This window comes from Lathyrus oleraceus, chromosome 5, assembly GCF_024323335.1.
Source record: "Lathyrus oleraceus cultivar Zhongwan6 chromosome 5, CAAS_Psat_ZW6_1.0, whole genome shotgun sequence".
Taxonomy (NCBI): Eukaryota; Viridiplantae; Streptophyta; class Magnoliopsida; order Fabales; family Fabaceae; genus Lathyrus; species Lathyrus oleraceus.
The window spans coordinates 104810192-104874912 of record NC_066583.1 but is presented as its reverse complement, the minus strand read 5'-3'; the positions used below and the strand labels follow the sequence as shown (position 1 = coordinate 104874912).

The following is a 64721-nucleotide window of genomic DNA, read 5'->3' as shown; positions in this document are numbered from 1 at the left end:
TCGCCCCCGTGCGATCGAAAACCTTTTCACAAACAAACATTATTTAATCCATTCTACCACTATATAAAAAAATGCTTAAGCCTCCCTCGCGAGCATACAAACAACGTTTAAACGCTAGAATGCGACCTAAATATTCGTTCACTAAAATCAACCAACCAATACATAGTTTTCTACTAAGAACTACATAGCTTTGAGTTTCCCATCAGACCTGGGGATACATAGGAGCGAGACTCAAACGTCTCGTCAAGCATTATAGCAAAAAACCCAAAAATATATTTTGTCTTGCCAAAATTACATAGCTTTGAATTCCTCATCGCACCCGAATACAAAGGAGCAAAACTCGCAATCTAGTCAAACACCATAATAAAAATCTTTTTGTGACCCTTTTCTTTCCTTTTAAACTTTTCAATAACTAGAAGAAAACAAATAGCGAAAGTTAACATTCTATTCGCAAATCTAACTAAATGGTTCCCGTTGAGTACAACGGATGTGAAGGGTGCTAATACATTCCCCTCGCATAACCGACACCCAAACCCGAATTTGTTTGCAAATACCATTTTCTTTTTATTTTAAGGGTTTTATCAATATTTTCTCTTTTCTCTTGGAATAAATAAAGTTCGACAGCTACTCTGTTATCATCTCGAGTGTGTGAGCGCTCCAGGTTATTTTTCACACTACGACAGCTGACTACTATACTGGGGAGATATCATCAGTTAGAGAGTCAAACTTAATTTAGTTCGATTTGCGATAACTATTGGCTTTATTTATATTCTTTTCTTCTGATTTCTTTTTATCTCACATGTTTATTATCCTATTTATCTGTGGGATTTATAATGACATCTTAAGCAAAGCTCTACAATTGAGATTTGAAAAAAGAGAGAGAAAAACATAGGTTAGAATGGTAGTTGCGTAATGTTAGTCCCTAAGGTGCACACCTTGAATGGCTAACATGAATACTCCCCCTAGACCTCTTTGTGGATCTCGTTGTAAGATGGCTCGCCCGTCGTATAACGCTGGCTCATCAAAAGGTCCATGACTCTTGGAACCCCTTTAGAACCAATTTTTTTGGCAGCTTCATAGTGTTATCCCCCGAGGTGCACACCTTGAATGGATAACACGAAGACTCTGAATAGAGTAGACGTTATTCGCCCTTCTCGTCATAAAGTTGCTCGTCCATTGCAGGACTTATATCTGATTAAGGTCTGTGACTCTAGGAATCCTATCAAAACACCTTAAAGCCAACCCTGTGAGTGGTTTATTGGTAGAAAGCTTAGAACTGTCCCATTATAAGGAAACCTCATATGTATGGTGTTTTGTGCTACTCATGTTATTCTAGATCCTTACACCCATATATGAGATTTCATTGCAGCCATATGTGGTATGATATTGTATTTTTTGCATATTAAAGAAAAACAAAAATCATGCATCTGCATTCATCAGCATACATGCATATCATTTAAAAAAACTAATTCTAGTCTTTGTCTATAACCCATAGGCTGATTTCATCGACACCCATATCAGACTCGAAGCAGCTCTCGAAGAATCATGGACCATTTGGAATGAAACTAGGTTGTGATAAGAGAAGATGTTGACTTGATGAAAAATAATCTAGACCAACTCGTGGAGGCCATGTCAGCTTTGGAACGGAGAGATGACAACATTTGACGAACTGTAGTTGTTGAGAATTTCATTCCACCTTAAGTAAACAATCATGCTCAGCCTCAACCTATATAGATTCGAGTTGAGAATCATGCTATACAAGAACACCCAATGTTCGAGATGGGCATACCTTACCTCATGAGGCTATTGAGTATTATACTTTGTGTCACTCATAACAATCATAGCCTGCTCCGTAACACGGGTTACAACAAAACATTTTACTACATACATTTGCACTTAGGATGCTTACACGACACCCAACTCATCTGAATATCTTCACAGCAGAATCATAACAAAAAACCATACCAATTTAAAATCTATAATAGTTTTCATAACAAAAATTAAAAGCACTGTGATCCGCTGTCGCACACGGGTCAAAAACGAGTAACAAAATATAGTAAAGGGGAAGTGACACCTCGAGTATCGTATCACAAGGACTCTTGAATGTTATAACCAAACGAATGGAAAAAAAAGGGTTTTAAAGGTTCAAAACTTAAATTGAAGATAATTAAAGGTAAAAGCAAAATTGATAAATAAGCTAATCTATTGTATCGATTTTCGACTTATCATCGATTCTTATAATTTCAATTCCCTAGCGGATTCAATCCCATTTGATTACAATACCCACTGACAAGCACAAATTGGCATTATATAATGTATGTTCCTAATTTCCGAATTAAGCAAACAGATTTAAGCAAGCGCGAATTAAGCAAACGCGACTTAATCAAACACGATAACGAAAAAGTTACGCTAACGTGATTATAGTTAAGGATCATACAAACAATCAAATTTAATCAACTCTATCCTATAAGAAACAATCGAATTAAGCAAACAAAAGTAATCGAATTAAGAAAACGAGTTTATAGAAAGAATTGAAAAGAAATTGAAATTAATAAAAACCTCAAAGTGGAATTTGAATACAACAGATCAACTCTTTGGGAATTAGCTCTCCATGAAATCTTCTAAGCAATATTGTCTCATCAAAATTCAGATCTAGGATCACTATAGTAGTGAAAGTCCTAATATAATAAAAGGCAAATTCGGTCCCTCATAGGATCCGACCCGAAAATTACAAAAACTGGCTCAAACTAACTATTTTAATTAAGTCTGAAACTTCAACGAATTATTCGACCCTTCTTCATTCTTAATCTGCTTTTTACTTCAACATTAAACTTGTAGTTCTTTCTCTTAGCTTTCCAACGCATATTAGAACGTGTCAATCCGACTCCTATAGCCCAAGTTATGATATGCATAGTGCTAAAGTATCAAATAACTATTTATGATGAAAATAAAGTACGAAAATAAAATAAAGGCAAAAATAAACTTAAATATTAAAACACACTAAAATATTAAAAATAATATAATAAACTATAGATTTGCCTAAGTATAATAGTAGAAGAAAGTGAATCAAAATGCACTGATCAAATTCCCCCACACTTGAACTTTTGCACTCCGAGCAAAATTATAAATTCAAAACTTAAAACAAAAAGAAAAAAAAAACAGAATAAACAAAACATGCAATTCCAAAGTTTATCAAGATACACGGTACAAGCATAATTCTAAGTCTAAGCTTCAAGAATATGGTGTTAGTGAGCAACTTCTTGTGACATTCAAAGAAGATAGAAAAATAGATTACCCAATAGCACAGGATAAATTTCACTCAACTCTCAAGTGTTTAGGTTAACTGTTTACACTCAAAGCACATCATGAAAGTTAATATTACCATAAGCTTGAAAAGACTCTAACATGCACAATTGAAATACATGCACACAAAGATCAAAAGGACTTTTATTTGGTTGTAACGTGGCCAAGGTAAGGGTGAGATAAATCCTAAAGGGTACTAGGCTAAAATTCAAAGAGGAAAAATAGACTTGAAAGAAACTACGGGAGTTTAATTTACAAAATATTTCATTCACTTCAACAACTCTATATTAACTGTTTTCGTTCATATTTTTTTTCTCCTTTTTTTTTCCATAAGGAGTACGTATTGATATGTATACATCCTTCTATTTTTTTTCATTCATTTTTTTTCTTTTCTATTTTTCTTTTCTTTTTCTACCAACTTCTGAAATATTGCAAACATAATTATTCAACCCCACACAACTCCAAACAAGACTCTTTCAACCATTTGAATATGGTGATATAACATTGTTTTTCACTTCTCGGTTTGTAATGAGTTTTAAACAAAAAAAAGGATAATAGACTCAAGGGAGTTTCAAACAAGGGATGATATTATTTCAGGGTTGACTTTTTGGCTAACTGGCTAAAAAACAAAAAACAAAACTGCATTTATCATATTAGTGTGCACAAGTAAACAACAGCATCAATAAGAGTCAATTCAAGTTCTAGAAACTAACAGACATGAGTGAACCACACAAGAAAGAAAGAGATGAATTTTTGTATGTTATCCATATAAGGCTCAAAATCTCACGAGGTTAATTGATCTACCACAAATGATGTACAATTTAGAGTTCAGTCATTCCTATCATACTAAAAATGCACAACAAATTTTTCACATCACACCACAAGACTTTAGTCAAGAGAACTAAGAAAAATACTCAAAATTGTAACTCAAAAACCAAAGGAAAAAACATCAATTTTTTTTAATTTAGCAACTAAAAACCAAAAACAGAGAAAAACTAAAAAATAAAATAAACAAAACAAAATAAATAAATGGTTCACTGCCCCATACTTAAAACATACATTGTCCTCAATGAAATACCATAAATATAAAATAAGAGTGGGAGAAAAGAAATAACACACCCGAGGAGTCAAGGCGGATAAGTGATTGCATAAGCAGCCTTTCCCAAAGAGAGTTCTTCTACAGTCTCTCCTTCCAAAGTCGGGTTCTCATGTAGTAGCTTTGGATAGTGTCCATTGACCTTGAAATTTTTATTAGTGCATTCGCCTTGTATTCCAGGATCAAAGAAGAATCTACGATAAGTAAAAGTGTTGAATGTGCGCGTGAAAGTGTTCTTCTTTTTCACAATATCAAGAATAAAAGGATTACGAGGCTGCCTCACTATTTTTATTTTATCTTTAAGTGAGATCCTATGAATACATATAGAATGGCTAATATCACGAGTGTCAGCCAAAGTCCATCTAATTCCCTTCTTATGTTTCTGCTTAAGTTGAAGCTTTGATGAATAATATGAATCATTGGGAAGTGGTTTAAGCTCTACATAATATGGTTGTTCAATGGATGATATGTTTGGGGCAACCAAAATGTCAAGAGCTTCAGCTACATAAACAACTTCATTTACATTGTCACCCTGTAAGGCAACATCAATCTCAGCACAAAACACAAAGGTTAGTGTTAGTACAATCATCACATGAGTAAATATCATCAAAATCAGATAAAGTTAGAAAATCAGCTGAAAACAAATCAGAATAAGCTTCATCAACAACTTCAGAAACCAACTCTATTTGAAAAACAAAATGCTCTTCCTCGTCAATCTTCTTATTTTCCAGTACTCCTTGTGGGAAAGGGATTGGTGATACATACTTTTTTTCAACCTCAACAACAATATAAGGTTCATGTTTATTTTCAAGTGTTACACTAACAATGTTTTTATTTTTTTATGGGGCTGGTTCTGCAACTTTTTTGGATCTCAAGGAAATTTCACTCACATTAGAGCCTTTTGGATTAACTACCGTTTGAGCATGTAGTTGGTTTGACCATTGAGCTTGTTGCATGGTACTCATTGAAGTGGCAAGCTGTCCAATTTGTGTTTGTAAAGTCTGAATACTAGAATCTGTTCGTTGTTGAAACTGAAGATTATTTACAATCATTTGCTTGACAAGATCCTCAAGTGAAGGTTCGGAAGGTGAAGAAGTGGTTACTTGTGGAGGGTTATATGGTGGTGGTGGTGGAATGGGTAGCATCAATTGTTTCACTAAAGAGGTAAGTTCATCAATTATGGTTTCTAGAGCTTTGTTGGAAGAAGAAACCTGAATCTCATTCACACCTTTTGCTTGGACCAAAAAATTATCCCTTGTTGTGAACTGTTGGGAGTTAAGTGACATCTTTTCAATCAAGGATTTGGCAGCAGCTGGAGTCTTATCAATACACAAATCATTATAATCAACATCAGGGGCAACAAGTTCTCTCAGAGTTCTTTGGTCAGCCATGTTAAACTCAATAGAAAAGAAAAAAAATCAACAAACAATGAGAAAACACAATTAATTCAGCAATACAGCAACAAATAGAAAAATACCGACAAAGTCCCTATTAAAAAAAACAATTGAAATACGAAAAAAAACTATTAAAATAAAAGGAAAAAAAATACAAAAATACGAAAATTAATCTAATAATGTCAATTAAGAATTTTGAAAAGTTTTGCGGAATTTTCTGAAACTATCAAAACAGAAAATAAATCATAAAAAATAAAAAAAAAATAAGGAATTTCAGATTTTTAGAACGGTTCCCACTATTTAGTCCATAAATAGAGGCTTTTAATCCTTGATTGTTTCCTAATGAATCGACAAAAAATCGAAATAATCTGAGACGATTTTTTTTATCCTAAAACACAAAAAGACTAAAACGCAAAGAAAGTTAGGGCAAAAAAAATACTAAAATATAACACCTAAAACTATAATAATGATTAGACTATACTAATGGTTAAGATCTACAAGAGTCCCCGGCAACGGCGCCAATTTGATCCGCTGTCGCACACAAGTCAAAAACGAGTAATAAAATATAATAAACGGGAAGCGACACCTCGAGTATCGTATCACAAGGACTCTTGAATTTTATAACCAAACGAATGGAAAAAAAAGGTTTTAAAGGTTCATAACTTAAATTGAAGATAATTAAAGGTAAAAGCAAAATTGATAAATAAGTTAATCAATTGTATCGATTTCCGACTTATCATTGATTCTTATAATTTCAATTCCCTAGCGGATTCAATCCCATTCGATTATAATACCCACTGACAAGCGCAAATTGGTATTATATAATGTATGTTCCTAATTTCTGAATTAAGCAAACAGATTTAAGCAGACGCGAATTCAGCAAACGCGACTTAATCAAACACGATAACGAAAAAGCTATGCTAACGTGATTATAGTTAAGGATCATACAAACAATCAAATTTAATCAACTCTATCCTATAAGAAACAATCGAATTAAGCAAACGAAATTAATCGAATTAAGCAAACGAGTTTATAGGAAGAATTGAAAAGAAATTGAAATTGAATTGAAATTAATAAAAACCTCAAAGTGGAATTCGAATACAACAAATAAACTCTTTGGAAATTAGCTCTCCATGAAATCTTCTAAGCAATATTGTCTCATCAAAGTTCAGATCTAGGATCACTATAGTAGTGAAAGTCCTAATATAATAAAAGGCAAATTCGGGCCCTTATAGGATCCAGCCCGAAAATTACAAAAACTGGTCCAAACTAACTATTTTAATTAAGTCTGAAATTTCAACGAATTATTTGACCCTTCTTAATTCTGAATATGCTTTTTACTTCAACATGAAACTTGTAGTTCTTTCTCTTAGCTTTCCAACGCATATTAGAACGTGTCAATCCGACTCTTATAGCCCAAGTTATGATCTACATAGTGATAAGATATCAAATAACTATTTATGCTGAAAATAAAGTACGAAAATAAAATAAATGCAAAAATAAACTTAAATATTAAAACACACTAAAATATTAAAAATAATATAATAAGCTATAGATTTGCCTAGGTATAATAGTAGAAGAAAGTGCATCAAAATGCACTGATCACACCGACTCGTGAGTCTTCTCCAAGTGCTATCACATCAAACCATAAAACAAATACGAGAGCATGCATTGTCTCACATGAAATTTCAAAACAAAACAAATAATTCGTTCCCCAGTGTTACATATCAGAGCATAACTAAAGCTAACATGAATAAACTACAAGAAATAGCTCCAGGAGCTAACTTTCAGTCACAACAACGTCTATACTCTTGAGTATCTGCACGACGCCCATGTAAAAGCAACATTCAAACAGAAGAGGTGCGAGTTCATTTCAATAATAACAACATAGAATGTAATATAGAGTAAAACATGTACACAATCATTCATAATAACATATTACATTCTCACGCCCAAATTATCATCAGCCTCTCATACAATAATACCATCATCATACATAGTCATATTTCACGCATATGATTCATTCATGCTACGCGACTCACGACAACGACAACGACTCATATGAGTGTGATATCAATTCAACATTTGGTTCTTCTTACGAACCCGATTCCCCCTTCGGAATCCCAAACTCCCGCTTCTGAGTTCTGGATAAGTCTTTCGTCCCCCTTCAGACCTATGACTTATCTCTTTTAACATATCAACAATGGATGTATGACATGGTAATAATGCAATTAACACAACAATTATAATAATATTTAGTGATCCACAATTGATCAAACAATTAAAATCATGCATAACATAATTCACCCTTATGGATTACCATCAATATAATCAAACATATCATCCCAATCATTCACAACACATCAAATAATTTGTCAATACAGACCTCGTCCATATTCGTCACATCATACACTTTTTTCCCACCTACTACCAACCTCTTATAAAATTGTTAAAACAATTTTATCCCAGAAACAAAGTTATAAATCTCTATTTCATCTACCCAATTCTTTGAACCACATCCCAAAATGATTTATGAGTTGAAAGTTATTATCGAAATTATGCACGAAGGTGTTACCAAAAAGTTACTGTTTTTCTGAAATTTCCAACTTGATTTTCATCTTCTCCAACCCCAAAAACATCCATGAAATCATCACCAAAATTATTTTACCCATGAAACAAAGTTATAGCCCTATGTTTCAGCTACCCAACTCTTCAAACTCCATCCCAAAATTATTTACGAGTTGAAAGTTATGATCCAAACCGTGCACGAAGACGTTACCAAAAAGTTGTTGTTTTTCTGAAATTTCCTGCATGATTTCCATCTTCTCCAACTCCAAAAACGTCTATGAAATCATCACCAAAATATTTTATGGTTTTAAGTTCAGTCATAAGCATACCTATATTAATCATTACTTATATTCATATAGTCACGAATCTATATACTATATTAATCCCTAAGACCTTCAAACATCATCAATAACGGACATACATGGACACTTTAAAACATAATTTTCATTAAACAAATATCTACATTCATCATCAATCCAAAGAGAATTAAACCTTCCTCTATCCTTCCATTCATATCCTTATTATTGAACCAAATTCCCACCCTTACCTTATAATTTCAGAAAAATCCAAGCTTTTGGCTATTCTCTTCCCTAGAGCTTCCGGAGGTTTTCATTCTTTTTCTCTTCTCTTGCCTCTTTTCTTCAATTTCAAAAGTTTCACCTACTATAAACTTTTTCCTTCACTTCTTTCCTCCTAAATTAAAAACCTAATTTATATCTTTCTAATATTCCACTAAGACCCAACTTATTACTAACTTACATTATTTATTTTAATTTTTCACAATTCACAATTTCTACCCCAAACTCATTATTTCCTTTTATTTTATTATTTTATTTAAATAATAATACTAAAATATTATTTTAATCAATAAATAATTATAAATAAATATACCAACCTCTAATCACTATCCACACTTTCTACCCAAGGGTCACCCATCCTTTTTGCCCTAACACATCTCAATTATCACACAAATAATAATTAGATACACATATAAAATTATAATTAATTAATATAAATAATATCTAGAAAAATAGGGTGTTACAAATCTCCTCCACTTAAAGAATTTCCGCCCTAAAAAATTATCTAAAGTGAACAGATTCAAATACGAATCCCACATCTGGCTCTTAAGCTCTCAAGTTACGTTTCCACCAGCTGGTCCTTCCCAAGATACCTTCATCAAGGTAATCTCTTTATCACACAACTTCTTCACTTCTCGACTCTCTATCCGTATGGGTGATGCCTCAATAGTCAAGTTATCTCTCACTTGTACATCGTCCACTTGGATCATATGAGACACATGAAACACATCATAAAGATTAACAAGTGACAGTTCTCCTATTCTTTTCAAAATCTTGTAAGGACCAAAACTTAAGACTCATGGATAGTTGTAGAACCAAACTTGTTCCAACAGTAACACATTGTTACATGATGACTGTAATTTCCCATGCTTCTTGCCGCTGAAGTATGCATGAAAGCAGGGTGAGTCAGGTACAGTTTTTTACCTCTCCTAAACCCAAACTCGAATCTCCAAACAATCCTCATTCCCCCACCCTAAACCCCAACAAGGATGGATAATTAAAACCCATACTCGTCCCAAACGACTTCGGGTTTCTCCGCCCTGCCACCGTCCATTTAGTGAAATCAATTTTTTAATAGATTTTTTTTCCAACATCAAATTACATTACAAATAATAAAATAAAATAATCTAAAAAAATTTCATACATACATTTCAAATGTTTTAAATAATAAATACAAATCAAAATATCAAAATATTGGCCACATACTTAATATTCTAAATTATCAAAACTAAATAATAATCTACATAATAAATAGAATGAGGTGGGTTCAGGGTAGGTACTAGTGTCCCAATTACCCGACCCATCCCCATAGTTTATAATCGGGAAAACCCAAATTCGAATCCAAACCCAATCAAAGCGGATTTTACACCGTCAACTTTAGGGCGGGTTCGGGTGGGTACCCGTGGGTACGTGTTTCGTTTCCATGCCTACACTGAAGTGCTTTATTTTTTGACCATTACTAATTTGTTCCATATCTATAGTGTGCCTGAATCACAGACAAAACATAGATTTTTTGTAGCAAACCAAACTAAAGGAGAAGAAAAACTCAAGAGAACAATAAAAATACCTAGTTAGAAACGATGAAAATACTATTGATCACGAAGCCCCTCTAGGTCGACCTATAACTAAGTTTTCATTTGGGGACATGGAAGAGGAACAAAAATTTGGTAGGGTGTGCTCCTTAGAGATGTCCAGTCAAATATCTAGGTACGACCTTGCAATGACTACTAGAGACCAAGAACAATAGTCTCAAATCAAGAACGGTAGAATGGACAGGATAATTGTCGCATTAGAAACAATAAAGAGTCATCAGTATTTTCAAAATAATAGTCGGATCACAAAAAAAATAATGCTCATATAAACAAGAAAAGGAAAACAACAAAAATTTTCATTCATTAACAATATTCTTACAAGCAAACAAAACGAGAGCATTCTGGAAGGACCAATGGGTACACAGAAAAAATATTATAGCATACAAGGAAAATTTCACACCAAAGATAACCACTTTTCCATCCATTATTTCCTTTTTGGGATGAATCTTATTCCTCGAGATTTTTACCCTGGGGTGATAAGATACTACATGTTTCAAGACAATCTCATAGGCCACATGCATGATGGAATAAATGAACCCAACGACTTTAGCATATTCTTTTGTTATATGAACCTAACTCCGTTCGCATATTCTTTAGTTATATGAACCTTTTCGAACTCCACCTCCTACAACTTCTCTTGAGATGCTTTCAAAAAATTCGGGCTTCACTGAGAGCCTTCTCCAAATCCTCTCATGTCTTATAAGAAGATTCCATAGCCCCGTCCACATTGGCCATATCAGCTTCCATATCAAACACCATCTTCAAGGAAGTATTTAAGTCCGTCTTTTTCTCTTTTTTTCGCATAGTCAACTACTTCACCTTCTTATCTAACAAAGAGAGATACCTGTCCATTTTCACCTTATTGCTAACTTCTCTCAGAAGTTTCACTGACTCAGTAAGTTCTTGAAGGAGTCTATCCCTTTCAACAACAAACACATAAAGGCGTTAGTTGAAAATTTCCTTATCCTTTCGAAGACTCCCAGGCTCCAAAACCTCATTGTTTCATATGGCTCCAAAAGCCAATAATGAAATAACCTTACAGATACGGTATGACATTTCTACCATCTCCTCTTAACGAACAATCTTCGCTTACCTGCAAAATATGCATAATCCTCTTTAGATATGTAATACTGAAGCCCCATATTCGGCGTAGGACCAAGATGGACAGGGAACAGTGAAGACATAATTGTCAGTGAGGAATATAAGCTCCCTCCATGATCCAATTTATCGAGCATGACACCTCATCTTGAGGTCTCTTAAAGTCAGGATCTCTAAAAGAAAGGACATCGTTTGTTCCCCTCCTTTGTGAACCTTCTCCAACCGCCCTAGACGAAGGCCTATGAATAGTCTCACCATCAAGCATGCGAGAAGATTCTTGTGCTTTTGCTTGATTACCTATAATACGGTGAAGACCTGTAGACAACTAGTGACCCCATGATCTACAACAAAAATCAAAGAAGTACAAAAGCACGATCAATAGTCAATATCTGACCGTAATCATGTTATGACACTCAAGCTCTCTAAGAGCACTATCCCTTATCCTAGAAGCATACAATATCATAGAAGATTTACATTGCAAAATATTTTAGTTACAAGACAACCTTTTTATGCACGTGTTTCCGAGGTCACCTACCCCTACTCAATACACCATTGATCTCTTCCCTAACTCGGATGACCTCCCAGGGACCTCGAAACGCTCTAATAAGACCGTACTCAACACTTCTACAACAATCCTAACCCCTTTCCAATAGCCCGGGGACCTCGAAACGGTCTAATAAGACCGTACTCAACACTTCTACAACAATCCTAACTCATTTCCAATAGCAAGGTCTTGGGGAAAATCATTCTAAGCTAGACAAACAATCCAATAAGATCGGTCCAATTCGAAGGCTCAATCCAGAATTTTGCCAACTTAAAGATGACGAGTAGGTAAACCTTCGCTAAGAGGTCGTACACAGAATCCGACACTACACTCATCACAATTGTTGGATTTACTGAGGTGGTTTTAATTGTCACTCAAATATAAATATGATCACACACCAAACCATGGTTTTAATTGTCACTCAAATATAAATATGATCACACACCAAACCAAAGTACAATTCATCTGACGCTTACAAATTGTATATTTCCAATCTCATTGACTTAAATTTTTTAATATTGATCTTATATGTACACCCCTTTTCACACTCTTGAAGACTCATACTACATATCGTCAACAATTAATCAAATTTTATATTCCACGCCAGAATAATAATGATCTTCATTATTTCCTTGTATAATTTTACAACTAACCTCCTTTCTACAATATAAATCGTCGTCCCATTAAAAAAAAGGTTGTCTCATTATTGAAGTGTATTTGTCATTTACAATATTTCATAACAGATGAATAGTATTAATTATAACAATGTTTAGAAGGAAAATAAATACATCTAGTAAATTGAAATGGACTTAGTTAAAGACACTTTTTAACACCGATGGTTATAATTAAGAATTAAAAGCTGTTATTAACATACTGTGAAAAAAAGAAAATCTTAGCAGCAGGAAGAATGGAATTGCATTGATTGAGTGGTGCTAGTATATGATATATCATGAGGTATGAACCAATAGCATCCAAGAAAAAAAATCCAATGAAAAATAGAAATCAAAATTACCAGAACATAAAATTCCAATGATCAAATTCACAAAACACCATTTCTCTTTCCAACAGCATAGCTTCTACTTCTTGGATAAGAATTTCCCAGCACAAGAACATCACCAACACCTTCACCCAAATCACTAGCCTTTTCTTCATCAATCCGACCCATTCCAACACTAACGGATTTGGGTAACCCGTTTGTAGAAACGGGTCGCGACGTGGCAGGTTCTTGCTTGAGAACCAAATCCATATCAATCCGGTTAACCAAAGTTCTAGCTGAAGCTGCTCTGATTAAGTCAACAAAATCCTCGCTATCACCAGCACCAGCAGATCTGGTAGTTACCGCGCTGTAACTTCTTGGTAAATTCTGGAATCTTCCAGTAGAATCTATTGGGTTGCTGTAATTCATGTTGTTACCGCACTTTGTTATGCTTCTTACGTACATGTCTTTGGCTTTACCTAGTACTCTTATCGGTGTTGTTATTATTCTCACAATCTTGTTCTGTTTTTGTTCTTTCCCACTTTTCCTCATCTTTAAGGTGGTTTCTTCGAGTTGAACTGAAAAACATACAAGAAATAAAAACTAGATAGGAGGAGTTGGTGAAATAAAGAGAAGATTTATTTATGTATTTGTTTATTTATTTATTTAATGAATGAATAAATTGTAGTTAATTTGGAAGTGTTAGGAGGGAAGGTGGGTATGAAGATGTGAATTATATTGAGAGGAGAGAGCACCTGATAAGATCAAAGTTGTTGCGTTGAACGTGTTAGCATTATACTACTAATAATAATGATGGGAGTTTATTATATTAAGTTAGGTACAAATAGGGATGAAAAAATATTCGTTTATAAAATCAGTTAAAGATAAAGATCATTTAATGATACTCATGAATAAAATTAATAAATATTTAAATATTTATTTTTTAATAGATACTGATGCAGATTTGATAATATATGTTTATGATATTCATATTTATTAATAAATTATAAATATTATTTAAATATTATTAATTTATTATATTTAGTATTTTTATCTTTTAAAAAATTAATCTTCTAAGTTTTCTTTGAAAGAAAATATTTTACATTTCATACGAATTATATTTGATCATTTTATATTTAAATTTATTTTATCATATATCGATTATTTCAATAATTTCATCATCTATTACTTCAATACTTTTAATAAATATATAAAATTAATTTTATAATTAGTTTTTTCAATACAAATTTTCTATAAAAAGTTAACATTATTCTATATTAAAACACGTGGATTATCCGCTCAACCTATATTTACATGCATACGAACAGATATATATTCTAATAGATGATACATATATCACAGTCTGTGTAGCCATTCCTCCAGGGCGGCTAAGTTGAAAAACATTACCACAAATTGAATAAAAATCTAATCATATGGAGGCTGAGCTTGACTCTTCTTTGTACAAGGCATAAAACCCTTCCAATCTTGCAATTATATTAATAATAATAATCAAAATATATTAATATTAATAAGAATAAATAAATCATTATTGGTTTATCACGTTTGTTGATTTTGTAGTAAGTGTGAATTTCTCAAGGGTATAAATATAGTTCGGGTATCTTAGTCAACACAGATGTTGAATCTCTCTACCAAATACCAAGTCCTTAGCATGTTCCGCTTTACCGTGTCTCGTTCATTTGTTTTTTTCGTCATTTACACTCAACTCAAGTAAAAAATAGGAATAAGAAAAAAAAGGACAGTATGCCGTACAAAACATTAGTGTTAGGCAGTAACCCCAACACTCAACAGTAATTTAACTGTACAAATTAAAAGTAAAGTAAGACATTAAACACTAAAGATTTAATTTAATAGCTAAAATAATAATAGGAGAATTTCTTATTACATTTATAAGCTTCTAAAACACCATGTGAACTTTCATATATGTCTCTTGATTCTGAAGATATATTTTTGGACACTCTTTATTTTTGAATAAATATTGACATATTTCAGATATATATTTTTGGAATTATTTTACACATTCAGAACACAGAATTATTTTTGATGATATTTTGAAGATATATCTCTGAAATATATAAGAATATGTTTTCTTTTATAATGAATTGTGTATTTGTTTTTAGATGAAATAACAAAAGTACAAATTAATAAAAGACAAATATTGCGTGTGTCGAAAATAATATAAAAATATAATAGTAAAATATTGTAGTAACAATGTCAGACATAAAGTAGAAACTATAACACTACATCAAAATAATAACAAGCTACTATTGGGTGTGCCTGACGACCTCTCCTCTACCTCGTCTGCCTCCTTTGCCATCAAGTATCCTCGTCCTCCGACGATGTCTACGGTACAACAGTGCCCCCCGTGCCTCCGCCACCATGACATTCAGAACTCGCCTGACAACAGATCCCTCAGGGAAGATGCCCTCGTTGATGTCTGACTACGCAATCTCCACTATACGACGACACCGAGGCAAGACATCCTCAGTATGATCTAGATGAGCCTGTTGCTCCTCTAGAATCTCCTGTTAAGTTGGTCTCGGCGGATCTTCTGGAGCAGTCAGCACCATGTACGAATGTGAGACCCTGAAGAACCACCTAATGTATCTGTCGACGAAGCTTCATTCGCTCGACGCTATGGTAGCTCGAGTCTCCTACGGTACCAAGTGACTCTCATAATCATCAAACATCTCCTCTATCTGTCTACGAGATAAGGCAGGAGGAGCTGAGACATCAGGGTGTCTAGGAATGGTCTGGGTGTACCCGAACTGCCACATGACGCGCTCGAGAAGATGATGAGTAATGATAGCCGATTTGCAAGCCAGCCATCCGGAGTATATCGATATGTCGTCAAATGGTCGCGTCTCACGGTGATCCACGTAGTTGTTGAAGTGCATGTCCTCAGCAACCAAACGATTAAGGTAGACTCTAAAAGGCTCGATCTCTGGTTCCCTCTCAGTGGGATAAAAGCACAGACACATGGCATTACCTCAATGTACTCATCCACACTCGCCCAGCCAACGATGTGCGGGATGTGCTGGAGGATCCAAACCTGAAATGAAAATAAAAATAAAAAGCATTCAAGGATCAAGATTTATCGGCAATGGTTTCATAAATATGAAATGAAAAGATAAGATAAAAAACATTTAAGGATCAAAATTTATTACCATGAGTAGTGTCGTGCTGCCTGTGACCTGCTTCATCCTCCACCGACATTCATCTCTCAACTTCGAATATAGATAGTGTTGGTGTAAGCCCTAGAGGCCAATACTTTTGGTACTTGTATCGAATTATTTATTAATAATAAAAGGCTTTTTCTTTATTACGTTTGTTTAATAAAGTCCCTAGAATAGCTAGTCTGTTTAATGTATCAAGTATGACTTAATCATGAGATCACATTAAACATAAGGACACTATTCTTAAAGTATCCGTAGTCGAGCTTTATTGTGAAGTGGGATGACATTAAAGCATTAAGACTATTATGTATATAGACTGATGATCACATCTCATGGATCATGGATAAGGAGTTATCAAGTCTTAAACATAGGTATGAATATTAAGAATAATATTTATACCGGATTGACCCGCTATGAGAATACTATATAGAAAGTTATGCAAAGTGTCATAAGTTATTCTCATGGTGATAATGGTGTATACCACTCTTCGACCTGAAACCACTATGGACCCTAGATGTAGAGTCGAGTGCTTTATTGCTGATCAAACGTTGTCCGTAACTGGATAACCATAAAGACAGTTGATGGGTACTCAGCGAAGCATGCTGAGGGACATGAGTGACCTAGATGGAATTTGCCCATCCTGCATAACAGGATAAATGTCTATGGGCCCAATATTGAACTGGATAAGGATGACACAGTTTATGCCTTGTATTCAATATAGACATAAAGGCAAAAGGGTAATTATACACATAAGTATTATCACAGAAGGAATTGTCAGATCACATGACATTTTCGTGTCTTGGGTAGCAGTGATGTGTTGCTAAATACTGCTCACTGTTTATTATGTTAAATACATGATTTAATATAATTGCCAATGCCGCGAAAACCTACAGGGTCACACACAAAGGACGGATTGATGAGAGATAGAGTAACTAAGGAACACCGTAAGGTACGGTGCCCTTAAGTGAATTGTAGAACATCGTAAAGGTACGGTGTACTTAAGTAGAATACGAAATATGGTAAGGTACCATGAGCTTAAGTGATTTTGAGCATATTATAAGATATGGGCCAAAATACACTTAAGTGGGCCTTTTAGCTTGAAGCCCACACAAGTGGTTCTATAAATAGAACCCTTGTGCAGAAGCATCGTTTACGGTTGCATTATTTTCGTTTTCTCTCTCTCTCTCTCTCACTCTCACTCAAAGCCTTCATTCGTACCAGTTAGCACTGAGATTGAAGGAATCCGTTCGTGTGGACTGAGCAGAGACGTTGTCATCGTTCAACATTCGTGATCGCTCTGTGGATCCGCATCAAAGGTTTTGATCGTCACAAGAGATCTGCACCAAAGGTTTCAATCGTCACAAGAGGTAAATATTCTATCACTGATCATGACCATTCGTAAGGATCTCTAAAGGAGAAAATTTTAATTTCCGCTGCGTTTTGGATCGCAATTCTCCTTCAGATAGTCCAGACAAGTCGCCTCCCAGTTGTACTCATGGATCCGAGTGAGATCCAAGAAGTACCGGAGGTATGCAACGTCAATATAGGTGGCACTCGTGTCCATAAAAATTCAAGTGCCAACCAAAAAAAGAAAATATGACCTCAAAGCACGAGCCTTATGTTCCGCCACCTGCTCAACATCACCATCAACCACCTCTGCAGCAACGATCTCCTCATCATATCTCTACTTTAAGAACTCAAACCTAACATGAGCACCCCTAGTCCTATCCACCTCCTCAATAGCCTTCCCTGGATCAGCCCTCAGATGCTCCACTATCATCTCAACTGCCTCATCTTTGGTCATCCTACCATGATCGAGGAACTTCCCCCTGATCAGAAGATGTAACAAACACGAGACATCGTCCAGTGTGATAGACATCTCACTATGCAGAAGATGAAAAAAAGACGTCTCATAATGCCATCTCTCCCGAATGCATTAGGCATCTCGTGGTTGACCAGAGTGTAACTGATGATGAGACTTGGAGTCTAAACCATCATGATCCAAGATCAACAGAAGTTCACAAGAGTCACACAAAATAAAAATGTAATTAAATGAAATAAAAAAACTACCTCCACAACACAGAACATCAATCAAATCCGTCTCCTTAATGAACTTATTGAATTCCTCCATTTCACCTTGTCTACTTCTTCCCCCAACCCCAACTCTTTCCTCTTTACTACTAACAACATTAAAATATCCCCCAAACTTCAATCTCCCCTAATACTACCTCTTCTAACTTTTATCAAATCTCTCCACAACTTTCTTTTTTTCACAACACAACAAGGAGCATAAATATTGACGAAATTATACTCTAAACCTTTCCAAATAGCACTAATTCTCATATAAACCTCTCATTTGAAACTATAATTTAGAATCAAAGAACTACTTTTCTACAAGATCACCATACCATCGGCTACCCCAACGGAACCAGTATATGTCCACTCCACCTCCTTATCACCCCACACCTTAACAACTAGGTTACTATCAATAATTCTTAGTTTTGTTTCGTGATGAAAGCAAAGATCTACCTCACCTGATTGAATGAGGAATATTACTCTCTTCTTTTTAGTGTTACTGCCTCCACCTCTGATGTTGTAGGATAAAATATTCATTTTAACGGGGCATTTGATTGCCTTATCATACCCTTTTCTATTCTCTGATCCAGAAATCCCCAATTTTATGATTGTCTCCCACACCTTGCTCGTCAGATTCGATTCCATATTCTCCATATTTTTTAAATGCATGTAATGATATCTGAATCATTTAAAGATTCACAACACTTCACCAATCCTCCTGAAAATTGTTCCTCCAGATGACGCCTTGGACGTTTTTTCTCCTTTCTCCCTGGCCATCCCTTTTTACCGATCAATGATATTCGATGTCTTCTTCATAACTTCAAATTTGTCTTTTTTTTTTTTATTTTGCTAACTTTTTTTACTTTTATGTTGAAGAATGATGAAATAAAAGGGGTGAAAGTCCGCTTGGCAATTGTCATACACTTCCCTCAGAGCTTTCTTTCCTCTTTTCCTTTTGGGATTAGCTTTTTTCATCTTTGAACATTCTTCATCAAAGATTAGTGGGCCTTCATCCTCTAAGCCCTTTTCGATAGGCCCAATTATAAAGTTTGGTCCATTACCTTTGAAATGGGCCCTTTTCTCACTACATCCACCTCTGATAATAGTGGCATCCTAAGTCTTTGACATAGACTCCTGGACCCTACTATAAGAAGTCTGAGAGTCTAGACAATTATCACCGAAGTTAGCAAATTCACTTGTCGACTTTTTACTTTTTAAAAATTGATTTTTGTTTTCTAGTGAAAGTCTATTATGCTTATTATCACTCTTTCTGATCAAATCCTTCGTCTTTCCCCACATACATGTTGACAAGTTACATCAATGCGAAAACCTCATAAACTGTCTTCCTCGTCACTCTTCTCGAAGGTTGTGCTTCTATCTTCTTCCTCCCAACTTACAGTACCTGGTTCGTAGGAATAAGTCACATCCTCCTCTGATGAAACTTGGGATTTCTTGAACATCATTATCCCCGACCCATGGAAGTCTTCTACCATCTTGATTATAAACATGTTATCATTAATTTTTACCACGAGGGCTTCATTAATCACTATAACGCATCTGGTTCTTATCATGAAACTAGCTACATCCAAGAAATCTAGTCTTGACGTACTATCGTCGCTGCAGATATAGTGACCCACTGTTTTGGAAATTTCTTCAAAAAAATTTGTAGTCCATGCATGACATGGAACTCCAAAGCATTTAATCCATGTCACTCTTTCTAAGTCGACGTCATCATGTTTCCATGCACGAATCTCCTTAAACAACTGCATGTGTCATTCCTTGGCTTCCTCTATGAAAACCTTTGTTTCCCCTTCTTTTCCTCCTTCAGCAGACATAAGTTTGAACCTAGTGGCGTAGCTTTGGTGGAGAAAAAACCTTCGAATCGCAGGGCTTCTTGAAAATCATAATCTAAACTAGGGTCTATCAATATTCCAATAAAAGCTTTCTCAAACCTTGTCAAAGCATATTCGTCCACTTTGAAGCTTAAATGTTCTTTTGGTTGGTTTGTGAGTTGATTTTCCCCTCTAATATCAACCATGACTATTTCCTTTGTTACCCCTGTATATGATCTTTTATGTGTTCCATATAATCTCCCTTTAACCTATTGACCGCTGTATTTTGAATCTACCCTAGCTCTTCCTCCCTGTTCCTCCCTTGCCTCCTTAGATCTCCATTGATCCCCTTTCAACACTTTCCTTTGAAACCTAGGAAGGTTCGCGAACAACTTTCTTCTCTCTATGAATAAATTATCTAGTTTCGTCGCCATCCTTCATTCACCTACCACGTTAAAATAATGAACAAATCCATACTTCTTCCCTCCTTTATCTTTCTTTGTCGGAATCACCACTTCATCAATCTCCCCAAAATCCTTGAGGTACTGGTACAAATCTTTCACCCTCATCTTCTTTGGGAACTCAATGATGAAGAAAGTTGTTGTATTCAGATCTCCCCTTCCATGACTTGCTCTTTTTGCTTCCAGACTACCTCTTCTCCCCACTGTTTGATTAGTAGAAACTTTGAACCAATCGTCATTATCTATTACCATCTGTTTTCCTCTTATCATTTTCGTTGCTGGAAATTTAATGGTTTTGAAAAAATTAAAGAGAAAAGAGAGTTTCTCTCTTTTTACGTGTTCAAAACACTCACGAGATTCACGTATTTATTAAGGAATAAAAATTAAAGAATATGAAAAAAGTGATAGTTGAAAGATTGGTGTGGTTGAAAAAAAAATTAAAAAATAATATGAAAATAACAATTGATACTAATTTATTAATTAAAATTTTACATTAATATGATTGTAGTTGGGAATTGAACTATATTATATAATCATAGTTTTCAGTCGTAATTTACCTAGGACAAATTTAATCTAAAGAAATAAACCCTAATTCTAGACCAATATACTACCTCCGTTTTTTATTATATGTCACTTTGGAAAAATATTTTGTACCACAATATAAGTCGTTTTATAATACCAATGAATCATTAATGTTATTTTTCCTATTATACCCTTAAATATTTATTATTCTCTGTCCTTTCAATCATGTTAATTTGTCTTTCCAATACCATTAATGAAGGATAATTTTGTAAAATTCTTCATAATTTATCTTTTTCATACCATAATTATTACATTTCTTAAAACGTGTGAAAAGTCAAAAACGACTTATAATAAAAAACGGAGGGAGTATATATCCTACTACTTGCCTAGGTTTTCCATCCAGAGCGCAAAGCATCACTATCAACAACAACCTTGTAGATTCCACCGCCACTTCTGACTTCTGAGGTAGGTCGTGTTCATTCCTGTAACTCAATTTTCTTTTCTAGAATAATAATAATTACTAGATGCTCTATTATCATTCTGAAATTACAACATGCTGTTAATTGAAATTCTAAAGTTTGTTCATGATTGTTTGCAGCAACAATGAATACGGTTAAGAAAATCAAGAGTGAGTCAACCGAGTTGCCTGACTGTATTATATCGTATATCTTTTCCAAGGTAAGTTTGAAGAATTTGGTGAAAACTAGTGCTTTGTCCAAACAATGGTATCTCGAATGGGGATTAAGGAAGGATCTCAATTTTGATCTCCATAACATGTTTGATTATAATCCAATTACAGACTTACCAATAGCCTTTCCACTCTTTCAACAACTTCAATCTCAATTTGCCGCAAGTTTGGATAATTTCATGCAGAAATATCCTGGTGACATGATCAGTTCAATCCGAGTTAATTTTCCATTATGTGTCGATCATACTTATGCCCTTGATGGATTGGTTCATAAAGGAGTTCTTAAGGGCGCCAATCGTATCGAGCTGCTATTGCCATATACATATAAAACGGACAAAAGTGATTTAAAAATAAGGCCATATTTATTTCCTTCCTTGTCTGGCCCTAATTCTCTCACATATCTACGCTTACGGAACTGCCATATAGCAACTATGGAATTTTCTTGGTTGAAGAATTTGAGAACTCTTGTGTTAACTCATGTTCCTCTGAAGCAGAATTCGCTTCCGGATATGTGTTTTAACTGCATCCGCCTTGAGAACTTCACTCTTAATCAATGTAGGTTTCTATCTGACATAAAAATAACTAGTCCAACCTTGCTTCATTTGAAGATTTACTGCGGCGGGCGTTTCTGGACAAATAATCTTGATATCATTGCATCAAATCTTTTATCCCTGGAATATTCTTCCAAGTTTTACACTCATATATACCACAAGGTGAACATTAACTCTCCTATGTTATCCAAGCTTACCTACACATGTGGTAAAATATTTAATCTGAGTTTTCTAGACTGACAAATGTTAGAAAAATTATGTTGAATGGACTCTCCAAAGATGGCGATGTCATAACTCGTTTGTTTTCTACATGTCTCCAACTGGAAGATGTCTCCATTAACATGTGCCGGTTCGATACGCGTGTTTTCAAAATCATCGGTGAAAAACTGCGTCGTTTGAGCATAGCTCATTGTTACCATAGGAAATACCGTAATTGTTACCATAGGAAATACAGTCCTTGTAAGTTGGAAATTCATGCTTTGAATCTCTCATCCTTTGAATATAGAGGTAACAAGCAGATTAGGAGCATAATCTCTATTGAGGCTCCAAAGTTATTGAAGGTTTTTTGGGATGCAGGTTTTAACAAGATAAATATATATAACTTTGCTACAATTGCAAGCTTACATCATCCTGAGAATTTAACTATGCATATGAGCCTTTCCCAGGTGAGTCACTCAAAACCCATATCATTGCTAGTTGATGTTTGTGTTTGTAAATAATTGCTTTTAATTCACTTTAAATGTTACTTGTGTAAACAGGTATCCAAGTTAATGAAGGAATATATGGATCAATATCAAAATCTTATACAATTGAAATTATATATTGGTGGAGCATATGATCCTAATATGGACTGCTTTTGGATTTTAGATAATGCAATGGCTTCTCAACATCTCCAAAAACTTTCTCTAACAATGAGTTATTCAACTTTTTAGTTTTCTGGTCATTTTTTTATTATGTTAATATTTTTCTAAATAGTCATATGCAAATCAATCTTGACTCGAACATGAAGTTTTAGTTTCCTCTTTTAAAATTTACAGTCTTTGTCTACATTTGCAGATAGTTTAATATGCTTAATAACTAATGAATACTAACTCAAAGATTTTGTTGTGTTCATCATCTGAGTTCATTCACCAAATTTCATTTTTTTTCCGAATAGATATCTTTCATGGCCACTGTGAAAGTTCCTTGTTTCATGTTGAACTTAAGAAGCTAAGCAGAGCGGAACAATAATAATAAATAACTCTTTTCTGGAATCAATTGGTCATGTTATTGATTGTTCTGTATAATAGTAATCTTAGGAGAAACCACTAAAGGAATTCAATTGATCTTTAGTTCATATTCTAATTCAATAGCCAGTTTTTCAATTGTTAGATACAAAACACTAATCTTAGGAGAAACCACTAAAGGAATATTAACAATATTTGTATTGAAATTAAAATCTAAACTAGAAAGAAATTAAAATGATGGTTCGTCCATGCCTAGCCTAAGAAAATCAATATTAGTTTGATTGCAAGAAAAAATAAATAAAATTTTGGTTTTCTTAACAACTAAAATTAAGAGTCTAAGACTTTGATTCTTGTCATCAACTTTACTCATGCAACCTTCATACCAATTGTTACGAAAAATTTTATTTTTTTGTAGAAAATACTAAAACTAGTAGTAATGTCCACTTTCACCGACACATTATCGAACTCTAAATCCATATTTTATATGTTTTAGCAATTATGTCTATTTCTAGGCCCTTTTAAAAGAAAAGTATTTTATCATTTGATTATGAGATACTTTCACAATCTCATAATCAACTTTTTGAATTCCTATATCGGACATTGTTTATACCTTTTCGGTGCATAAACGATGTCTCTGTGTTTCTACTTTCGTAGCAAACATTTTACTTTAAAAACAAAAATATCATGACATTATAAGATTTCTCATTACTATCAATAATTAGAAGATTTTCACAGGGTTTGTCGGTATGAAAATCCTTATGTCTCAGACCCTAGAGCGTTCTACTCATACATGTTTAACAGCAAAACAACACAAGCCTGATATGATTCATACATGTTTATAATAACGATAAATGAAAGAGATGGTAAATCTTGAAATCACAGAAAATACTATTAAATAAACTTGCTCCATTGAGTCTTGAAAATATAACGATGTTTAAATAAAAATACATAAAACTATAACAATGTAAAAGTTGAAATTTCGAAAGTATGATTTGTTTCTCTCAAGATTCCTAGGTTATTGATCTCACCTGATCAGGAGGGCCTTCCACGGTCTTGGTTAATGGGCCGGAGAATGAAATGAGAGGGGGGTGTACCTGCAAGATGCTCCAATGCTTAAGTCAGAAAAGGTACAGAATGAGGTTATCAGAGTGTGAGTTAGAATACCTGCCCCTTTGCCATGAAAGGGGTATTTATAGTGAGCCCCCAGCGCTGGACCAAGGCTCCTAATGGGCTGGATTAGCTAGGCCCAAGGAGGAGCTGCCAGGGGACGCGTAAGAAGCGTTAAGACCTAGACCAAAGTCTGCCCCCTGGTCCAACTGCCCCTATCCCTAAGGCGACAATATAGGGGAGTTGGGTGACGTGGTGAGTGGGATGCCGTTAGGGCTCTGCCCGACACAACTGAGGTGCCCGCGACGTGGGTTGACGGTGAGTGGATGGAGATCGTATGAGGAGGACCCGCTCGCTGTCCGACACGTGTTTAAGGGGTCGGGGGGACGTTCGTCGGGCGGACTGTCGTCCACCTGACGTATCCTCGTGGTCGTGTGGACATGGTCGTTTGGATGTGGGCTTGGCGAGCATTGGGCCGTGCCGTGCCTAGGGTCATGGCCCAGTCCGGAACAGGAGCCCCCCAAGTCGAGTCTCTGAGCCAGAGGGATGACTTATGTTTCAACTAAGGGTTCCCCGAGGCGATGGGGAAGCTTGATCGTTAGATAGGCGAGGTCGTACCAGACCTATTCATGACCGACCCTTTCTTCGGGAATGTCGGGGATGGAGGTGATCGGTTGATCTGCGCCTTCCTTGTAGTAAACGTGGGTATGACGCGGGGAGGTGGCGTCTTGGTGAGTCGAGGAGACGGATAGGTGCTCGGGTCGTTTCAGCTTCTCATCTTTGACAGACGTGTCTCAGAATTAGTGGGGTCGCTTCGTTTCGCGTGCAAAGACGGCGTAGGCAGGCTAGGCAATGATGACCTAGCGTGTTGGTCCACGTGCCAAGCCCTATAAAAGGGGGTTGAGTAACTTCATTTCCACTTTTTCTTTTTGCTCACGCGTTCATCGGAGTTCTCCACATTCTCTCTCGTTTGCTCTCTCAACCGTCTGGACCGCCGTCTCCGCCCGTCCTCCTATCTGAACCACCGTCTTCTGCTCGGACACCACCGTACCTTTTCAACTCGACTATGTCAGGTATGGTTTTCCACTGTGACCCATTCTTTTTCCTTGTTGTTTTCTGTCAAACGCATGCTATTTTCGTAGAAATGTGGTTAGGTTTAACTTAGGGACAGTGTAGTGGACTGTAGGTGTATATTGGATGGTAGAAAATAGGGTTGGGATCCTACTGTACCGGGCATAAACTTCATATGCCGGGCAACACCTGCGTAGGTTGTATGAAGTTTATGCCCGGTCTCCATAGAATGCGCGGGCCACCGAGTTGAGCACGGTTAGTGTCCGTCGCCGCTACGCCCTTTCACTTGACCTGCGGTGGAAGGGTGGATTTGATACGACGTCGAATTCACTCTTTCTGTCTGCGTTTCAGGTGTTACCGGGCGCTTACGACCGAGGAAGGAAGATTCTGGGTCCTCCACCGACGACGCGACAATCGCTCGTCTCCCTGTCGGGGATGGGAGTGTCCGAGATGGTACCGAACACGCCTCCTCTTCCGGGCAGGTCGACTTCTCCTGGGTTGCGGACGAGCCCTTGGAGGAGGAATCAGACTTCTGTGACGAAGCCATCACTGCTCACGCTATGGTCGAGGCCATAAACCGGGAGGATCCACCGAACTGGTATTGCTGCGCCCCCAAGGAAGAAGACCGCATTTGTCATCATTTCCCGGGGAAGCAGTTCACCATGTATGAATTTGCTTTTCGTGAGGCGGGGATGAGACTGCCCTTCAGCTCCTTCCAGATGTCGGTCTTCAAGTGGCTCCGGCTGGCGCCGTCCCAACTACATCCTAATGCCCTCGCATTTATGCGGGCATTCGAGTTAGTTTGCCAGTTCCTCGGCATTGGTTGCACCCGGGCTCTCTTCTTCCACGTGTTCCATCTCCAGAGGTCCGGTTCCCGTGGCCGCCACAGTTGGGTTTCTTTCAAGCAGCCCGTGCGTCTGTTCAAGACGTACGAGGATTCTGTTCGCCATTTCAAAAGCCGGTGGTACGTGGTGATGCCGATTACCCGGGCTGCCCTTCACTCTCTCTACTACTATCAACGGGAACCCAACGGGGAGGAGACGCTGATGTCGAAGATACCGCTGAGGTGGCAGCGTGATCATTTCGATCTCTCCACAGCGCATTACCGGGTCAAGTACGCGATGCTCGGCGAGGAGGATAGGCTCGCGTACAAGAAGCTGGTCGATTACGTGCAGAGCTTCAGCTTGGCGTTCTGGGCGAATCGACAGGGCGTGCCCTACCTGGATGAGGCCGGGGAGCTAATCACCGAGACGCGTTATATCAATACGAAGGCTCTGCTCGAGTGTGATACCGAGGAGGAAGCTCTGGCGTTATTGAGTAGGCAGACTTTGTTTAGCTTTTTATTTCTGTTTATGACTTCGGTCGCTAACGTTTGTGTGTAATTTATTTGCAGGTGCCATGCCCAATGCTCGTGATCGGGTGCTGAAGCTGGCGAATCAGGTCGGCGCTCCTGACCGGGTGCCCAAGAAGAAGAAGAAAACTGCGGCCCGTGTCTCGGAGATTGCTGGCGATGCCGGGGTCGGTCCCTCGCAGGCGGCGAGCGTGATTCCTTCCTCTCCTCCTCGGCTTAACCCGATCACCATTCCTGATAGCAGTCCGTCGCCAGCGGCTTCTCCCCTCCATAAACGGAAGCGTCCGGCTGGGGGCCTTACCAGGTCGTCTCCAGGAGGTTCGCATGGACCGGGCAGCTATCTTCTGCCTCCCTGCTATGTGGAACGGTCGTTCTTCAAGGCCGAGGAGTCGATTGCTGTGCCTGCGCCTGAGGCCAAGGCTATTCTGGACCAGGATGTTGCTGCCCGGAGGAAAGATCTGGCCAGGGATATTGCTGCCGTCATCCGGGTGATGGAGACGGCCATGGTTCTGACCGACACTTCGGTCTCCACCGCCTCGCTGGAGGAAGCCCTTTTGCAGGTTCGGACAGAGAAGGAAAGACTATCTCAAGATCTGTCGGACTACAAAGAAGAGCATCAGCTGCAGGAAGGGCTGCGCCAGAAGCTGGAGGAGGTGGAAAGGGAGAGGGACCAGTTGAAGGCTGCTAAGGCGAGCCTGGAAGAGCAGGTGGTCGACCATCAGAAGCTGACCGAGGACAACGCCTACCTACGGGCTCAGGTTGAGTCTCTCGAGGGAAAGGTCCGTCCTCTGGCAGATGAGACCGAGGAGGAACGCGCCTTTGGCTCGCGCGGTGAGCTGCTAGGGCATATTCGGACTCTCAACCAAGATCTTGTGGCCTGCTTCAAAGAGGGTTTCGACAATGCTGTCGAGCAGCTCGGGCTTCTGAACCCTGAGTTGGTGACGGAAGGGTCGGCCTATAACTGCTGCGTCCGGGATGGTGAGATCATCTGCCCGTTTGAAGTGGAGGAGGAGCTGGGGGGAGAAGAAGAAGAAGAGGATGAAGAGGAGCTCCGAGCGGAGTCTTAAGTTTATATGTTTTTCTTATCATGGCCTGCGTGCCTTATGTATTTTGGCCTTCGGGCGTTGTAATATGGCCTTCGGGCGTACTTGGCTTCGGCCACTCTTATCGTTTTTAATGCATGAATATTTTCGTTATCATTCATTGTGCTCGTTTGTGTCTGATACTTGTTTGTATGAATTCGTACTCTGCTCGACTTTGTTAATCTCCTCGGTTTAGGGAACCGACGAAGTGTCGGGCTTTGTGCCCGTGGGTATCGAAGCCCGGGTCCGTTGTTCGAACCCTGGTCCCGAGGCTTGGGTCCTCCCATCGCGAGCTGGGTGCCCTGCCAGTCTTGGTACTTCGACGTTGAGCCTTGGTCAAGATCCCAACCGTCGGGGAGGGTTGTGTTTGTTATGTGACCCCGGATCGTTCCCGGGTCTCGTGGTTCCTCCCTGGGGTTTTGGGGACGAAGAGCGTGGTCGTACCTGCCACGTCTCCCCGTGGTGTATTTAGCTGTAATATTGTCTAAGTTTTTCTGCGTTCCATGGTCGAGCGAGTTGTTCTCCTTGTAGGTTTTCTAGGTAATAGGCCCCGTTGCTCGTTTTGTCGCGGACGCGGTAAGGGCCTTCCCAGTTGGCCGCCAGTTTGCCCTCTCTCGGGTTTTTCTGGTTTCTTCTGAGGACCAGGGTGCCGACCTGGAACTCTCTTTTTATGACTTTCGCGTCATGGCGTAGTGCTATCTTTTGTTTGAGGGTTGTTTCCCGGAGAGCTGCTTCGGAACGTATCTCCTCGACTAGGTCGAGCTCGGCTCTAAGGGTTTCATCGTTCATTTCCTCGTCTAGGGGCTCCTCTGTCCTCCTCGTTGGCGTCCGTATCTCCACCGGGATGACTGCCTCGGTGCCGTAAGTTAGTCGGAACGGGGTTTCCCCGGTGGTAGAATGTGGTGTCGTGCGGTAGGCCCATAGGACGCTATGTAGCTCCTCGACCCATGCCCTCTTTGCCTCGCCGAGTCTGCGTTTGAGGCCACGTAAGATTACCCTGTTGGCCGCCTCTGCCTGCCCGTTCGTCTGCGGATGCTCGACAGACGTGAAATGCTGTGTGGTGCCCAGGCTGGCGATGAAGTCCTGGAATCCTCCGTCCGTGAACTGTGTCCCGTTGTCTGTGACAAGTGCCCGGGGTATACCGAACCGAGCGAGGATGTTGCGTTTGAAGAACCGGAGAATGTTCTGCGCGGTTATTTTAGCCAGTGCCTCCGCCTCGATCCATTTGGTGAAGTAATCCACCCCGACGATGAGGTATTTATTCTGATATGATCCGGTGACGAAGGGTCCGAGGATGTCCATGCCCCACCACGCGAAGGGCCATGGGGAAGACAGTGATTTGAGGTCGTTCGGGGGTGCGAGGTGCATGTCGGCATGTCGTTGGCATTTGTCACATCTTTTGACGTGCTCTTTCGAATCGTTTTGCATGGTCGGCCAGTAGTAGCCTGCTCGAAGGGCTTTTCGTGCGAGCGATCGTCCGCCGAGGTGCTGAGCGTTAATTCCCCGGTGTATCTCTCCAAGTATGTCGGGGACTTTCTCTTCCTCGACGCATTTGAGTAGTGGGATGGAGAATCCTCTCCGGTAGAGTTTGCCTTCGAGGAGTACGTACGAGCATGCGCGTCGTTTGACAGTGGTCGCCTCTTTCGGGTCAGCCGGGAGTTCGTCTCGTGTGAGGTAATTGTAGATGGGTGTCATCCAACAGTGGGCATCTCCAATAGCGTTGACCTCGAGTGGAGGCGGTAGTTTGTCGATGCTGGGCCGCGGGAGAATTTCTTGGATTACTGATTTATTCCCACCCTTTTTCCTCGTGCTGGCTAGTTTCGAGAGAACGTCTGCTCGTGTGTTGTGCTCGCGGGGTATGTGTTGAACTTCCCATTTTTCAAATCTATCAAGTTTTTCTTTGACGAGGGACAAGTACCCGAGGAGGTTGTCGTTCTTGGTTTGGTATTCTCCTCGCACTTGTGAGGCCACGAGCTGGGAGTCGGTGGATATTTTTACCTCTTTTGCTCCCAGGTCCTCGGCTAACCTCAGGCCTGCGAGGAAGGCTTCGTATTCGGCTTGGTTGTTTGATGTTGGGAACGCTAGCGCTAACGATACCTCTATCAGGATCCCTTCTTCATTTTCGAGGATGATCCCGGCCCCGCTGCCTGATGTGCTAGAGGCGCCATCGACGAAGATCGTCCATTTGTGGGCGCTTTCTGCTGGAGTCGGGCAGTGGGTCATCTCCGCGACGAAGTCGGCCAGCGCCTGAGCTTTCAAGGCTTTCCTACTTTCGTATTGTATGTCGAATTCGGAGAGTTCTAGTGACCACTTGAGCATCCTCCCGGCCATATCCGGGCGCCCGAGCAGCTGTTTGATTGGCTGATCGGTCCTCACCTTTATCGTGTGTGCGAGGAAATAATATCGTAGTCTCCTCGCTGCGTTGATGAGGGCCAGGGCGACCTTTTCGATTTGCTGATATCGGAGCTCGGGACCTTGGAGTGCTTTACTCGTAAAATAGATGGGCTTTTGTCCTTCGTCGGTTTCTCTTATTAGAACGGCGCTGACGGCCTCGGTCGCCACGGATAGGTACAAGTATAGGGTTTCCTTTTCTGATGGCCGTGACAAGACCGGGGGTTGGGACAGAACCTTCTTTAGATGGAGTAGCGCTTGCTCGCATTCGTCGGTCCAGTCGAAGGTAGCCTCTTTGCGAAGGAGTCTGAAGAATGGCAATGCGTGCTGGGCGGACTTGGCGATGAAACGGGAGAGTGAGGCGAGCACTCCATTGAGCGACTGGATCGATTTTTTGGTTTTCGGGGTCGGAAACTCCGAGAATGCCCGGCACTTGTCGGGGTTGGCCTCGATCCCTCTTTCGGTGAGATAGAAACCGAGGAACTTGCCTGCCCGGACTCCGAACGTGCATTTCTCGGGGTTGAACCTCATTTTACACTGTCTCGCCTGTTCGAATACCTTCGTAAGGTGTCGAGCATGGGTTATTTCCTCGTGTGATTTAACGATCATGTCGTCCATGTATACTTCGAGCATGTCCCCTATTTCGTCCTTGAAGACTTTGTTCATCATGCGTTGGTATGTAGCGCCAGCGTTCTTGAGCCCGAACGGCATCACGTTGTAATAGTAGTTGCCCGTTGGGGTCATGAACGCTGTGTGTTTCTTGTCCGCGGGCGACATAGGGATCTGGTTGTATCCACTATATGCGTCCATGAAGGACAAGAGTTTAAAACCTGCAGAGTTGTCAACGAGCGAGTCTATATTAGGGAGGGGGAAAGCATCTTTCGGGCAAGCCCTATTAAGATCAGTATAATCAACACACATACGCCATTTTCCATTATTTTTCTTAACGAGGACTACATTAGAGAGCCAGGTTGTGTACTGGGCTTCAGAAATAAAATTTGCCTCTAAGAGGTCTTTTACAGCTCGCTCGGCAGCCTCTGCCTTTTCGGGCGATTGCTTGCGTCTACGCTGTGCTATGGGCTTGGCTGCCCGGTCTACAGCTAGCTTATGACACGCGATCTCGGGGTCCAGCCCGGGCATTTCTGCGGCATTCCACGCGAAGAGGTCGGAGTTCTCTTTGAGGCATGCTACTAGCTCTTCTCTTGTTTCCTCGGGTAGTCCCTTACCTATCTTCACCGTCCTTTCCGGATCGTCCCCAAGAGGAATGAGTTCGAATTCCCCGTCGGGGATTGGTCGGACCGGGTGTTCGAGAGAGCGTTCCTTGGGGAACCTCCCCTCTTCGGTCTCGTCCAGCCCGACGCGACAGTCGAGGTCGATGGCGTTGACTCCTCGGGCGGGATCCTCGGTCTTGAGTTTTTTGTTGTTGCAGTTGCTCTTCGTGCTGACTACGGCCTGTCCTTTTACTGCGGCGTCGTAGCATCGCCGGGCTGCTTCGATGTCACCATGGATGGTGACCACACGTCCCAATTTGGTGTAGTATTTCATCTTCAGGTGGACGGTGGATGGGACCGCAGTGAGTTCGGCCAGTGTCGGGCGTCCAAAGATGCAATTGTAGAGAGACGGACAGTCTACGACCAGGAATTGGATTTTGACTTCCCTGGCCGTTTCTTGTTCGCCGAAAGTGACGAGGAGCTCAACATATCCCCACGGTCTGGTTGTTGCTCCGTTGAATCCTTGGAGATCTGATCCGACGTAGGGGGCTAAGTTGGTCTTGTCTAGCTTCAGAGTCTTGAAGAGGTGGACGTACATGATATCCACTGAGCTGCCTTCGTCGACCAGGATGCGTCGTACGTCGAATCTGGCCATCTTTGCTCTAATCAATAGTGGGATGGCCGAGTTCGGGGATCCGCCCGGGAGTTCCTCCAGGAAGAAGGATATTGGGTTGGATTTTCCCCGGTATTTTGTCAATGTCGCTTTCTGCTCGGGGGCAGTCAGTAGGAGTTCGTCGAACTTGCGTTTGACGGAGAGGGCCGCGGATTCCCCGTTAGTTCCTCCTCCTGATATCACCAGTGTGGTAGGGAAGTCTTCCCAGGGGCTGAGTGCAGTGATCTTGCCCTCGGGCAATGGTTCGGGGGGGAAGAAATCTTCCGGTCGTGACACGCAGAGGGCCACTTGATAGGGAGAGTTGTCGGGGGGTGTGTTTTCCCGGGGTCTCTTCTTCTCTGGCTCGTCGTGTCTGGGAGCTTCGTTCTTCCTCGTGTACTGCTTCAGGTGCCCTTCTTGGATTAAAATTTCAATCGCATCTTTCAGGTGGACGCAGTCTTCGGTCACGTGTCCGTGACTTCTGTGGAACCGGCAGTACTTTGATTTGTCGGTGTGGGGCTTTGGTGCAGACGGTTTTGGGAACCTGACCCTGCCCTGCTTAAATTCAGAGTTGATACATTCTGCGAGGATACGCTCTCGAGGAGCTGTCAGTAAGGTGTACTCGCTATATCTGCCCGCGGGGCCTCTTCCTTCCCGGAGCTCGCGAGGTCTTTCTTCTCTTCGTCTGTCTCCGTTGCGACGGGAAATGCTCGTGTCCTCGCGTTTTGAGTGCTCGGTCTCCCCAGCGTTACGTCCGCTGCGGGCATTGTGTGCCACCTGCTTTTCCTCGTATCTGATGTAGGCCTGGGCTTTATGCAGGAGCTCGTTTAAGGTGCGGGGAGGCTCGATCCCTACGGCTCTGCTAAGTTCACTGCCGGGTAAGAGACCTCTCTCGAGGAGATACTTCTTCATGTGCTCGGTGGTATCTACCTCGACAGCTTCCTGGTTGAATCGCTCGATGTATGAGCGCAGTGTTTCATTCTTCTTCTGCACTATGGCTTCAAGGGTCGCCTCAGTCTTGGGGTGCCGACGGGAAGCTGTAAAGTGCCGGGTGAACATGGACCTCATGACTCTCCATGACGTAATGGACTCAGGGGCCAAGCTTTTGTACCAGGCCATGGCCCCTTTCCTGAGGGTCGTTGAGAACAGTCGGCATTTGAGGTGCCCGGTTATATCATTGCGGTAGTCGAGCATCGCGTTGACGTTGTCGACGTGATCGTCGGGATCTGTAGTCCCGTCGTACACAGCTAGGTTTGGCGGTTTCTCCATGCCTTTGGGGAGCGGGGCTTCCATTATTGCCCGAGATAGGGGGCAATGCAAATCTTCCTCGTCGCTCCTTAAGGGAGACAGTTCGTTGTTGTCGGGGCTGTGCCCGCGCCTTGGTGATGTTCTCGCTCGACCACCGTCACGATGGGCGCGTGCCCTGCTGGCGTGGGGTTCGGGAGAGCGACGTCCTCGCTTCTTCGTTGGCTCCGGACGTTGTTGTATCCTACTCACCGGCTGGGGCCGGGCCTCTTGTCGTTCGGCTTCGAGGGCCATGATTCGTTCGTGCTGCTGGTGGAGCATAGAACCGGCCTGATTGAGGGCATTCACCATGGCAATCATTACGGCGTCTCCTTCAACGGGAACGGGAATGGGATGAAATGTCTCTGCCCCTAAATTGTGGGCGTGAGAGACATCTCCGTTGTTTTGGGGCTCTGGAGACGGGGTGGATGGATGACCGTCCCGAACGTCCGCCTCATGGGATGGCGGGCCGTCGTCCATGTTGTAGTTGACGAGGGGACGGCTGTGATCGCTATGTTGTTCTCCGGCCATGTTGGAAGGACAGAAATGAATGAGCTTTTGATCCTCGTTTGATGAAGATGGGGATAGCTAGTTCCCACAGACGGCGCCACTGATCTCACCTGATCAGGAGGGCCTTCCACGGTCTTGGTTAATGGGCCGGAGAATGAAATGAGAGGGGGGTGTACCTGCAAGATGCTCCAATGCTTAAGTCAGAAAAGGTACAGAATGAGGTTATCAGAGTGTGAGTTAGAATACCTGCCCCTTTGCCATGAAAGGGGTATTTATAGTGAGCCCCCAGCGCTGGGCCAAGGCTCCTAATGGGCTGGATTAGCTAGGCCCAAGGAGGAGCTGCCAGGGGACGCGTAAGAAGCGTTAAGACCTAGACCAAAGTCTGCCCCCTGGTCCAACTGCCCCTATCCCTAAGGCGACAATATAGGGGAGTTGGGTGACGTGGTGAGTGGGATGCCGTTAGGGCTCTGCCCGACACAACTGAGGTGCCCGCGACGTGGGTTGACGGTGAGTGGATGGAGATCGTATGAGGAGGACCCGCTCGCTGTCCGACACGTGTTTAAGGGGTCGGGGGGACGTTCGTCGGGCGGACTGTCGTCCACCTGACGTATCCTCGTGGTCGTGTGGACATGGTCGTTTGGATGTGGGCTTGGCGAGCATTGGGCCGTGCCGTGCCTAGGGTCATGGCCCAGTCCGGAACAGTTATTTATAGGCCTTATTACATGAATATAATACTAATTTCATGTAATTGACCTTCATTGGTCTTCTACAACTGATGAAAACAACTAGAATTTGAAGAGGTGTGAGAAAGCGCATTGAAAGCTTGGAATTCGAGGTTGGAACTGGGCTCATTATGACTTGTAATTTCCATTATGGGGTGGTCGTAATGGCCCTTAATTCGATGTATCGGTTCCAGAAAAGAAAGATGGGTATAAACCCATTACGATCTGTAATGCTGGCTATGGGGCCTGATTTTGTGTATTGGGAGCTCATCTTTATGCATTCATTGCGCGATTGGCCCTAATTTGTATCCAACTTGCCTAATCATGTCATCTTTCTTCTAGAAATCTTTGAAACACAGAGAAACACAAGATTAAAACCCACAAAAATATATATCCAACTACTAAAATTTAACATAGAACACACACAAAAACACTCCAAAAGTCACTGATCTTCCAGCCATATAGAGTACAAGGCTATCACATTCAAGGGTTGTGTCTCACAGCGATCTCCGTATGAAATCTAGCAAATATCATCTGGCATGATGATGTCAAAAGCAACTTGAAACGACTCAATTGCCTGGTTCCCTATGAGAAAATATCTTTTGTTGTTGTCATGCATTTTGCTACAATCAAACAATCATAAAAGAGACATGTCATAACTTGGAAACATAAACAAGGCAAGCCAAAGAACAAAGCACAATAGAGAGATGTAATAACATGATATTAGATAACAAGTTATTCTAGATTTCAATCTCCAGACTAAGGGTCCGAATTTTATAACCTGGATTGCACTAAGACAAACATGCCAACAAGAGAACATATCACACGAACCCTAAGCTTTATTGCTAAAAAAATCAATGCAAGGCAAATATGAAGGATCGAAGCAAACCTAGACAAATGCAAAGCGGTGATTCAGATGAGCTCACCTACTTCAAAGAAGGAGATTCAAAGACTAAATGTTGATTGTGAAGAAGAATTTATATCTTTGAAGAAAACCTTAGCAACACCTCTGGTACTTAGGCGCCCATCTCTGAGGGGATTTTGTATATATAAATAGATGCTGCCTAAGGAGATCTAAGTGTTTCTTTGATTAGAGAACCCAACGACCATAAAATACTGGTGTATTTCATTTCCAAAGCATTGGCGGGGGAAGAAACTCAATACCAGAAGATTGTAAAGGAAACATTGGCATTAGTTATAGCATCCCACAAATTGTGATGGTACTTCCTTGCACATTCCATTATTGTCCGAACATATCTACCCCTGAAATATATGCTTTACATACCGAACCTAGCCGGACATTTAAAGAATGTGGGCCTTTGAGTTACCTAAGTTTGAGGTGTCCTTTGAAGCAAGGAAAGCTTTGAAATCCTAGTTATTCGCCGACTTCTTGGCGGAGATGACTCCTAGATCCCCCGTAGCCAGATCTTACATGGGTGGTCTTCACTAACTGACCGTCCAATAGCAAGGTAAGTGGCGCAAGGGTGATCTTAGAGAACAATTCTAGTTTATTAGTGTAAATGTCTTGATGATTTCAATTCCCATCCACCAATAACAAAGTCGAATATGAGGTTGTCATTACCAGGATCACACTCATAGAGAAATGGGAGAGGAATATGTTTAAGTGCGAACAGACTCCCAATTGTTTGTTTCCTGGATAAAGGGAGAAGCCCAAGCAAAAACCCTTTGCTCCATAAGTACCTCAAACTGGATGTGAGAAAGCTAGCAGAATTCGAGTCGTTCAAAATTGATCATGTGCATCAGGAGGGATACAGCAGAGCCGATGTCCTATCTCGGTTAGCCAGCACCCAAAACTACATAATCAACCACTATTTCGTCCATGTGATTTAAAATAAACAACAACATAAAAATGAAAGAGAACTCAGTAGCTGTAGTAAGCAACACAACTTCACCCTCTTGAATGACCCCGGTTCAACAATACATCGAGTCCATGATACTTCCAACAGATCCATCTAACATGATGTTGGTAAAGAAAATTTCAGTGGGTACACCGTAGTCGAAGGTAATTTATACAAAAGGGGTTACCTGAGGTGCTTGGAAAAGGATGAAGCTGATTACGCCCTCTTAGAAGTGCATGAAGGGATAGCTGGGCAACACCTGAGGGAAAAGGCATTTTTGCTAAGAAATTTCTGAGGGAGGGATACTATTGGGCGATCTTAGTCGAGGACACCCAGGAGTACGTGAAAAAATGAGATCAGTTCCAAAGGCTCGAGGATGTCTCTAACACCCCGGTCATCAAACTTCACATATTTATGTCACCCTGGTCATTCATGCAATGAGGAATGGACTTTCCCAATCCTTTCACTCTAGCACCAAGGAATAATTGATATGGTATTATTGTTGTTGACTAATTTACCAATTGGATCGAAGCTGAGGTATTTAGATAATATCACCGCGAAAAACATCATAAAATTGATTAAAAATAATATATTGGTCAGGTTTAGAGAGCCTTGAGTCTTTGTCACAAATAATGGAACACAATTTAAAGACAAAAAACTAAAAGCTTCTTGAAAGAGTTAAGAATCAAACAACATTTCGCATCAGTGGATCATCCTCAAAAAAACTGTCAAGTCGAAACTGCCAATCGAATAATAATAAAAGGCTTGAAGTGATGGTTGGAACAAGCCAAACACAATTAGGTCGATGAACTACGGCATGTTTTATGGGCTTATCGTACTACACAATATTCCACCACGAGAGAGAGCTCTTTTTGTTTAACATATGGAATATACGATGTTATTCTAGGAGAAGTTGAAGAGTTGAGTTGGAGAAAAATGAATCCATTTCCAAAAAGCAACAGAAAGGCTAATAGAGAGGAAATTGACCTTTCATAAGAGAATAGAATGGTAGCCACCTTCACTAGAACTATCATTAAACAAAGGATAGCTTTGGGGTACAATCGTCGAGTTCGGTCCCAGGAATTCCAAATTGTATATCTAATACTAAGGAGAGCGGACATTAAAAATAAAAATGCCCGAGATTAGAATCTAGATTCTAATTTGGAAGGCCTCTACCGCGTATGAGCCAACACTCGGAGAGGGGCGTACCTCCCAGCATCCCTCGATGGAGAACAAGTATTGAGGACACGGAACATCGCTAAATTGAAGAAGTATTACAACTAGTAATTTATATTAATGTCGTCGTATTATAGTTAATGTGTTATCTTAAATCAATTTCTATATAATAACTGAATCCAATAATAATAAAAATATTTACTTGTTATTGCGATCTTTCTCGTTTCTCGTATTGCAAGACAACGAAAAACGAAGTCACCTGCATTCCTACGTATCTGATACAGACTAAGCACATTATTACATATTTCATACGACTTAAAACACATTCCTCCATTCATGCGTATTCGATAGGAACTATAAATGCATTATTGTATACCTGATATGGCTTAAAATGCATTCCCCCATTCATGTGTATCTGATACAGACTAAACATATTATTGTATATCTGATACGGCTTAAAACGCATTCAACACATTCATGTGTATTTGATACTAACTATGCATATTATTGTGTATTTGATACGGCTTTAAAGCCATTACTCTCACCAATGCGTAGCTGACGCAACCCCCTTTAAGATTAGTCAGTCCAAGGGCATTAGGTGGTGGAGCCTGAGCATCCACCTCGATCCGAGTCATACCTCGGGGGCAGGAACAAGGATACTACCCTTTGCTCGGGAACAATGCTCTATAATGCAGAGCGTAATACAAAGACACACATCCTGATGAACTAAAGCCCATTGTACAGAGAGTTGGTATCTAGATTTGCTAAGTACAATACAACAATATAACACATCAATAAAAATCAAAAGGAACAAAAAAACAAAAGCCATATGATGTATCAAAATTACAGATTACATATGACTATGGTAAGGAGAAAGAGACGTAGAAAGCCATAAGACCAGGAACTATTGATTCCAATTGAGCAAGAACATTATTAAATACAACCTCTTTTAGGTCGTCATCAGAAACAAACGGAAACTAGTCACTTAAGGTGACATGTACTCCCTGAAGAGCCTTTAGATCTTCAGTCGAGCCAACTTTCTTCTCCTCAATTTCGAATATGAGGTTTCAGGCTACAAGAGACAAAACTTTCGACTCAATTTCCCTATGGAGACCATCCTGGTCCTTCTCTTCAAATTGCTTTACAAGTTTAGTCATACAATCGTACAAGGCATCAAAGAACCCAAACAATTTCATTTCATCTAGAAAAGAAGAACCGACGTTCAAACGGGCACGCAACACAGAACATTCCCTCTTGAAACTAGCCACATTTGCCTAGGCCAAGTCATTACAACTTTAGAACCCTCAATCTCTCGAGAAAGGGAACATGGGAATAAAAGGTTTGTATGACCGGATGCAAGTTGATTTAAAAGAGGAACGACCCATATGACTATATAGGTTGATCTTGCCAACAAATTTTCCAATAGAGGAGTGCTGATGAATATGATTATAGTCATCAACTAACATACATTCTCTCATCTTCGCTGCAGTTTGTGGCCAACAACCAACCATTATAGAGGGCAATGGAATCATAGTATCCTCCAAATGAATACTCGAAGTAGATTCATACTTCTTCAAATTTTTCTTCTTTATCGAACTCCCTAGGCGACTATTTTACCCTAAACCTTATTGATAGCACGGTCGTGGTTACTCTTAATCCGACTCCCCGAAGACATAAAAGCAAATAAGGGAGCCCTAGAATCTAACATAGGAGCAATGGATCCAGACAATTAGTTCTTCTTTTTTAGATCATCTATAAGTTAAAGATATTTAACCAATAAGATAATAGGAGAAAATGCATATTTCAAGTGAAAGAATATAATAAATAATACGAAAAATATTTCTCCTCTCATCCACAGACTTTGCATCCGCAATGTTGTGAGAGTGTATTTCTGAATTAGAAAAGAAAATCAATGTTTTCTTCATCACCTTTTCCACATCGTAAGAGACTCATACGAAACTAATGATCTTTAGCTTTCCAAGAGAAATGATCCGAGGACCAAAATCGCCTCCTCCTTTCAGAACAAGCTGTCGGGGCCAAAGAAGAAGAAGAAACAATGCAAAATTCATTATGAGCAAGAGGAGAAAGAGAGGAAACTAGAAAATAACCCTCTTTAAATTTCTTCCGACTGTCGATATAAACATGGAAAATCTTGTTCCTTAAATTGAGAAGAGAAACGAGCCACTGCCTTGACTCTTGGAAAAAGGATTAACTTCAAAGACATGTAAAAATCGGTTTAAGAAAGTCGACTCCATACTCCCCTGATATTCATACCATTATTAGAAAACCCTCACAAAAGCCCAAGCACAGTGATGAAGTTGTGACGGGGGAATGCAAAGATGTTACAATACCCTTTTTTCAAAAGAAGTTAAGGGGTGTCGTACCCCTTATTTCTCAAAGATGCAAGAGTAAAAAGGGACAGAGCATCCTTCGAATGTATGGAATATCATCTTATCTATATGGACCGCCAAAATTTTCTAGTCTGAAAAAGACCACACTTCAAAAGGAACCTCGTCCCTCTCGATAAACTTTGAGGGAATTCCCAAATATCGCGGGTCTACCCATGAATAATCTCCAACATTTGTTGCCACCATGTCTATAATAGTTCCGCCCACACAATTGATAGATCCGGTGGAAACATTTAGATGATACTTAGAAGACAATGTCCAATGCTAGAAAAAACCAATCACCAAGGAACATTGCAAGGGGTAAAATGGTTTTTTATAGAAAAACCAACCAAATATTAACGATCCAGATTAAAATCGAAACAACAATCCAAGGTAAACATGTCGCTTGTTGACAAAAACACTCAATCATCCTAAGAAATTAAATCATTCTCTAGCTTGTGTCACTAGGCGAACGTGAGAGTAGCAGGTATCGAAGCGGTTTTGAGACAAGAAATCATTTAATGCTCTTGTCCTCCACTACTTTCCAACTGATCCCAATAGATTCATTTCTATTTCACCTCGGACCACGACATAGAGGTCGATATGCATTAGTTAAGGCTTCACCTGACTCCTTCAGTGCCCAACAAAGTTTTTGGGGCAACTATTTTGGACCGGCCAAAGGTCCAAATTGACCAAGGCCCAATCCATCTCAAGCCCACTCTACTCGACCCAAGATATAAAAATATTTCACATGTTATGAGAAGGTACACAATCACTGATCTCCAATTTCAATATACCCATATTAAATCTTGAACTGACTTGGGTGTTGGAATGTTAACCGTGCAAGTGTACCCCGCGCCACTATGTAGGAAATCGGAGCCACCATTCAAGATCAACAATTATCTAACTCTCAACATTACTGATTCCTTCAAGAAATTGAAATATCCTTTTTGATTTCCGAACTAAACATTATTAATAATAATAATAGTAATAAATAATAATAATAATAATAATAATAATAAACAATAAAAATTTACTCGTGTTTTCTATATAATTATATTTTTGGTAGCTAAAATATTTATTATAAAATTTATCGAATATAATTGTCCTTTATAATTAATTTTAAAATAATCATCATTTTTCTTTTGTTTGTAGATAACATGGTATAAATTCGGACACACAACTATGAAAAAAATTCATCAAAGAGTAACGATATTCTTACACCCAAATTCTTCTTACATCAATAAACAATATTATTTAAATAAAATAATATTAAAATTTTATTTTAAATAAAAAATATTTTAAAAAATATTTTTTAAACAAATTAATTTCAGAATAAAAATATAACATTTGATCTACATTTGATCATAAATGAATAAACTCTAAAATCAAAGATGTAAGCAATAAACTCATGCATTTGGGTTTCCAATAACCACTTCATTGAGAGGTTGGAGTTAGCATGAGGGATGCATGTAAATATAGTTTAATACTAGTAAATAAAGATGTAACTAAGAAACTCATGCATTTGAGTTTCCAATTACCACTTCATTAAGGGGTTGGGATTAACATGAAGTCTGCATGTAAATATAATTTGATAAATATAGAGAAGTCATAAATGAATAAACTATATGTAAATAACGAAGTCATGCTTTTGGTTTTGTATAGCCACTTCATTGTGGGGGGTTGGAATTAGCCTGAGGTATGCATGTAAATATAGTTTAATAAATAAAGAGAAGCCTCTATGCTTAAACTTTAAAACGAGTTTTTAGAATTACAACACCAAATTATTTCTCAAACACTTTTAATCATGTCTTTCTCCCATTCTAAAACACGCAAAAGAAAAAAAATCTAAATGCGATCTATTTTTGTTATAATATATTAAATTAGTGCACTCTAATACTGATATTTCAATTTATTTGGTATCATATCACTTATATTTTAATTTTAGTGCACTCTAATACTGATATTTCAATTTATTTGGTATCATATCACTTATATTTTAATTTTCAAAACTCATCTTCATTTTTTAAAAGGCAAAATAACATTGGGTTAGAGATCACGGATTCAAATCCTAACAAAATACAAAAAAATATATTAATTTGACAATTACTGATTAACTTTGATACATATTATTTTCATAAAATTTAAATAATATTTTTTTATATTAATTTTTTGTTATAAATTTAAAGAATATATATATATATATATATATATATATATATATATATATATATATTTTAAATTATTTATATTCTATATTCTTCAAATCATGTCGGATAAATAAATTAAAGACAAATGATAGTATTTTTTACTTCTCATATATAAGGATATAAAACTTGCCAAAATTGATTTATAGTTTTTCTAAATGTTTTTCTTATAGGATCATGAGAGTATAATGAAAAACATGTAATAATGCTTAAAATAAAAACTCTCATCTTTTAACTAATCTCAAAAATTAAATCACATATTTTTTTTATAATATCATCAATAACAAATTAAGGTAATTATTTTTTAAAAAATTACATTAATAATATATTAACCTAACAAATACTTGGTAACTTTAATATATATCTTTTCATAAAATTTATAAAAGAATATTTATATTTTCTTGAGATCATGTTTAAATTTTAACAAATGAAAAAAAAGGAATTTTGATATATTATATATATTTTTTCATAAATTTTTTAAAATAATATTTATATTTTCTTGACATCATGTTGAAATTTTAACAAATAAATAAAAAAGGAATTTTGATATAATATTTCAATATAATATCTCTAAATTAGTTATAAATTATTTATATAGAATTTATAGTATCATCAATTTTTTTATAATAATAATCATAGTCGGTATAAAAAAAACAAAGATGATATTTTTTTAAAGAACTCTAATTATCCCATTAGTATTAATAACAAATCATAGGTTTTATAAAATATTTGAGATGATACATGGTATTAGGTTTAAAATATAAGAAATGAAATTAGTCTATTGTGAAACGATGCCGTTAGGCAAACGAGTACTATACTGAATCCATAGGTTTTGTTTTGTCTACTATCGTCGTCGCTTCGCAACAAAGAGCTCAGGGTTTTATCAGATCAAAACACAAACTTAGATTCAGGTTTCAGTAAAAAAAAGCTATGGCGACGAAGACGACGGAAGAGAGTGTCAAAAAGAAAGAAGGATACAACCTATTAGGTTCACCAACATTCAAAGAGATCGAAAACGGTCGATTCAAATGCGTAGAGACAGGTCACGAAGTGCTCTCCAAAGACATACCCTTTTACTCTAACAGCAAAAAATGTCGATTGGGTCTCATCGATTTTGCTCTCTCTAATAACAAATCCCCTCTTAACATGTTCAATCAAGATCCTCTCTGTCGGTAATTTATTCGTTACTCTAACAGTATGATTCAATGTTTATGTGTTGTGTTTGAGTATGTGGGTTGTTTAGATATTTGTTTGATTTTGTTTGCAGTTCGAAATTGATATGTAAGCTGACCGGAGACAATGTTAATAAGTCGGAAGAACATATCTGGAAGCATATGACTGGGAAAAGATTTCTCAATAAATTAGGTTTGATTTTGGGAATGCTCGTATAAATGAAATATAATTTGTAATAGTTATCTTAGATAGCTTATGAAAATAAGCTATTTCTATATGTTTTCACTAACATCTTGGAGTTTAGTTTGATGCAAAACACAACCGTGGGAGTTTTAGTTAAACAAATTTCTTGAAACATGTTTCTGTTGAGTATGTCCTAAGCGTGTCAACTCATCATTTAGGATCTTGTTAGATGCTATAGAATTAGAGACTGATTTGATTGAAAATCTTCAATTTCATAAACCATTTGCCTTCTGTGAAGTTGGAAGGCTTAATTGTCCAACCGCTTTCAATTGGAGGGCCAGAATTATGATTCACTCTTTTTTTTGTTTGGAATGATGTGGGTGCTTAAATGATATAACAAGGCTTGATTTTCCAACTAATATTAGGATGGATACGAAATTTCTTCGTTGGGGTAAGTAAACACACAATCCCACTGATAGGAAACTGAGTTTTTATATGTGTGATGACCCAATCATTGAGGTCAATGCACATCAGCACAGCTTCTAGAAGCAGTAAGAATAATATTCAGTTAGAGCATTCCCTGATTTTAAGGGATTTTCTGTTATAAAAGAAAGGGGAGGGAAATGATTGGCATTCTTAAAGTTTGTTAGAAAACAGTTAGGAGAGACTTCTCTCTGGTTTAGGAGTTCATAGGACTCTGGTTTACTTTGAGCTCACCAATTTCCAGTTAATAATATACAGTTTCTGTTTCTTGAATTTCCTGAATTTCCCGCTTCTATACCCACAGTTAAGGGATCTCGACTGCCGAATGTTATGTGAATCATATTTTGACTTCATCAAATTATTTTTAAAATATACATTGAAATATGAATTATTCAATCTTCTTCTAATGGTAAAGATCAACAACTGCATGATTGTAGAGAGTCAAAATTCGTTTGTCGAGTATTTGATGGGTTGAATGAGTATTTCTTAGCGCTTTGTTAGCTTATGCGTTTTAGCTTTCATTCATAAACAGATCAACAGGAAGAAGGGAAGTTGTCATGCCAAGGAAAGGAAAATGGTGAGAGTTTACAAGAGAAGCAAAGTGTAGATTGTGGAACTAAAGCTGAGATGAAGAAGAAGAACAAGCAGAAGAACAAGAAGAAGAAGAGGACAAAGAAGAAGAAGGATAAGAAAGTTGAAGAGATTATTTCTGAAGTTAGGAAGTCTTGTAATGAGGAAATAGACACAGAAGAGGACGACTTCTGGATGCCTCCTGCTGGAGAACGCTGGGATAACGACGATGGAGGAGATCGATGGTGTTCAGATTCAGATTCCGAGTCAGAACAGGAAACTGAAGAGGGGGATGTAATTGGTACGTATACTCTCATAATGCATTTTCTCTCAACTCAGATGAGATTCACTGTTTAGATAACTTTTAAAGTCAATACTATAGCTTAGCCTATTGTAAGATGCTTCTGATATCGATAAATAACTACACACATTTATAAAGAAGACAAATGGGAAAGTAAGAATGAATAATTGACATGTAAATCTTGATTAGCAACATAAACAGCTAGATGCTTTTGCTTACATGTTCACATTATTTATTTCTTTATTTCCTTATCTCAATTGATAATGAGATAAGTGATAAGTCGTGTGGTTTCTATGTTACTTGCATGAGAAAACTTCGCTGATTAGATGACATTTTTCATGTAGATGGTGTTGCTGATGAGGACTGCAAGGAGTCGGAAGAGTTATCCTCAAGGTATTTTACTTCAGCAAAGAATACATGAAACAAAATAGTTTTCAAACATTAGGACAAATCAGAAAAATTACCGAAATTTCAAAACTATATGCTGAGTTTCTTTTTCTTATACCTTGCAGAACAAAAAGAATGTCCATAGAAGTTGGACCCAGCAGCTTTGCTTCTAGAAAGAAGAAAAGTAAGAAGACCGACGAGACTTGATATACGATGGTAACTTAAATTTAGTTGGAGTGAAATTAATCCAGGCGAACTTTTGCAGCAAATGATATAGTTATGTCTGATACAAAGTGTTTTTTCCAAATGAACTGTAACATCTATCAGGAAGCTGTTTTTCTTCGGTAGATTTTTGTTGTGAGATCAGCTTAAAACAGTTAAATCTTGTTTCAAACTAAACAATTATATCATGATTTCACAGCAATTACTGTAATATTCCATTACACCAATCATATGGGTGGTAAATTTTGGTGAGATTGAATATTTACTTATAACTTTGGATGAGAAAATAGCTTTAGTAGATAAATTTTTTGTTGTGATTGGTTCATGCATTCATAAAAAGAGCCCTTCTTGCAATGCCAAATGATCAAAGCAGGTTTATCTATGTAATCCCCAAACAATCCTAGATACCATCCATCAAAATTATGTGGATTGATGATGATATTGTTGAATATGAATAAAAAATTGTATTTAATAAAATTGTTGAATATGAATCAAAAAATTGTATTTAATAAAATGATGAATCTTTGTATAAAATTATATTTTTATTTTTTTCTTATGGGTAATACGGATAATAGCGATGGTGTTGATTAGATTATTTCAACATTATCAGCCAAGTCCAAACATCCAAATGAAGTATGCCTCAATCTTTTAGTGTTGGCGAATATGTGTACGTGGAAATTTTCCGCGAGGATCTAGACATCAAACTTATTTTGAAAGATAACTTCTATTCAATAATAGAAGTTAGTATGTAACGTGAAATTGAGTTTACTCATTTTAGAATTTTAATGTAAAATTCGGTAGGGATGAACTAAGTGATAGTGAGAGTTAAGTGATGGTGAAAGTTAGGGATGACAATTCGATCCATTTTCAATTGGCATCTGCAAAATTATCCAAAATGAATAGGGTAAAAACACATATAAATGGGTATGGATACGGGCTCGGGTAATTACCCATAAGAATAAGCGGGTACGGGTGCGGGTATGAACATCTTGGTACCCACCCCGTCTCATACATATACAATAAATATTTATGTATTTTCATTTATATTTTCATATTTTAATTTATATTATTATATAAAAATATATGTGTATCAATGTTAAATCATTACTTAGTTAATATAAGTATTTGTTTATTTTAGTGTTGGCGAATATGTGTATGTGGAACCTTTCCGCAAGGATCTAGACATCAAACTTATTTTGAAAGATAACTTCTATTCAATAATAGAAGTTAGTATGTAAGGTGAGGTTGAGTTTACTCATTTCAGAATTTTAATGTGAAATTCGGTTCAATAATAGAAGTTAGTATGTAAGATGAGGTTGAGTTTACTCATTTCAGAATTTTAATGTGAAATTCGGTAGGGATGAACTAAGTGATGGTGAGAGTTAGGGATGACAATTCGATCCATTTTCAATTGACATCCGCAAAATTATCCAAAATGAATAGGGTAAAAACACACAAAAATGGGTATGAGTACGGGCTCGGGTAATTACCCACAAAAATAAGCGGGTACGGGTGCGGGTATGAGCATCTTGGTACCCACCCCGTCTCATACATGCACAATATATATTTATATATTTTCATTTATATTTTCATATTTTAATTTATATTATTATATAAAAATATATGTGTATCAATTTTAAAAAGTATATCAATGTTAAATCATTACTTAGTTAATATAAGTGTTTGTTTATTTCAACAATTGAATTTTTTTTAATGTTTTTAAAAACATAAAATTATATGATATTTACTAATTGATATATTTATTTTTAATAGGAATACGGGTACGAGTACTTACATACGAATGCTAACTTTGACGTCCAAACAGGTATGAGCTCGAATGAGGATTTTTTTTAAATTACGGATATAGGAATGGATACTCTAGTATCCTGTCCAAACTCTGTCCATTACGATCCTTAGTGAGAGTATATTCTGGGAGAGTAACAATAGGTGAATGGTTGATGAAGAGCTATGAAAGTTGAGGGTTTAAATAGGAAGATAGGGAGGTAATGTTTGTTGATTCAGTTAGGTTTAGATTAATTAGAGCCCTAGGATGGTCATTCGAGGGAAGGGGTAAGTTAGTTTGAATTTGTGTTTTCTCAATGGTAGATTTGAGAGAATTCAGTGTTAATTAAGGGTAATTTGGGTTAGTTTGAGGAGAGTTAAATAAAAGGGAGAAGTTCAATTTTCTTTTTTTCCCTATATTCATTTTCCCCCATAGTTTTTCTTCTTTATTTTTAGTATAAAATTGTGATAAATTTATACACCGCAAGCTACTTATAAATACTTTACAGCAAAATGTTTTAATCTTTGTTAACGTGATAAAAATAGTGTCCACCATTCCACTATTATAATGTGATAATATCTTTTTCTATTGGTATATAAATCTTTCTCATACTTACTTTACTTGGTGATCAAAACAGAATTGATATATCCAAGCCTGATTTATTAAATAGACACTTTTAGTTTGAGTTAGATTTTTAATCCTGTGATACATTCTGTTACTTGCCTAATAATGGTATTTATATTCACTTTTACAATGGATTCATTGCTTGTGTACTCTTAGTTTTGGTTAAGATATCTCTGATGTCTCCTCAAAAATCATCTACGCATTCAAAAATAAAAAAAAACGATACCCAAATCATAGCCCTAAACATGATCTATGACGAAAACATAATAATAATATGAAAACGGTGATAAAGGTTTAAGCCATGTCACATTCAAGAAACAAACAAAAAGCCTAGAGAGTTAGAAAAGGAAATTAATATAGGAAGAAAGAAAGACATGAGAGTGGAAATTGTGTACAGAGAGAGAAGCGTGTTATTGATCTTAGAAGGTTTGGGTTTTCGGGGCATTGTGTTGTGTGTAGGAGGAGAGGAAGTTGAAGCGAAAAGAAGAAGAGTGTTGGTGGAGTATGTGTAAAGTCACATCGTACTACAAAAGAAATAAACCGAAGAAATTTGAAACTGGAAAAGAGAAACAAATTTACAAGCCAAACGCACTTTTGACTTTTCGTAATGACAATAGTTTTTCGGATAGAATAGTTTTAAAAGATGTATATTCAATTTTATAGAAATTTGATAAAATAATTTTTTTAGTCTCTTAACTTTATCTTAGGTTCAATTTGATTCCTTAATACTATTAAAAAAATTATTTTTAGTGATAGAAAAGTTCTGGTAACCCATAGTTAGACGTATAATCGATTTGGTTTGGACTGATTTTTAATCCAAAAAAGGTCCGAACCGATGATATCTTTATCGGTTTTGTTTGGTTTGGTTTTTAATATTTTTCAAAAATGAATCTGAACCAAACTAACCGATTTGGTTTGGTTTTGTTTGATTCGATTGATCGAATTTCAATGTTTTTTTTCAAATATTTTATTCATCCGTGTATATTCCACTATTGTGTTTTTTGGCGTATTTTATGTTATTATTTTTTAAAATAATACATTTCATATCATTTATTCCATGCTCTATTTTTTCAAACAAATTATAAGTTTCTCTTAATCCATATGAAATAGTGACATGATTTCTATTGCATCATGAAATAAATTCACTATCATAAAAGTTGACACTTGGCATCAGAAGGTTAAGAAGGATTTGAAATCTTAATAAATAGAACACAACAAAACACACATCAATTAACATGTTTTATACCTCAAACAGGCATCAAAATTATTTTGTAGCAAGACTAGAAGAACTTAAACATGAAGAAGACGACTATAACATATTAGAAACAAGACAGAGAGAGAAACACTTGTTGAGGGCAACGGGAGCCATAGTTCACTGAAAGCAAATTTGACTTATGGTTGTTACTTTCTATGTTTTGGAGTTTTGTTCTAGGTGTGTGTTTTGTTGAAAGGAAGGAAGTGTAAACAAAGATGTAGAATGGTTGGACTTATACAAAATTTTGGTTTAATGATGGGTGAAATAAAAGATTTAGAGCGTAATTATGTCCATTGGTTCGATTCATCAGTTTGATGGTTCCTAAAAACAAAAACCAAGAACCAAACCAAACCACATTGGTTTTCATTGGTTTGGTTTGGTTTTAGAATTGAACAAAAACAATCGGACTTATTTCGGTTTGGTTTGGTTTGGATTTTCGATTTAATTGATTATTTCTAATCCTCTTACACCTCTAACTGTAGCGATTGAATTAGCCATCAAAATTTGATATTCATAGTCAACTTTAAGAAATAACTAAATCGGTCATTAAAATAAATTAGCGATCAATTTAGCGACTAAAATTTTGTGACAGTTTATTCGGGCTCAAAAAAATGTTTTTATATAAAAATTAATTTATATAAAAAAATCAGAGACCAAAAGCTAATATTTTTTTTCTACTTTTTAATCCTCTTTATTATGTTATCATTTCCCTTCTAATTTCTTTTGAAGATTTTAATTCTCTTTCAATTTTTTTTTTTTTTAGTAAAAGTTTCACCTTTGTAATATCTTAACAAATAAAACAATTATTTATATAAAAAATAATATCAATTTATATTTATATTTGTATAAAAGTAAATTTTATTTTCATTATACAGTTTTCATATGCGCATAATGGAATTGCATAATAAAATTAAATTTTATATAGTGATTTTCTAAATATTATTTAGAAATTTTTATTTCTTTGTTTTATAGATATCAAAAGATATTAAGTGGTGTAATAGTAAGTCTTATTAAAATTTGTGAGGTCATGAGTTAGATTCTTGGGTTTGATAACTTTTAATTTTATTTTACGAAATTCAGTCCATAAATTTCGGTCACTATATTCGCCGCAAAAGCTTAGCGACTAGTACCTTTTTTATTGAAAAGTGATGGTCGCTAAATCGGTCGTAAAACATTTTAGTGATCGATTTTTAAGTTTTTTCAGTCTTTAATTCGGTCACTAAAATAAAATTTTCTAGTAGTGTAAGTTTTAAAAAGACCAAATTAATCCTTTAACTCTTAAAGTATGTCCTCGTTAAACCTTTATGTTAGCAATGTTAGTCATAGTAAAATATCACTCAAAATAGGGTCCAGTTGGCACATATGTGGCGTTGATTTGGAAATAACATTATAATAAAAAGCAATTCAAAGTCTGAAATCACTTAATATCCAAAATCAATTTTCCAGTTGAACAAGCCTTAGCAGAGAGTCTTTGCGTGAAGACGAGGAGGAGACGGGACGATTTGCCAAATTGAAAGCATTTTTTAGGCGATATCGAAGGCGATATCAAAGAAGATAAATGAAGACGCTATTGAAGACACCATTGTTGAATATAGTAATATGTATTTTCACGAATTCGTTCAGCAACTAGTACTTGTAGTTTTAGGGCTTTTGTTTTTTTCAAATGTTATCTGTATTAGATTTGAGGATTATACGCATTTAGTTGTTTAATGTTTAATATTTTAAAATGTATTAGTTTTAAGAGCTTTGTCTTTTTTGAATTTAATTTGTATCTATATTAGGGCACAATTTAATTTCAAAATTGATTTAAATAGGTCAAAATGGACGAATATTTACAACTAAGAATTCATCACAGTGGTGAATTCATTGATGATGAATTCAATGTGTATGAAGGAGGAATGGTTGATGATTTTAAAATAGATGTTGACAAGTAGAGTTTTTTTGAGTTGGTAGGTATACTAAAAGAGTTAGGTTAGAGGGAATTTGAGACAACATATTAAAAGGACCCTGTAGCGGTAAATTCATGACCATTAAGCTATGGATAAAATTAACGTCAATAAAACCAGAGTCGCCACCGCGCTTTTATTGTTTCCAAAGGAAAAGAGAAAAGTACGAACAAAACCCAAAGATAAGAAGTTTTCAAATCAAAACTAATAAAATGTCAGAGATTACAGGTAAGGGGGTTGGTTACACAGAGGGAAGGTGTTAGCATCCAAAGTGTCCTAGGGAGCCCTTTTTTTTATGTGTGTATGTGTTTTGGTATAAAATGATGTTTGAAATAAATAGAGTGTGAAGATGAGAAAAGAATTCATTAATTATATTTTTGTGTTTGACAAGACATTCGGACTTGTGCCTACCGACTAACATAAAAATGAGGGATCAAAACCTCGTAGTTCATGGTATCAATTTCAAAGTGACTGAATTGTTTTTAACAAAAGTTTAAATTTAAAAGAGGCACAAAGGGTCCAAAAGTTTGAATGAGTGTTAGTTCTTTTTTGTCTTTTGAAATTTTAAGTCAATATGATTAGATTCATTTACAAGTTTGATTGAGAAAAGAGTTTAAAAATACAATGACATAAGGCCAAAGTTTCTAATTTGCAATAAGGTCTAAGTTTTGAAATCACAAGGAAAGAAATTTTTGAAAAGGGGGAGAGATTTTAAATTAAAGAAGTGGGAGGAAATGAAGAGACTAATCCTAAGCAGAAATCTAAAAGTTAAGAGTTGAAAAGATCTGATCAATGAGATGCAATCCAACAGACAATAATGTTATATAGAAAACTCACTTTTCCATTGGACTTTGAATCAAGTAACATCAATAAGCAAGTAGGAAAATGAAGATCAAGACATCAAATAAAGATAGCCACATCCAAGCAAGCAACTTCATAGTCTTCTTCTTCTCATGCATCAGATGACATACTCCTTGATTGACTCAGAATAAGGCATTAAACACAGGTTCAAAGTAACAGTTGTATCAAGACCATGTAGCAGATGAATTCATGTGGATCCCAATACTTGCATCAAATGAAAGCTCAAATCACAATAACTTGGTTTCAGAAATGTTGGCATTGGCCAAGTCCTTTTGCATTGGGGATGTTGCCTAGTTCTAAGTCCAAGAGTTCAGATCAAATTCAACAGTCCACACAAATATTTTTTAGGATTTTTGTTGATTATTAAGTATTTTAAGGTCCTCAGACCACAAACACAAACAAAATACACAAACAAATATATACAAGTTAAATGACATGTAAATGACAAATGAAATGGTAAATGACTTGAATTTAAATTGCATAAAGTAAATGACTTGAAATTAAAAGGAAGAATAATAAAAATATAACTAAAATAAATTTTCTAAAAATAATCCCTAATATTAATGGATCATTAACTAAAAGAAACCACTAATAATACAAATAAAAATATAACTAAAATAAATTTTAAATAAAGTTAATAATTAAATATAAATTCTATATCTATCAGTTGACTTTGACTATTTTCTTATGGTGAGATATAAATAAGTGACTACGTGGCAGCTTGATTTCCGTTTAATTTTAACTTTTTCTTTTTTTGAAAAAAATCTCCACCACATAACACAAATTTATGTGCTTTCTAAGTTCTATCATCATATCTATAAACAACATGTGACTCAGAAACAACAAACCGAACAATGCCAAGTTTTAGTGACCCCAAACTATCCAAACAAATTCCTCACTAAAACCAAAACCTACTAACTGAATTACACAGGGTGTTGTAATTTGTGATGAAGGAACACAATCTCAAAATTCTGATTGCAACAACACTGAAAGTGCTTACGATGCTGTCATTATTCTGTTGCACAAACGTTGCAATTACCACAACCAACAACCTCAATCCACTGATCCTAATACCAGGTAATGGAGGAAACCAACTAGAAGCAAAACTAACCACACAATACAAACCTTCTACCTTAATTTGTGATCCATGGTACCCTCCTTTCAAGAAGAAAAATGGATGGTTCAGATTATGGTTTGATACAACCGTTTTACTTGCTCCTTTCACAAGATGTTTTGCTTCTCGCATGACTCTTTACTATGACAAACAACTTGATGATTTCTTTAATGCCCCTGGAGTACTCACACGTGTCCCTCGCTTTGGTTCTACCTATTCTCTTCTGTATCTCGATCCTAGTCTCAAGTAAGCTTCTTTTCATAATCATGTTTTTAAAATTTGTCTATGTTTCTGCACTTTGTTTTAGGATTTTGTTTATGGGACAAGACAAGTCCTAGAATGTTTCAAGGATCTAACAATAATTTCTGTTACATTATTGTAATGTTTTTTATGTATAGGGTTGTGACAGATTATATGGCACCTTTAGTTGAATCATTAGAGCAACTTGGTTACATAGATGGTGAAAATCTGTTTGGAGCTCCTTATGATTTTCGATATGGTTTAGCAGCACCGGGTCATCCATCTCGAGTAGGTTCGAAATTCTTAAACGATTTGAAAATTTTGATAGAAGAAGCGAGCAATTCCAATGGAGGAAAACCAGTGATACTTGTTTCACATAGTTTAGGAGGTTTATATGTTCTTGAACTCCTTAATCGAAATCCGTCTTCTTGGCGAAAGAAATTCGTTAAACATTTTATAGCACTTTCTGCTCCATGGGGTGGAACTGTTGATGAAATGTTTACTTTTGCTTCGGGGAATTCTTTGGGGGTACCATTAGTAAACCCTTTGATAGTGAGAAATGAGCAGAGAAGTTCTGAGAGTAATCTATGGCTTTTGCCTAATCCTAAGATGTTTGATGCTGAAAAACCATTAGTTACTACTCCGAATAGAAACTATTCAGCTCATGATATGGTTGATTTTCTCAAAGATATTGGTTATCCTGAAGGAGTTTATCCTTATGAAACTCGAATTTTGCCGTTGATAGCGAAGATAGAAGCACCAGAAGTCGATATAACTTGTATTGTAGGGGAGGGTGTGAGGACTCCTGAGGAATTGTTCTATAGGAATGGTGATTTTGATGAACCGCCGGAGTTTTTGTATGGTGATGGCGATGGAACTGTGAACATGGTGAGCTTGTTGGCACTTGAAAAGTTATGGAAAGATGAGAAAAATCAGTCTTTGAAAGTGATTAAGATTGAAGGGGTGTCTCATACTTCAATATTGAAAGATAAAGTTGCACTTGATGAAATAATTGGTGAGATTAGTAGAATTAATTCTAATGTTCAACTTGGTTTGAGCAATGTTTCTTTTGCTATATCTGATGCAAAATGATTGCAGACATGTGTAATTGTGTATACAGTATAGTAGTACCAATGTGCAAATTAAATTTTCTGTGGAGTTTTGAAATTTGTAATGGAATTTACTTATTGATTGCTATGATGCGAATATATGAAAGAAATATTTTAACCATTGTGATGTTTTGAATACTGTGTTAAGTTTGAACTTTGATCAACATTAATGATGACTGAGTTTTTGAAAATGTGCATTCTTGAATTTTAATTACTAGTGTAATATCTTGATTTCCCAATATTCATTGATGAGATGAGTAAGAATGTCAAATTTAGAGTGATGGAAAACAAGATCAGTAAGGAGTGAGCAAAAAAGGGCAAGTTAACATTATTGGCATGCCAAGAGATTTCTATGTTGCATAGTTTGATAATGAGACCATGGATGGTATAAAATCACTACATTCTTGTTCAAAGGTAAAGCAAAATTTGTCAGAAGAATGTGTCTAAAGAGGAGGAAGGTAACAATGTGGGTTTGTATCTGAGTTACCATTGGAACTACATAATTCCATATTCCTCAAAAGACTAGGTTCCATTCTAGGAACAATGTTAAAGGTGGACAGATTGACATCTAGTCACTCAAGAGGTGAATTTGCCTGAAATTCTGTGGAGGTTTGTGTGGAGGTTGACCTTGCTAAGCCATGTGAAATATATGGGGCATAAAGCAGAGGGTGTTAGATAATCGGGTATGATAATCCTGGATAACTTCGAAGAATCGTGTTCGTACACTTTCCGAACAAAGTATTTCGACCCTATTATTGCCTGGGTTCACGAAATCTTTGTGGGGATAATTCTTGAAGAACAATTTGTTTCTGGCAAAGAGAAATGTTAGGAATGTAGAGAGAAAGTTTGGTTTCGTTGTCCTTTCTCAAACGGAGGCCAAATGACTCCTTATATAGGAGATCAATAACAGAAACCGAAAAGACGCAACTGTTCAGAAACGGTTACGTCAGTTGGGAAAGGGTTCAACTGTTCAAATTCAAATTTCGAACGGGGAGCTGCCCCGCACCCCTTGGAACCCCGTTTCAATTATTCGCATTCAATTATACGTTGGCTCGACGAGCGTGCACTCCGCACTACCCCTAACTCGTTTCCAAGCTTTAACGCATAATTGTATCGGCCTATAGTAAATCACATTACTACTAAAATACATTGATGATACTAAAATCACCAACAAATCCCCCCCATTTTAGTGTAATCCTTGATTTACTCAGTATATACAATAATATATACAAGGGTATAACACACAGGTATAACGATCAAACAAATGCATAAATGAAAATGTCTTGCGATTGAATTTTCATCTTAGTACAAATACACATTCCAAATACTCGAAAATCGGGGTGTCATAGCGATTGAACCCGTCAATCCATTTGAGTGTCTGAAGATATAGTACACATATGTTTCTTACAATACTCTACTATTCATACTTGACACTTTACAAGCCATGTGTCCTTATCCATTAATAAGCATATAGGAAGCCAAGTCCAAGCTTCTTGAAGCGACAAAACTTCATGCTCACATAGGTGATTCTTTTAATCTTGCACCTGCATTTGCAATTTTCCAAAAGAACCATTAAGAAGATATAATTCAACCTAACCATCACTTGCAGGTCTGAGCACATACCTTGGGAAGATAAACACAATTGCTCCAATCTCTAACTATGATCTTTCCACATTGAATTCTGCTTCTAATGTTGTATTAGAAGGGAATTGGGTATACCATAGCTAATAGATTTAAATGGACTTTAATCCCATCCCAATTACCGACTTCTTCACTAAGTCTCTAGTTAACCCCTTCGTCAAGTGGTCAGCTAAGTTTTGTTCCGACCGAACAAACTCAATAGATATCACCCCATTCATGATTAATTCCCTAATCATACTATGTCTAACACCCAAATGTCTAGACTTTCCATTGTATATTTGACTATAAGCTTTAGCCAATGTGGCAGTACTATCACAACGGATAGAAATTGGTGATATCGGTTTAGGCCATATCGGAATCTCATATACCAAATTCCTTAGCCATTCCGCTTCTTTACCAGCAGCAGCTAATGCTACAAACTCAGATTCCATTGTGGAACCAGTTATACATGTTTGCTTCTTGGAAGCCCATGAGATGGCACCTCCCCCAAGCAAGAACACCCATCCACTTGTAGAGGATGAATCTTCAGCATTATTTATCCAACTAGCATCCGAATAACCCTCTAACACTGAAGGAAATCCCATATATGACAATCCATAATTCATTGTACCCTTCAAGTACTTGAATACCCTAGTTATCGCATGCCAATGATGTCTACTAGGATTACTAGTAAATGTGCTCAACTTTCCAACCGCATAAGCAATATCCGGTCTAGTGCTAATCATAACATACATCAAAGAGCCCATATCTTTTGAATATTCGAGTTGATCCACAGGTTTACCTGTATTTGGCATAAGCTTTTCTCCCGGATCCATGGGAGTACTTACTGGAGAACAACTTTCATAATTGAACTTCTTGAGTATTTTCTCAATGTAATGAGATTGCGTAATTACAATCCCCTTATTCTCCCGTTTAATCTTAATACCAAGAATAACGTCCGCTTCTCCCATATCCTTCATGGAGAACTTTGATGACAAGAAATTCTTCGTTTTATCAACTTGATTTTGGTCGGTGCCAAAGATCAACATGTCATCAACATATAAACAAATGAAAACTCCTTTACCGGAAGTATCAAATTTTCTATATACACATTTGTCAGCTTGGTTTAGAATGAAACCATTAGACAAAACAACCTCATCAAACTTTTGATGCCACTGCTTCGGAGCTTGTTTCAGCCCATACAACGACTTAACTAGCTTACACACTTTATGCTCATTATCAGGCATTACAAATCCTTCAGGTTGCTTCATATACACTTCTTCCTCCAAATCACCATTCAGAAATGTTGTTTTGACATCCATTTGATGAATCACTAGATTATGAATAGCCGCCAAGGCAATCAACAATCTAATAGTAGTGATATGGGCAACAGGAGCATAGGTATCGAAATAGTCAATCCCTTCCTTTTGTCTGAAGCCTTGAATAACTAATCTAGCTTTAAACTTGTCAATTGTACCATCGACTTTCTTCTTCTTTTTGAAGATCCATTTGCAACCCAATGGTTTGCAACCTGGTGGTAAATCAGATAATACCCAAGTATTATTTTCCATGATAGAACCAATCTCTTCGTCAATTGCTTCTTTCCAAAAAGCAGAATCTCGAGATTTCACAGCTTTATCATACGTTCTTGGATCCTCCTCTATACTATAGCAATAATAGTATTGAGTGTCAATCTGATCCTTTGATCCCTCAACTAAATATAGTTGAAAATCAGATCCATAAGATCTAGATTTTCTAGCTCTTTTGCTCCTACGGGGTTCAAGTGTCTCACTTGGCACATCATTTGAATGATCATCCCTTAGAGATTCATCTGAATTAGGTATAGAGTCCTTTGGTCTAGGTATAGAAGAGAAACAATTCTCATCAAATATGGCATCTCTCGATTCTATAATCGTGTTAATAGAAATCGAGTCATTAGGTTTTATAACATAAAACCTATAGGCCTTGGAGTGCTCAGCATATCCAACAAAGATGCAAGCTACACCCTTTTCACCCAAAGTTTTCCTTTTTGGGTCCGGGAGTCTAACCACGACCCTACAACCCCAAACACGTAGAAATATTAAGTTGGGTCGTTTCTTATACCAAAGTTCATATGGGGTAGTCTTGTTCCTTTTATTAGGAACCCTATTTAACAAATAGCAAGCCGTTAACATAGCTTCTCCCCAAAACCCTTCACTCAAACCAGAGTAAGATAACATGGCATTCACCATTTCCTTAAGCACTCTATTTTTCCTTTCAGCCAAACCATTTTGTTGAGGTGTATAAGGTGCCGTAGTCTCATGAATGATTCCTACGGATTGAAAAAATACAGGATCATAATATTCACCACCTCTATCTGTACGTAATGTTTTAATCAACACATTTTGTTGCACTTCAACTTCAGTTTTATAAATTTTGAATTTATCTAAGGATTCGTCCTTAGTGTGCAGCAAATAAACATAGCAGAATCTGGATGCATCATCTATGAAAGTGACAAAATATTTTTTATGTCCTAATGATGGAGTAGCATGCAAATCACACAAATCATTATGTATCAACTCAAGAATGACAGATTTCCTTGTTATACTTTTAAAAGGTTGCCTAGTGATCTTTGTTAACATGCAAGTTTTACAATTTTCTACATTTTTATCAAAATCAGGAATTAAATCATCTTTAGACATTTCATGCATTCTTTTATAATGTACGTGTCCTAGACGAGCATGCCATAACGATGAATTGATAACATTCGAAGAGGACATAAATACAGAACTAGAATCATTAGGAACTCCATTCAAATTCATCATAAACATACCATTATTATAATATCCAAATCCTACAAACACACCAGACTTCGATAAAACATATTTATCGGATTCACACACTTGCTTGTATCCAAGCTTATTTAATACAGGACCAGAAATTAAATTCTTACGTAGTTTAGGAACATACAAAACATTAAACAAAGTAATAGTCTTTCTAGAACTGAATTCTAGCACCACGTTTCCTTTGCCTTCAACGGGAGCGAAGCGATCATCTCCCATGTAGAGGACAGAACCATCTTCCACTGGAACAAGAGTCTTGAACCAGAAACGATCCTTGCAAACATGTGTTGTAGCGCCAGAATCAATCCACCACGCGATAGCATCATCCTGCACATAGAATGCTTCAGAATTTAGTGAAACCGAATGTTTAATCAAACTATTCAAATCACGAATTGATTTCTGACCTTGGTTTTCGGATTGGTCCTTAGACCCCTTTCCTGAACCACTTGCATTCGCGTTATCATGCTTTTTGCCGGAACGACAATCCTTCTTGAAGTGGCCTGTTTTGCCACACTTCCAGCATTCTAGTTTCGGTTTCTTGTTAGCACCGAAATTGCCCTTATTGTTCTTGAAAGCACGCTTCTTTCCTTTGTTTTTGTTGTTACCGTTCTTACCACCCTCTTCGACCATATTAACCGAGGGTTCAGCAATTTCTTTGCCCTTTCCTTTGTCATCCTCCTGCGCTCTTAGAGATTCTTCTATGCGCAAGTGACTTCCAAGTTGGATCAAAGACAGTTCGTCTTTTCCATGCTTCAGATTGTGTTTGAAATCCTTCCACGAAGGAGGCAACTTGTCTATGATGCTTGAGACATATATTGTTTCATCCATCTTCAATCCGTGTTGTGTGAACTGTCGAAGGATTCGGAGGAGTTCATTGAATTGTTCCATGACAGACCTCGATTCAACCATTTTGTAATTGTTGAAATCGGTTACCAGGAACTTTTTACTGGATGAGTCCTCTGCCATGTACTTGGATTCGAGACAATCCCACAATTCCTTTGCAGATTCTATGTTTTGATAAATATCAAATAAGGGATCAGACATACCGTAATAATGTGCCCTCTGTATATGTAGTCGTTCTCCCATTTTGATCTGCGTCTCAGATTTTCAACCGTGTCTTCCTCCAGAAGTTCTGGAATCGGTGTAGACAGGACGTGCACCACCTTCAACGTTGTCAACATGAAATGCATCTTCTTCTGCCAACGCCTGAAGTCTTGTCCTTGAAACTTGTCCAATTTTCCGAAGTTTGTAGTCATCTCCTTGATGGTGCTTCCTCCAGCCATGATTATCAGAAAATACTTTGTTCGTTTGTTAGATAATCGGGTATGATAATCCTGGATAACTTCGAAGAATCGTGTTCGTACACTTTCCGAACAAAGTATTTCGACCCTATTCTTGCTTGGGTTCACGAAATCTTTGTGGCGATAATTCTTGAAGAACAATTTGTTTCTGGCAAAGAGAAATGTTAGGAATGTAGAGAGAAAGTTTGGTTTCGTTGTCCTTTCTCAAACTGAGGCCAAATGACTCCTTATATAGGAGATCAATAACAGAAACCGAAAAGACGCAACTGTTCAGAAACGGTTACGTCGGTTGGGAAAGGGTTCAACTGTTCAAATTCAAATTTCGAACGGGGCGCTGCCCCGCACCCCTTGGAACCCCGTTTCAATTATTCACATTCAATTATACGTTGGCTCGACGAGCATGCACTCCACACTACCCCTAACTCGTTTCCAAGCTTTAACGTATAATTGCATCGGCCTATAGTAAATCACATTACTACTAAAATACATTGATGATACTAAAATCACCAACAGAGGGATGCCTAACAATTCTTTCTTCTGCACAAGAGGTTTCTAGGAGGGTTGAAGCCTCTCATATAAAAGAAAACAATTGTGAAAGTTGTCTCAAAATTTTAAGTGATGAAGAGAAGGAAAACATATTTTAAGAGTGTCAAAAATCAAGAATCACAAAAAGCTATAGGGAAGTTGACGGTGGCGCTAGGGTCGGAGACCGAGAGCGGTGCGGTGGCGATGAGCTATCGGCGACTGTCAGGGCTATCTCGGGCCTGATCTATTTGATTGATGGGTTATGTTTTGAATCTATTGAATTTCAAGAGTAATAAATATGTATCATATTAGAGAGGCAATTGTAAAAAAAAAATTGGAGTTTTTGAAATTTGAATTTTTTTAGAGTTATCTAATAGAATTAGAAAACACTTCTAAATATATTAGATTTATGATTTATCATAGACAATTGCATAAAGTGTTTTAAAATTCTATCTTGTCGAAGTTTGAGTATAAGTTTGGTATGAGCATTGTCAGGATGGTCTTGCATATTGTCTCTATCCTTGATTGATGTTGTTGTTGTTTTGCTATTGTCATGATCTTTTGTTGATAGCTCAAGAAGTTTACCTCTTAATATCGCATTGGGCAATATCTTGTGGGATAATCACCATTGCAAAGTTCACAATAAAAAATTTGCATGTGTTTTTGCATTTCTTTGTGAAGCTTTATCAGTTGTGTTGTTATTTTAAATAATTACAACTATGCACATATATAAACAATTGTGCAAGAATACTTAAAATGATAAAAACTATCGTAATATTGTTAAAATCTAAATGTCAGTCCCCGACAATGACACCATTTTATTGTGAGAATAAAAATAAGTATTTAATTTATTGCATCCACAAGGTCTATGCGATTTCAAAAGTTATTAAGTAGTTCCTGTGATTTTAAGAAACATTTGTAAAAGTTGTTTGTGATGAGAATAATTTCAATACAAAAATAACTATAAATATAATTAGAGTTTTTGCAAATGAGAAAGTTTGTTGGGGGTTAGATTTCATCGTTTTGTATTCATGTACATAAATAATATGCATCTATAATCATAAATTAATATTATCGCCCATCGCTCTACGTTCATTGCTTATCTCTAAATCAACATCATGAAATCAATCATAATACCTAATAATCGTTCTGTGATCCTAATAATTAATATGATAACGTTAAGATTTGATAGTATACACGGATGCTTGATCTAAATTTATCTCTAGACTTTAATTTTTAACATGTGAATATTTTGCTTCTAATGATGAAAAGTATCTCTCGGTATCATTCCAAAATCATGAAGAAAAAAAATTAGTTAGCTACTTTGAAACAAACATTAGGCATGGATAAGTTCATTAATATTAAAGTATAATTATATTTACATCAAATGCCATAATCAAGATTGATACATTAATATTCGAACAACCAGGTAAAGAAGGACTTAGACGCTTGCGTCAAAGAAAACTTCACTATTGTCCCTATCACATTTTAGAATGTATTTTCTCATGATGAGTTGTTATGTCCAGGTTTGAAGATCCCTCGAGAGTTGCCGAACTTGAAGAATGTAGTTGTAAACGGGGAGATAGTTAGTGACGATGAGTGAGCCTTCTGAATTTGTTTATCAAAGTTTATAATTTGCATCCACAATTATAATAATATTCCTTAAATATATTATTACTCGTTTTCTAATGGATCTACTCCTTTATTTCTGGGTTTGATCGACTCGTTCATTATTTAGCTATACATGTCTTTATTCGTTGGATATTCTTCCACGATTTTATTTCACATTCTATCTTCTATTATTTCATTTCATCATATAACTCACCATGATTTTATGTCATCAAATGATCTTCTATGATTTTATTTCATCATATAACTCCTCATTATTTTATTTCATCATGCTTGCATCTAGGTTGTATGCCAGAATGTGCTTTGACATCTCTGAGGGCCGTGTTTGACCAAGGGTCGGTTCCTATTACATGCCCTTGATTAAAACCCAGTTTGAGACCGACGTATCCAATACTCCACCACTTGCGCTCTGGAGTGGTAAACTACCAAGATGGGATGGGCCAACTACAAATTTGTGCGTTTTATATGGTATTACTCGGTTCTTTTATTAGGGAAGACAATCATATGATTCTAATAGTTGCATTTTTCATATCAAAATTATTATTATTCAATCATATACAATTCATGTTTAGACAACTTGGAGAAAATTTAACTAAAATAACACTTGAGCTTGGAAGTGTTACATGTCCTTCGGATTGGTTCTTTGGGTCTTTAAAATATATATTTTATTTCCCGTGTTAGCCTTTACCATATATGGTATTTCCTAGTTGGTAGGGATTTTTCCATCAACAACATACTTCCTCCAAAGTCAGCTCGCCTGAGCACAAAATCTTCTGGATGGGTTTGTTGGTGTAAGCCCTAGAGGCCAATACTTTTGGTACTTTTATCTGTCATACCCCAATTTTGTCCGGCCATTTGTGGTTTACCCATGAGATCTTTTTATTTCAAAGGCCCATTTGCATAAGTGTGTTCATAATCTAAAATGTGGTTTGAATCTTTTTACTTTACTAATCCAAAGCCTATTTTTTCTATTAGTAAGTATTAAGAGCCACGTTATTATTTCTATGATCACTATTTACTAGTCCATTTACACATCCCAAATATTTATACCAAGTTCTAAGTTCTTCATGGGTTCCCAAATTAAATTTACATTTTTTAGAAACATGTATGTGTCGTTTTTAAATTAAAAGTTTCATATTTAGATTTTTTTTATTTAAAATAGAATTGTGTTGTTTTTTAAAGTCTCATATTTAGATTTTTGTATTTAAAATAGAATTGTGTTGTTTTTAAATTAAAACACTATACTTAGTTTCTTTGTACCTAAGTTAGAAATATGTTGTTTTTAAAATTAAGTCATTTTACTTAAGTTAGAAATATGTTGTTTTTAAAATTAAGTCATTATACTTAAGTTAGAAATATGTTATTTTTAAAATTAAGTCATTATACTTAAGTTAGAAGTATGTTGTTTTTAAAATTAAGTCATTTTACTTAAGTTAGAAATATGTTGTTTTTAAAATTAAGTCATTATACTTAAGTTAGAGATATGTTGTTTTTAAAATTAAGTCATTATACTTAAATTAGAAATTCGTTGTTTTTAAAAGTTGAAATTGATTAGCATAAATAAATATTGAGTTAAATTTTGAAAAGCTTAAAAGGTAATTACATAATTAAAATTCAATTCAATAAGTTCCAAATAATCCAAATACATTTTGTCTTTAAAAAAATTTATTAAACTAAATAATTACATTTTTTGACTAAGTGGAATTTGCTGCAAAGACAGGTTCCTAATTCTAATGACCAAGACCAAAATCAATGGACTGGTTAAACATCACTTTGGACTTAGTCACGAAAACAGGTTGTTTTGAAGCTTGGAGCAGCCACCTTCCATTCCAGCAGGTCATCTCAGAGTTGTAATCTGCAGAGA

At 37.1% G+C, this 64721-nt stretch overlaps 5 protein-coding genes across 6 annotated transcripts; 3 read left to right on the top strand and 2 right to left on the bottom strand.

The window, feature by feature from the left end:
- Positions 1-13065: 13065 nt before the first annotated feature.
- LOC127088009 (uncharacterized) lies at positions 13066-14007 on the bottom strand. The gene is made up of 2 exons (XM_051028919.1): positions 13905-14007; positions 13066-13727 (listed from the first exon to the last, which is right to left on the bottom strand). The coding sequence occupies exon 2, from the start codon at positions 13699-13701 to the stop codon at positions 13213-13215; it is 489 nt and encodes a 162-aa protein (XP_050884876.1). The 5' UTR covers positions 13702-13727; positions 13905-14007; the 3' UTR covers positions 13066-13212.
- A 7356-nt stretch (positions 14008-21363) lies between these two features.
- On the top strand, positions 21364-23520 carry LOC127084664 (uncharacterized). 2 transcript variants are annotated; one of them, XR_007788766.1, is made up of 3 exons: positions 21364-21699; positions 21833-23138; positions 23232-23520. XR_007788766.1 is itself a non-coding variant. In XM_051025158.1 (2 exons), the coding sequence occupies exons 1-2, from the start codon at positions 22731-22733 to the stop codon at positions 23403-23405; spliced, it is 582 nt and encodes a 193-aa protein (XP_050881115.1). In that variant the 5' UTR covers positions 22716-22730; the 3' UTR covers positions 23406-23520. The 2 variants fall into 2 exon arrangements, 1 of the variants encoding a protein (XP_050881115.1); XM_051025158.1 differs by lacking the exon at positions 21364-21699 and having other exon boundaries at positions 22716-23138.
- Positions 23521-28778: 5258 nt separating this feature from the next.
- LOC127079029 (uncharacterized) lies at positions 28779-34379 on the bottom strand. The gene is made up of 2 exons (XM_051019445.1): positions 30687-34379; positions 28779-29336 (listed from the first exon to the last, which is right to left on the bottom strand). The coding sequence occupies exons 1-2, from the start codon at positions 34377-34379 to the stop codon at positions 28779-28781; spliced, it is 4251 nt and encodes a 1416-aa protein (XP_050875402.1).
- Positions 34380-43494: 9115 nt separating this feature from the next.
- On the top strand, positions 43495-46280 carry LOC127088006 (uncharacterized). The gene is made up of 5 exons (XM_051028917.1): positions 43495-43881; positions 43977-44074; positions 45081-45419; positions 45764-45812; positions 45932-46280. Exons 1-5 carry the CDS (start codon positions 43640-43642, stop codon positions 46011-46013), a joined length of 810 nt encoding a protein of 269 aa, XP_050884874.1. The 5' UTR covers positions 43495-43639; the 3' UTR covers positions 46014-46280.
- A 7024-nt stretch (positions 46281-53304) lies between these two features.
- LOC127088005 (lecithin-cholesterol acyltransferase-like 1) lies at positions 53305-55081 on the top strand. Its single transcript, XM_051028916.1, has 2 exons — positions 53305-53857; positions 54010-55081. Exons 1-2 carry the CDS (start codon positions 53445-53447, stop codon positions 54941-54943), a joined length of 1347 nt encoding a protein of 448 aa, XP_050884873.1. The 5' UTR covers positions 53305-53444; the 3' UTR covers positions 54944-55081.
- The last annotated feature ends 9640 nt before the right edge of the window (positions 55082-64721 follow it).

Coding starts and splice junctions, on each gene's coding strand:
- LOC127088009 (XM_051028919.1), bottom strand. CDS start 13,701: ATGAGGAAAAGTGGGAAAGAACAAAAACAGAACAAGATTGTGAGAATA.
- LOC127084664 (XM_051025158.1), top strand. CDS start 22,731: ATGTTGAATGGACTCTCCAAAGATGGCGATGTCATAACTCGTTTGTTT. Junction 23,139..23,231: donor TGCATATGAGCCTTTCCCAG/GTGAGTCACTCA, acceptor TTGTGTAAACAG/GTATCCAAGTTAATGAAGGA.
- LOC127079029 (XM_051019445.1), bottom strand. CDS start 34,379: ATGGCCGGAGAACAACATAGCGATCACAGCCGTCCCCTCGTCAACTAC. Junction 29,337..30,686: donor TCCTCGCACACACGATAAAG/GTGAGGACCGAT, acceptor GAGCATCCGCAG/ACGAACGGGCAGGCAGAGGC.
- LOC127088006 (XM_051028917.1), top strand. CDS start 43,640: ATGGCGACGAAGACGACGGAAGAGAGTGTCAAAAAGAAAGAAGGATAC. Junction 43,882..43,976: donor AATCAAGATCCTCTCTGTCG/GTAATTTATTCG, acceptor TTTTGTTTGCAG/TTCGAAATTGATATGTAAGC. Junction 45,420..45,763: donor TGAAGAGGGGGATGTAATTG/GTACGTATACTC, acceptor TTTTTCATGTAG/ATGGTGTTGCTGATGAGGAC.
- LOC127088005 (XM_051028916.1), top strand. CDS start 53,445: ATGAAGGAACACAATCTCAAAATTCTGATTGCAACAACACTGAAAGTG. Junction 53,858..54,009: donor TATCTCGATCCTAGTCTCAA/GTAAGCTTCTTT, acceptor TTTTATGTATAG/GGTTGTGACAGATTATATGG.